The 70773-nt window shown below is 48.0% G+C and overlaps 1 protein-coding gene and 1 pseudogene across 8 annotated transcripts; both read right to left on the bottom strand.

Moving 5' to 3' along the window:
* Nucleotides 1–6106: 6106 nt before the first annotated feature.
* On the bottom strand, nucleotides 6107–8341 carry LOC125754507 (uncharacterized; annotated as a pseudogene).
* A 19407-nt stretch (nucleotides 8342–27748) lies between these two features.
* NLRP12 (NLR family pyrin domain containing 12) lies at nucleotides 27749–63159 on the bottom strand. 8 transcript variants are annotated; one of them, XR_007406718.1, is made up of 11 exons: nucleotides 62818–63158; nucleotides 59821–59901; nucleotides 55210–56911; nucleotides 48857–49027; nucleotides 46805–46975; nucleotides 44312–44482; nucleotides 40637–40807; nucleotides 36140–36310; nucleotides 33327–33497; nucleotides 32122–32387; nucleotides 27749–28993 (listed from the first exon to the last, which is right to left on the bottom strand). XR_007406718.1 is itself a non-coding variant. In XM_049103271.1 (11 exons), the coding sequence occupies exons 4-11, from the start codon at nucleotides 56862–56864 to the stop codon at nucleotides 32300–32302; spliced, it is 2769 nt and encodes a 922-aa protein (XP_048959228.1). In that variant the 5' UTR covers nucleotides 56865–56911; nucleotides 59821–59901; nucleotides 60088–60380; nucleotides 62420–62768; the 3' UTR covers nucleotides 27749–32299. The 8 variants fall into 8 exon arrangements, 7 of the variants coding, with proteins under 7 accessions (XP_048959228.1, XP_048959168.1, XP_025279813.3 ...); XM_049103271.1 differs by lacking the exon at nucleotides 62818–63158 and adding exons at nucleotides 60088–60380; nucleotides 62420–62768 and having other exon boundaries at nucleotides 27749–32387; XM_049103211.1 differs by lacking the exon at nucleotides 62818–63158 and adding exons at nucleotides 60088–60380; nucleotides 60588–61251 and having other exon boundaries at nucleotides 27749–32387.
* Nucleotides 63160–70773: the final 7614 nt, after the last annotated feature.

Below are 70773 nucleotides of genomic sequence, written 5' to 3'. Positions count from 1 at the left end.
TTTAAAAAAAGGAAAGAAATTTATTAAACCTAATTTAAGGGCAGTTCTGGTGGCTCAGTGGTTTAGCGCCGCTTTCAGCCCGGGGTGTGATCCTGGAGACCCGAGATCGAGTCCGGCTTCGGGCTCCTTGCATGGACCCTTCTTCTCCCTCTGCTTGTGTCTCTGCCTCTCTCTTTCTTTCTGTGTCTCTCATGAATAAATAAATAAAATCTTTAACAAAAAAAAAAAAAAAAACTATTTTAACCCTGAAATCCCTGAAAAACATTTTCACATTTGAAATTTTTTTTTTCAAAATAGAGAGGAGATAAGATACTAGTATATAATTTTAAAATTGTAAATGTTTTACGTTTGCTTACTTAGATAGGATCACCTCAAGCATTCAACTCCAGCTGTGATTTCAAGCTGTGCAGTGCTTTCTGTGTTTCTAAAAGCTAAGCACCCCCAGGGACACTTGGGTGGCTCACCCAGGGCTGAGCCACTTGAGTGAGTGGAGCTTACTCCACTTGATCCTGGAGTCCCACATTGGATTCCCTGCATGGAGCCTGCTTCTCCTCTGTCTCTGCCTCTCTCTCTGTGTGTCTCTCATGAATAAATAAATAAAATCTTAAAAAAAAAAAAAAAAAAGGGTAAGCACCTCCAAGGCTTGAACTTTGCAGTCTGAGGTGAGCAGTCCAGGGAGCTGGGTTGCAGTCCTAGAGGGCTGCCTGGAGACTGGATCCCTGGGTCTGTGTACCCCTTGATCTTGGTCAATGACCTTAATCCCTCCACCTGGACTTCTGTTACATACCCATCCTCAGTGAGCAAACTGACTAAGAATCCCCAACACGGAACATCTTCAGTGCTATGTTAATTCCCACCTATTTGGCTTTTCCAAATTTACTGATCTCTAATGTAATTTCTTTGTGGTTGGAGAACATGCTTTTATATTTCTCTTGTTTTCAGTGTGTTGGATCAATGGCCCAGCATGGGCTCCGTGCCGGAGAATGTTCCCGTGTGTACTCGAACCTATATTCTTTTTTAAAAAAATATTATAACCTTTTTTTCTAAGATTTTATTTATTCATGAGAGACACAGGCAGACACAGGCAGAGGAAGAAGCAGGCTCCCTATGGGGAGCCCGATGCAGGACTTGATCCTGGAACCCCGGGATCATGACCTGAGCAGAAGGCAGATGCTCAACCACTGATCCACCCAGGTGCCCCTCGAACCTATATTCTTAACCATCCCAGACTCCATTCTGAGTGCTCCCACCTGGAGACTACAAATTATATACCACGTCATCACTAAGCCCTGTTTCCAACCCGCTCCTGTGAAATGCAGCCTAGTTCTTAGACACAAACCATGTGACATTGCTGTTTCTGGAACTAAAAATAAGCAGGGTTTTTCCTTCAGGAAGATCATGGAATTCTGGAGTCCCGCTTCCCACAGCAGCTTTGAGGACCTGTTGACAGAGAAAGCTGAAATATTCCCTTTGCGGGCTCCGTCAGTGAAGCATCTCCCTTTGGCTCAGGTCATGATCTCAGGGTCCTGGGATCCAGTACTGCATTGGGCTTCCTGCTCAACGGGGAGTCTGCTTCTCCCTCCCCTCCTCCCCCTGCTTGTACTCTCTCTCTGCCAAATAAATAAATAAAGTCTTTAAAAAATAAAATACAAAATCTTGGGGAAAAAAAAAGAATCCAATTGACAAGAGACAGATTAACGGGAGAAAATGAAATTTAATAGTGTACTTATAGGGAATCTACACACACACGGAAATCCCAAAGACAGGCAAGATGAGGTGTATATGTCACCCTGATCTAAGGAGAAGAGGTAGAAGTTGGGGATTTCAGAGGGAAGGAATGCACCTCACAGAGCAATAAGAAAAACACATGTTTGCTAATTAGAGGTTTGCCTGCCATACAAATGGATCACTCAGATAAAATTTATCTCTAGAAAAAAAAAAAAACCCTTATTTGGAGAAAGACCTCCAATTTAGATTCTTCTGTGTGGTTAAGGGAGGAACAAATATTTTTCCTGAGGCTGCAGGGCCTCAAGTGCCTTCAGCTCAGCATAACCCACAGGCCAAACTGGCACATTCATGTAGGACTGGGGTATGTCCCAAATCCCTTTTGTTCCAAGCTGGACAACACCCAGACCCCAGCAGCAAAAAGGCCCGGTCGTGCTGCAACCTTCAAGCGGGAAGCATTTTCTGTTTATTTTCTGTTCTCTCTTTTTTCTTTTTTTAATATTTATTTGACAGAGAGAGCATAAGCAGGGGAAGTGGCAGGCAGAGGGAGAGGGAGAAGCAGAGGGAGGAGAAGCAGACTCCTGCTGAGCAGGGAGCCACATGCAGCTTGATCCCAGGACTCAGATCATGACCTGAGCTGAAAGCAGCCACTTAACTGATTGAGCCACCCAGGCGCCCCTGCACACATTTTCTCAATGAAACACACTGCTTGGGTAATACAGTCGGCAAATTCTGAGTTTCATTTCAAAGCCTTGGGTGCTGGCTGTACTTATGTTCGCTCCGTGTCTTTCACAGCATCCTAATGATGTAGATGCAGCCAAGAGCCTCTTTATGGACCTCGAGCGTGGTCCCGGGGCCAGCCTGCTCCACACTGGCCTCAGGCTTGTTAGGAATACAAATCTCCAGACTCCACCAGAGAACAGTACTTTTACCAAGCCCTCCTGGGGATACTGACCCAGCCTGTGGAATCTGGGGAAGCAGAGGTCACAGTGAAGGGAACAGGATGTGCCACCCCAAATCGTGCCACTCTGGCATATTGATCACTTCTAATTCAAGGTACTGAAGAAACTACAAGGACAGTCTGACCTTCCTTTGCCCCCTGAAAGCATCAGGTGGGCCCTCCACATGAAGGGTCCCCTCCCTGTAGCAGGAGGGAAGGCATCCTTATCACCGGAGTGAGAATTCAGAGCCAGGAAAGCTGGAAGAACCTTATTACTTCTGCATTGTGTTACTCCCTTGCCAAGCCCCTTTGTCTCATCACTTCTTCCCAAAATCCCCATTAGAAAAGCAGCCTGCATCAGCCACTTCTCTGAGTCTCCTATTTGTATGGGGCCCACGTACCTACAAAATTATGTTTATTTTTCTCCTGTTAATCTGTCTTCTGTCAATTTCTTATTCGACCTAGAAGGAATGAAGGGGGAAAGATTTTCAGCTCCTACAAACAGGAATGAAGGGCGGTCTGCAACAGATCAACACCCAGACCTGGGATCCCTGGGTGGCTCAGTGGTTGAGCGGCTGGCTTGGGCCCAGGGTGAGATCCCGGAGTTCCGGGATCGAGTCCCATGTCAGGCTTTCTGCATGGAGCCTGCTTCTCCCACTGCCTGTGTCTCTGCCTCTCTCTGTGTCACCCATAAATAAATAAATAAAATATTAAAAAAAAAAACACACCTAGATCTGCAGAGGGAGGAGTCAGGAAAGTAAAACCTGGCTGGAGAGTCAGGCATCAGAAGCAAACATGTAAATGAATTGAGTGTAAATGACTTAGTTGGGGGGAGGGGCCTGGGCGGCTCCGTGGTTGAGCATCTGCCTTTGGCTCAGGTCATGATCCTGGGGTCCTGGGATTGAGTCCTGCATCAGGCTCCTGCTCAGCGGCTCAGCGGGAAGTCTGCTTCTCCTTCTCCCTCTGCTCCTCCCTCCTGCTCATTCTCTCTCTCTCTCTCTCTCTCAAATGAATACAATCTTTAAAAAAAACGACTCAGTTGGGGACCTGAGAAGGACATCCCACGGTGCACGGTCCAGGCAGTAAACTGGTGGCACACCTGGGGCTTAGAGAGGCAGAGCCCTTTGTCCTAAAGGGAAATCATGAGCTCTCAAGAGGTGGAAGGGATTTCGTGACGGGACCGAGAGCCAGAACTGGAGTGCCAGGCCCAGTGTCTTGGGCAGGTTTGTCTCCCCACTCCAGCCTGCACAGCCTCCTTACCAGCCAGCCCCTCACTGTGTTTTCGAGCTGTTTGGGGCAAGGCTTTCTGCACAGTGTCTTCTCCGCATCGCTGTGGCTTCCACATGGTTCCTGATCGCCCGAGTCAGATGAAGAGTCCATGGAGAGCTGGGCTCACTGGGACTCTGACGTCCCCACCTGAGCTGTGGTGGACAGGAAAGACTCCACAGGGTTCAGAATGATTCTCAGGAAGAGAGAAGCCAGCCAAGAAGGGAAAAAAAAAAGAATCAACAGGTTTGGTTTATCCTTCTGCTCTTTATGGTTCTGGTTATTTTTCATAGTCTCCATGGAGAACAGATTCACCATAACATACACCATTTTAAGAGTATTCAATTCCGTGGGTATTTTAGTATACTCAGGAGGTCCTGTGATAACACTGCTCTCTAATTCTGGAATGCTTTCATCCCCCCAAACAGAAACCCATACCCATGGGGATCCCTGGGTGGCTCAACGGTTTAGCGCCTGCCTTCGGCCCAGGGTATGACCCTGAAGACCGGGGATTGAGTCCCACATTGGGCTCCCTGCATGGAGCCTGCTTCTCCTTCTCCCTCTGCCTGTGTCTCTGTTTCTCTCTGTATCTCTCGTGAATAAATAAATAAAATCTTAAAAAAAAAAAATACCCATCAGCGGCCACTGTCCATTCCCCCTTGCCCCCAGCCCTGGGCAACCACTGGTCTGCTCTAGGTCAGTATAGATTCACTTCTTCTGGACATTTCATAGAAGTGAAATCCATACCACAATATGTGGCATTTTGTGTCTGGCTTGTTTCATCTGGCATAATGTGATTTCATTTGCTTTAGTTTGTCTGTTAATGAGACTCATAATTGGGGAGTGACCCCAGGCACATGGAGTGGAATAAACTCCCCTGCCTCCAGGAGGTTGAGGGGTATAGGCAGACCCTGATGATGGGAAAGCCAGACCTGGGATGGTCATGAGGGTGGAAACCCCATTCTGGTCACTGGGATCAGTGAAGTGTCGCCCTCCATGGGGTGTGGGGATGGGAAGTGGAAGGTAGCAAATGACCAGGCTTGGATGATGCGGGCATTGCCCTCCTGCACAGTGTGTAGTGAGGAGGTGGGGAGGAGGGCTGCAGGATGTCTGTCAAGAGGCAATTTGTGGTTTGTGGCTTGCTCTGAACTGAATGGGTGTTTATCCTGGAAGAGCAAGCCACCTGGATTCCCCATCTGTCCTCCTGGACGTCTCTCCCCATCCATGGCTGCAGAACCTGGTGACAAAAACTTCTGGCCAAGACCTAGCCCAGAATTTCTCCAGCCCATCCATCTTTCTCACTCAGATTCCCACTCTCACGGAACAACCTTGTAGGGTTCTAAAGAGTGATGGAGACCCTGCTGGCCCCATCCCATAGCTGGGATCTTGCATCCCTCGTTTCTGCTCAAGGCACAAACCATCTGGAGAGATGCCTCACTGCCTTCCTGAAGGGAGCTTCCAGGATAGAGTGCCAGCTGGAGAAAGTAAATTACTGGGTGCCTGGTAAGATTTGAAATTCAGATAAACAACATTTTAGTATAAATATGTCCCATATATAGGGCATGCATGGGACATACACGGAAAAAGGATTTGTCGTTGAGGTGTGGAAATTATCTGAGATGTGTTTCTGACTACAAGATGATTCCTCAATCACTTGAAATCCAAATGTAACTGGGCATCTCGTATTTTCTGAGCCTTGTTCACTGCCTGGTGGTACGCAGGTGCCCTTTTCTGGCAGAACCGCTCCCCGCCTTCGTTGCTGTGGCCAGATGGTGCTTAGTCTCACACAGAAGACTTGTCATTCAGTCTCTAGTGAACTGATTGACGGAAGTGTTTTTGAACAATACGCCTAGCCAAACACTGTCCCCACTGTTTGGATGGCAGACTCAAAACTCTTTTAACAGCTGTCCTCAAGAATCTTGCTGTCCCAGCAGGATACAGAAACACACCATCAAAATAGAGATGGTGAGCTCTACAATAAAGCCTTCATTGAGAAGTAACATTGCCTTCTTTTTCGATGCTTTTCCACCAGCCAGACCATTCTGAGACCAGATCCCCTTTGTTACTGTGTGTCCAGGGGAGCCTGAGCCCTCTGACTCTAAGGATGTCCCAGGGTCTGCACACCCTCTGTTGTGCCCAAGATTGCGAATCCGAGAAACCACCAAGGAGCCGACACCGATGCAAGCGCACGAGGGTTTTTTAGCAAGCTCGAGCTTGGGTCCAAGTATACCCGACACAGTGGAGCAGGGACTTGGACCCCGAGGGAGGTTACAGCTGGGTTTTTATGGGCTGGTCTAGGGGACCTCCAGAAGGGGTGGAGGAATTTCTTAAGCTCTGTTCTCAGATGGAGAATGGGGCTTTCAAGGGCATTCTGTGGTTTTTTCCTGTAACTGAAGTAGGATATAAAGTTCAGCTCTTAGTCACAGGGGCCTGAGATGGCTGTACTTGTGCTAAAGCTGAACTTGAGGTGCAATGGCCTTAATTTTCTCGGCCTCCACATTTCCCCCTCTCATAGGAACCTAAGGAAGGACCCAATAATGGGTCCAGGTTAGTCTCAGAGTGAGCCAGTGGGAATAATTAAACCAGGATTCGAACCAACCTTGTTGCTGTTCTCATTCCTGTTTACGTTTAGCCAAACCTTTTCTGACTTTTGCCATAGATTCCTGGACTGTTCCTGAGTGGTCCTCAGGAAGCAACATTCCTCGTTTAAGGCAGCACATAACCCCCCTTGTTGTAAGACTAAGTCTAATCCCCTTCTGTTTTGAAGGACAACCTCAGGCTAGGGAGTCTTGGAGGTGGGAAATAAGTGAGAACGGCGCAGTCTTAGCTTTAGGGGATTGTCCTTGTCTGGTTGGCTTTTCCATTCTGGAACAAAGTCCTTGAGAACGGCATGTGGGTCAGCTGGCCAGACATGGGTGTAGTGGACCCAGGGAGTAATCCCGTTGACCTTGAGAGCAGTGGGAGTGGTCAGGATCTCGATGTAGGGTCCCTTCCAGCGAGGTTGAAGTGTCCGGTGTTGGTATCTCCGCACATACGCCCAGTCACCTGGCTGACATCAGTGGGGTCCCGGGGGTGGCCCAGTCTCATAGAGGGCCCTCAGCTTAGGCCACACCTGCTCATGAGTTCGTTGTAACATTTGGAGGGAGAAAAGGAGTTGGTGATCATCAAACTCAGCAAACACCTCAGGTTTTAAATTTGGGATAATAGGTGGAGAAGACCCAACATGATCTTGTAGGGAGTCAGTCCCATCTTATATGGGGAGTTCCTCACCCTATATAGGGTGAAGGAGAGGAGAGTCACCCAGTCCCCGCCAGTCTCCAGGGCTAATTTAGTTAAGGTAATTTAGTCAATGTTCTGTTCATCCTCTCTACCTGTCCTGAGCTTTGGGGCCTATATGCACAATGTAATTTCCAATCTGCCCCAAGTACTAGTGCCACTCCCTGTGTTACCTTAGAGACGAATCCTGAGCTATTGTTTGAACCAATCTTAACAGGAAAACCATACCTCAGTAAAATGTCTTCCAGCCGTTTATTGGTCACGGTCTGTGCTGTTCCATGTTTGGTGGGAAATGCTTCTGTCCATCCTGAAAAAGTATCTACAAACACTAGTAAATACTTGTACTCATGTTTTCCAGGTTTTACCTCAGTGAAGTCCACTTCCCAGTAGACTCCTGGGCTGTCCCCCGGAACCAGGTGCCCGAGTTAGATCCATGGGCGGTGGCATTAGTTAACCGGTATGCGTGGCAGCTTGCCACAATCTGCTCCATCTTTGCTCAAGAGTCTTTAATAGTGATCTTTGCATGTTGTATGAGGTCTTCCATCTTCCTTGTTCCCATGTGAGTTCCCCGATGCATTTTGGTAGGACTCGCCATCCTAGTTCCTCTGGCAGGATGATGCTGGAGTCTGCGGCCCTCTACCAGCCACGCAAGCACAGGGTCATAGGCAAGCGTTTGATCCAGTGTAAGTCAGCGTCAGTATAGTTGGGGATGTCAGGCAGGGTCGGTGCCCCTGGATCGGGTAATGTGGTTGTTAAAACCTGGGTCACCATAAGGGCCGCCTCCTTAGCTTTTGAGTCGGCTAGCCGGTTTCCCCTGGCTACTGGTGTGTCTGCTCTCTGGTGTCCCAGACAATGGGCGATAGTTAGTACCTTGGGCAGCCAGAGGGCCCTCAGGAGTTCAAGGATCTCTCTTTTGTTCTTAGTAGTTTTTCCCTCTGCTGTCAGAAGCCTTCTCTCTTTGTAAGGGGCTCCGTGGATGTGAGCGGTGGCGAAGGTGTACCTGCTGTCGGTGTAGATGTTTATTCGTTTACCTTCTCCCCCGGTCAGTGCCTTGGCCAGTGCGATCAGTTCTGCCTGTTGAGCCGACCTTCTGGCTGCCAAAGGCTCTGCCCAGCTGGTCTCCGTTTCCGTGGTTACAGCTGCCCCCGCGTAGCTGACTCCTTCTCGGACAAAACTGCTGCCATCTGTGTCCCAGGTGGCATCTGCATTCGGCAGTGGCTAGTCCTGGAGATCAGCTCTGATTCCGTGCACCTGTGCCAAAATTTCTTGACAGTCATGCAAAGGGGGCGGTCCCAGTCTGGCTAGGGAGTAGCGTTGCCGGATTCAGAGTTTTTGGTGGCTTAAATAAAATTCTAGTGGGCTTTAGCAGTAGGCTCTGATAATGGGTCAGACGGGCATTGCTGATCCAGCGGTCTGGGGGCTGTTGAAGTACCCCTTCAATAGCATGTGGGGTGGTAACATGCAGTTCTTGCCCCATGGCCAGCTTGTCTGCGTCCTTGACCATAGTGGCCACTGCGGCAATTATTTTTAAACATGGGGGCCATCCAGCGGCCACCGTGTCCAGCTTTTTGGAGAGATAGGCTATGGGTCTCTTCCAGGGACCTATGTACTGGACAAGGACCCCTTTTGCCACCCCGTCTTTCTCATCCACATACAGGTAGAAGGGCTTGGTTAGGTCAGGCAACCTGAGAGCCGGGACAGACAGCAAGGCCTGTTTAAGGTCACTAAAGGCTTTGTTCATGGCCTCTGTCCATTCAAAATTTTGCTGGTGCCTGGTGGCCTCAAAGAGGGGTCTGGCCATCTCGGCAAAACCCAGAATCCATAATCGACAGAACCCTGCTGACCCCAGAAATTCACGTATCTGGTGGACGGTTTGCAGCTATGGGATCCTTAGGACGGTTTCCTTCCATGCATCCGTAGGGCGCTCCTGACGGGGACCAGGGCCATCCTCCTTACCTGTCCCTGAAGCCAGCTTCTTGAGGTGCCTCCGTCTTTCCTGTGGGTCATTCATGGTTGTAGCCAGCAGGATCTTGGCCAGGTTTTGGGTCTGCCGGTCACTTAGTTTGGTTTGTTGCTGTTCCGGACTTTATAGACTCTTTCTGCTACTATTACTAAGTCCTGCAAGCTCTTCTCTCCCAATCTCTCTACTCTTTGCAATTTATTTTTAATGCCCAGAGCAGCCTGGTTAACAAAAGCCATGATATTGTGGCCTTTGTTTCCGGGGCTTTTGGGTTCCTAGGGGTGTACTGCCTAAAAGCCTCCATGACTCTAAGAAGGCTGCTAGACTCTTGTCCTTGCCCTGTCTCACACCATATACCTTGGCCAGATTGGTAGGCTTGCACGCGGCAGCCTGGAGACCTGCCCCTAGAGTCTGGCGGTAGACCCGGAGTCTCTCCTTTCCTTCAGCCGAGTTGTGGTCCCAGGTAGGGCAGGATAAGAGGAAGGCAGCGTTTATGAGGTCTGGGTTTTGAGTTGGTTGTCTGTCCTCTCCCAGGACAGACTTCCAGGCCTCCACCTGAATTCATTCTCTCTCTTCGGTGGTGAAGAGAACCTGCAAGAGCTGTTGGCAGTCATCCCAAGTAGGCTGGTGGGTAGAGAACAGTATCTAAAAGCCCGATTAGATCTTTTGGATTATCAGAGAACTTTGCATTCTGGGTTTTCCAATTATATAAATCACTGGTGGAGAATGGCCAATATAACATTGGTCTCTCACCTCTCCGGTCTCATCGGGAGGCCCCATAGTGCCCATAGTACGGAGAGGAAGGGTGGTGGAGTCAGCCAGCCCTGCATTTGGAGGTGGGGCCACCCGGTGGGTCTGACCACCTGTCCCTGCTGCTGGCCCGTGCACAGGGACTCCCTCATCAGGGAAGGGGGCACCCCTTCTGCAGCCCCTGGTGCCTCCAATGGAGGAGCGGAAGGGGGAGGGTGTGCCCGGTATGGCGGTGGGAAAATCAGGTCCTCTGGAGAGGAATCCTGCAAGACCAGATAAAGAGGTGCTTTGTCTTAGAGTTGGTCTCCTTCTCGGCCTTTCACAGGGCTAGAATCTCGGTGGGTCCTGCTTTGGGGGGTAAAAATGGTTTTAGCCAAGGAGGGGGATTCTCGATCATGTCCTGCCAGGTCAGGGTGTAGGGCACCTGGTCAGGGTGGCCGTCCGGTTTGTCCCTGAAGATCACGGCCTTAACCTGTAAGATAATAGGTAGGTGGAAAGTTCCTTCTCAGGGCCATCTCAAGTCAAAGGTTGGCCATTCTGACATGCAGTAAATTTGAAATTTCCCTCTCCATATATCTGTGTTCAGATTATGAGCTCTTTCCCTAATGTCCAAGAAGTGGGAGAGCATAAAAGACAGGGGGGTGGTTTGTGTCTGCCCCATTATGTCCCCAGCCCACACCAAGACACAGACAAATATGACAATTAACAAGGACACAGTAACACAAACATGCCAGTGCAGCCGCAGAGACAAGACAGAAAGTAACCCGAAGGGCTGGCAGCCGGTCCTCCTTACAGATGAGGACCCCATCCTCCCGGTGGGGGCAAGGGACGTCTCCCAAGACCCCCGGGCGATGGCCAGCCAGCATGTCCGCCTAAGCCAACGTCAACCTAATACAGATTGGAATTCCTACAGGTAAAAGTACAGTATAGGGCTCTCAGAGAATATGCACGCAAAAGGTAGAAAAAGTTGAGTGCGCTCACCAGGCATGAGACCCTCCGGATGGGGTCCTGGGGGTCTCTCGGATCCCAGATGAGCCCCCAAATGTTGTGCCCAAGATTGCGAATCCGAGAAACCACCAGGAGCCAACACTGATGCAAGTGCACGATGGTTTATTAGCAAGCTCGAGCTTGGATCCAAGTATACCCAACACAGTGGAGCAGGGGCTTGGACCCCGAGGTGGGCTACAGCTGGGTTTTTATGGGCTGGTCTAGGGGATTTCCAGAAGGGGTGGAGGAATTTCTTAAGCTCTGTTCTCATTCCAGTATGGGGCTTTCAAGGGCATTCTGTGGTTTTTTCCTGTAACTGAAGTAGGGTATAAAGTTCAGCTCTTAAATTTTTTTTTAATGTTTATTTATTTATGATAGTCACAGAGAGAGAGAGAGAGAGAGAGAGGCAGAGACATAGGCAGAGGGAGAAGCAGGCTCCATGCACCGGGAGCCCGATGTGGGATTCGATCCCGGGTCTCCAGGATTGCGCCCTGGGCCAAAGGCAGGCGCCAAACCGCTGCGCCACCCAGGGATCCCAAAGTTCAGCTCTTATTCACAGGGGCCTGAGATGGCTGTACTTGTGCTAACGCTGAACTTGAGATGGAATGGCCTTAATTTTCTCGGCCTCCACACCTCTGAGTGGTTCACCATGCGTCCTGTCTTCTCAATTTCCTGCCAAGCAACAGCAAGATCAGTATACCCAGTCTGTCTATGTCCCTATTCATTACCCAGTATGTCTATGTCCCTATTCATTTTGCACCATTTTGTCTAAAATAAAAATGATAGAAATAATGAAGCAGAGCTATAATAGAAGCTGCTGAGAATTTAAAAAGATCAAAAAGACTGATCTGTTTTGCAAAAGAAAAGACTGGGAGGGGATCCCTGGGTGGCTCAGCGGTTGGGTGGCCCAGCGGTTTCCAGCCTGCCTTTGGCCCAGGGCGTGATCCTGGAGGCCCAGGATGGAGTCCCATGTCGGGCTCCCTGCATGGAGCCTGCTTCTCCCTCTGCCTGTGTCTCTGCCTCTCTCTCTCTCTATGTCTATCATAAATAAATTAATTAAAAAAAAAAAAAAGACTGGGAGCCTTTGGTTCTGTCAGGAGCAGTTTTTCTAAGGAAATCACATTGCTTTTGGGTTTAAGAGGATGCACAGAGGTTGGTCTGGTGACGGGCTAGGGAAAATGCTAGGCTGCCGGCCATGGGTCAGAAAGGAAAGGAAGGACAGCTAACTTGGCTGAAACGTAATGAGGGGCGAGAGGGAGAGAGAGGGAGTAATTATGTTGAAGAAAGGATCAGGGACGAGGTTATTGAGGTCCCTGCGAGCGCTGGTTAGAATGCGGTCTTCCAAGGACACCTGGGGACTGGTAAAGGTCTTTGGCTGGTTTCATGTCAGGATAGTTATTTGCGTTTGGAGAAGAACATTCTGGTCCAGCTGGAGCACGCTATCCCGGGGAGGCCTGCGTGGATGTAGGGCGAGCGCCGCGCGCTGACTGGGAGGCCGCAGGGGTGCTGGGGGGTTGGGGTTAGCAGGGTGGGCTTACGGAGAGGTGCTCATAGGCACTGTGCATTTGAACTCGCCACCATCCCCCCAGCCCCTGCCAGACGCTAGGGGAGATGGGAGTGCTCCATAGCAGGGGGAGCCTGTGCACAAGGCATTACGGATGCAGATCAGTAAACCGAAGGTGCCCTGCACGCACGTCGCCGTGAGCACTTGGCAAGCACCGGAGCCGAGATGTGCTTTCCCAGCCCGGCCACCAGGGGGCGCGCGGAGACAGGCCACCCGGCAAAGCCGAGGCCGCGGGCACTTCCTTCTCCGGCCAATAGGGGGAGAGCACGAGCCAGGCCAGGCCCGCCCTGCTGCGCAAGCGTCCTTTCCGAGCCTGGTCCTGGGTTCAAGACCCATGCACACACTCCCACCCCATCCCCCACCACCTCACCCCACTCCATCCGTCACCCCCTACCCCCCCTCCACCCCTCACCCCCACCCCGGCCAGCTACTGACTTCTCTAATATCTACCTCTGTGCTTCATTTCCTCCTCTTATAAAAACGAGTCCGTGTTAAGCGGTGGGCAAATGTTAGCCCCCTGTCCTGGCCCCCAAGTGACCACATGACCTCCTGTCCCCAAACCGGTGACCCTAGAATGCACAGTGGCCCCCAAGGAAGACAAAACCCAGAGTATCCCTGAAAATAACTTGGAAAACGAATCACTCAGGTTTGATTTGGGGGGTTTGGGCGGGGGTGGGTGGTGGGTGGTGGGGGCTCTTATATTCTCAGCCCCGGTAGCTGTGACTTTCCAAAAGGGAGAATATAGGATTCAGCACCTCTGCAATCTGTTTTCTTGTTCTCTGCGTTTTTTTTTTTTTTTAATTTTTATTTATTTGTGATAGTCACAGAGAGAGAGAGAGAATGAGGCAGAGACACAGGCAGAGGGAGAAGCAGGCTCCATGCACCGGGAGCCCGATGTGGGATTCGATCCCGGGTCTCCAGGATCGCGCCCTGGGCCAAAGGCAGGCGCCAAACCGCTGCGCCACCCAGGGATCCCGTTCTCTGCGTTTTAAGAAAAATAAGAGGATATCTTGAATTAAATTTATGTGGTTCCACGTTTTTAAAATGGTTTGTAAAAGATACAAATTCACAGGTGTCTCTCCCACCCATCCTTGTTTCTCTGCTCAGAGTCAAGCACCCTCATCGCCATACAAATCTAAGCCCAACAGGTGCCTACACCTTTAATTTTTTTTAAATAAAAAAAATTAATTCAGCAGTGTGTCCTGCAGAAAGTTCCAAATCAAAGAGCGTCCTTGCTTTTTTGCAAACCAGTTGCATCTTCCAATGTGTGTGTGTATATCATCATTTTTATTTAGTCCTGTACTGACAGATTGTTTCCAAGATTTTATTTTTTTAAGTAATCTCCACACCCAAGGTGGGGCTCAAACTCACAACCCCAAGATTAAGAGTAGCACGCTTGACAGACCGGAGCGCCCCAGGTGCCCTGACAGATCATTTCTCATATTTTGCCGCCACACACAATGCTGCAGTTAATAACCTTGTACTCATTTAATTCTGAACATGTGCTGTTATACCTGCAGGCTAATTAGCAAGAAATGGTAAAAGGGCAAATGCTTTTGTCATTTTAATTCCCAGCTGGCTACTACAGGGTCTTGCCTTTTTGCGCTCCAGCCTCGGTGTCTGAGCAACTGTTTCTCCACTTTTTTCCCAACAGAATGAGTTTATTTCCACAGACGATTTGTTCATATTCTTTGTGCCCAATGGGGACACAGAGTTCCAAATATTTGACCATCTGTTTTGGGGTGCAATCATCTCTGTTAATAGGACACTGATCTGAAAGCCTGACACCTCCTTATCTCATTTCACTCCTGCTCGCTCTCACTGTTAACACCATGAAATCATAATCTTTCGATCACCATCAGGAGATGTACAAAATGAGGCTATGCATGGGGGGAAGCATCTCTGTAGCCTGCTTGGCATCTTGTCTTGTAATAAATTAGTTCTCATTGACCACGAGACGATACAGTATTACTATATTGTCACAGTGTTACTATTATTTTTTTTTAATTTTTTATTTATGATAGTCACACAGAGAGAGAGAGAGAGGCAGAGACATAGGCAGAGGGAGAAGCAGGCTCCATGCACCGGGAGCCCGATGTGGGATTCGATCCCGGGTCTCCAGGATCGCGCCCTGGGCCAAAGGCAGGCGCTAAACCACTGCGCCACCCAGGGTTCCCCAGTGTTACTATTATTATAGTAATAAATATTACCATTATCACTTATTATAGCATTTAAATGACTATTATTCCTTATAAGTGTTGCTATTTTTCTATTAACATAGATTATTACTGTCACCATTGCTTTTATTATGATGTAGAATAAATAAATATCTATTATTTTCTGAATTCCAGGCTCCCGGGCCTTGGAGGAAGACTCTGCCAACCACTCTCTGCCCTGCCCGCCTTCTCCTGCCAGAGGACAGTCCCCAGGCAAACTCTCCACAGCCATTCGCTCTGAGCTGGGAAGGGAGGGAGGTTTTCCTACGTTTCTTTGACTATACCCTGAGGTACCAGGCTTGCTCTTGGCCAAGAACTGTAGGCAGTCTCCACCTGCCATGACCTTGAGCAAGTGGCTTGAGTTCCCTGAGTCTCAAAGACCGCCATGCCTTCCTCATTGCAGGGACAGAAACAGGAAAGAATGTGCCTCAGGCGCTGGGTGTGCCGATTGACACACACTCCCTACTAGTAGATGGAGCCGTCGTTAACGGAGCCACCCAGCCAAGTCCTGCCGGGGATCTGCTGTATCAGGGCTTCTTGACTCATCCGTCCATCCATCCGTCTACCTGTCCACATCCAGTCAGCTTTCTGCAGGCCAGCACCAAAGCTGAATGACACCAGGGATGTGTCTGACTCACACTTTGCCCTGAGATGCTCCCAGACTGAGGGGAAGGCAGCCACAGCCCAGGGTGGCCTGAGTGGTGGACCTTCCATGGAGAGTCACAAATGTCGTTACTAAACAGAAGTCCTGGGATGCCTGGGTGGCTCAGGGCATGATCCCAGGATCTGGGATCAAGTCCCACAATCTGGCTCCTTGCAAGGAGCCTGCTTCTCCCCCTACCTGTGTCTCTGCCTCTCTGTGTGTCTCTCATGAATAAATAAATGAAATCTTAAAATACATAAACAAGTCCTCACCCCAAAAGGAACTGTATCTGCAGATGTGCATCTTCTTAGGGGCTTATATCTAGTCATCTAGTCTCCACTGTCCTCTTCCCCACGTGCACCCAGATGAGCTCCCTTGTCCATTAGCTGAGCTGACAGGTGGGACCTCACGCCGTCCTTGCTGGGATCTCAGTTTGCTATCTGGAAAATGGGAACAGCAACTCCCCAAACAGGAACACAGTTTCTTGAATTCCAGTTGACACACAATTAAAAAAAAAAAAAGCCTGAGGATGATATTTATAGATGACTCATCAAGTATTGATCACACATGCACCCACCCTGGAAAGACACCACAGATCAATCCAGGCCTAATCTCTGCTCTTATGGGGCTTCTGTTTCAGAGACCAGGTTCCTAATCATGAAGCTTCAGCCCTCCCCAAGGGCCCCACTACTCCATCCCCGGCCTCCGGAATTAGCCTCAATCACCATACGTAGGTGGAATTGTGTTTTCCTTGTTTTTTAAGATTCTATTTATTTATTCTTTTTTTTTTTCTCGTGATGAAAACTTTCAGGGGCCCCTGGGTGGCTCAGTGCTTGAGCATCTGCCTTCGGCTCAGGCTGTGATCCCGGGGTCCTGGGATCGGAGTTCCCCATTAGTCTCCCAGCAGGGAACCTGCTTCTCCCTCTGCCTGTTTCTCTGCCTCTGTCTCTGATGAGTAAATAAAAATCTTTTTAAAAGAAAACCTCCAAATATACAATAGAGTATTATTAACTATAGTCCTACTGCTGTACATTACATCCTCATGACTAACTTCATAGCTGTGAGCTTGTATTTTTTAACACCTTCTTAATCTTTAAAAAAAAAAATTCTCCTGTTCCCCACCCCACCCCCACTCCATAGCCTCAAATCTGTTCTCTGTATTGATGCATTTGGGTTGTTTCTATTTTTAAAAAAATTTTTTTAGATTCCACATATAAGTGAGACCATATGATATTTGTCTTTCTCTGTCGTATGTATTTTGCTTAGCATAATGCCCTGAGAAAACACTCGAGTCTTTCAGAACCAGCCCTTTATCCTGCTAACGCAGATGCTAGCAGCGTCCCCTGCAAACCGCCCACGCGCATGGTGCTGCCTGTCTCACCAGGCTGTGAAGCAAGGACCCACGTGGAGCCCCAGAGTGGGCATAAAGATGACGGCATCTTTATCCCAAAGTGAAAACATCTGAGCTACAGAAGATGCAGAAAGAAATCTTAAACGCATTTCCCCTCCCGAGGAAAAAACCTGCTGCCTTCAACCCCCCCTGGGAGGGAGTTTCCGGCAAAGTCAGCTGCCAGGACCCCCTGGTCTGCCCTTTTCCTTAGCATCAAAAAGCCCAAAAGAATCTTCCATCCTCTCCCACAGAAGCCCTCACATCCCTCCTTTTGTTAAGTTGATATATATCAACTTGTCTCCTGGCCCTTCCCCCAGCTTACTGGGAGGTCCCTCAGGCACAGGTAAACAAACCTGTCTTTTCTCCTGCTAATTCTGATCATTGTCAGGTAATTGCCAGGCCAGCGCTGGACTCAGGCGAGACGAGAGCTTTCCCTCCAAACCTTCGCTCCGGAACCCCTTCCAGGCCGGCCTCTCCCCCTCCCCCACACCTGCCTCGGTTCCCAGCCTCCTCTAATTCTGAGCTCTTGACGACAGGCCCCAAGTACCAAGGGATTCCATCTCCCTTCGTTCTGGCCCAGTTAGGACGGGGAAAGTGCAGGGTGCCAAGGAATCCTTGCTGAATAACCAAGTGCATCACAGGAATCTTTAGGAGCGGGCTCTGGAAACTTGCGCCTAGCAAGTCCCCAAGAGTCGGGAGATTTCTGCCCCACTCAGTGCTCTGTAGGATTCTGCAGTGATCTGAAAGGAATTTCCTGTGGTAAACAGCTATCACTGATCTGTGTCACTTAAAAAAAAAAAAAATTGCATCAAGATCATCAGAAACGATTCTTTGAAGGGAGCAGCACCTGAAATCGCTTTTTTTCCAGAAGCTGCAAATGTGCCTTGGCTTCTCATCCCATTTCCTAAACCGTCCCCAAACCTGCCCGCCCTTCAGGCTTCGTCCCCTCGGCCCTGTCCCTCAACATCTGCACATGACCACGTCCCTGCCACCCATTTTGCACATTGCTGCCCTGCTGAAGCTCCGGTGAATATGCAGAACTGCATCTGTGCTGTCCTGCACCCGGCGCGAGACTAAATGGGGCTGCTGCACCTGAAGAGGGCTTCAGGGCACACGAATGCAGAGCACCCAGTTAAATGGGCACCTCAGACAGACTTGCCTTCCTTGGAAGATCTGTGTACTAAAAACTCACACCAGGGGACCACCTGGGTGGGTCAGTGGTTGAGCAACTGCCTTCTGCTCAGGTCCTGATCCCGGGTCCTGGGATTGAGTCCAACGTCGGGCTCCCTGCATGGAGCCTGCTTCTCCCTCTGCCTGTGTCTCTGCCTCTCTCTCTCTCTGCATCTCTCATGAATAAATAAATTAAAAAAAAATTTTTTTTAATGTGTGAAGGGTAGCCCAGGGGGCTAAGTGGTTTAGCGCTGCCTTCCGCCCAGGGCGTGATCCTGAAGACCCAGGATCAAGTCCCACGTCAAGACCCAGGATCGAGTCCCACGTCGGGCTCCCTGCGTGGAGCCTGCTTCTCCCTCTGCCTGTGTCTCTGCCTCTGTGTGTGTGTGTGTGTGTGTGTGTCTCATGAATAAATAAAATCTTTTTTTTTTTTAATTTTTATTTATTTATGATAGTCACAGAGAGAGAGAGAGAGGCGCAGAGATACAGGCAGAGGGAGAAGCAGGCTCCATGCACCGGGAGCCCGATGTGGGATTTGATCCCGGGTCTCCAGGATCACACCCTGGGCCAAAGGCAGGCGCCAAACCGCTGCGCCACCCAGGGATCCCCTAAATAAAATCTTTTTTAAAAAAATAGGTGAAGAATTGAGGAGAGAAAGGGGTTCGGGCTCAGGGTGGTTAACAGGACTGTTTAAACAGCCTTAGGCCCTGGGTTCCCCTCTCTGGTGAGGGTGGTGACCCTCTGCCTCCCTGGTGCTGGAACTTATCTCCTGCTCTCAGGAGGACAAAAGAGGTCCAGGTGGCCTTCTGCCAAATGAAGTCTCTCGTGTACCTTTAATTCATAATAAGCAACATGCCAAAGTGGCATATTTCAGAGTGATGCACTCTGAACCCTGACAGGGTCATGACTATTACAATACAGGGGTAGATATCAGGTGCAAGTCCATAAGGACAGTTGGGAGATACAGCTCAGAAGCAGAGTGAGGGGGTCAGTAGGTGGAAAGTTACTGAGGTAGAGGGTCACGGGGAGGGGGATTCCTACTGGAGTGGCTTCACAGGCTTCTTGCTGAGGGCTGGCAAGGGTGCAGACTTCAAGAGTGGAGGATGAGAAACTTGATCAGATATCAGTGGTCATCAGATACCAGGGGTGTGTGGGGGGGGGTGGGATATGACAGCAGGATTTTTTGCTGAGGTGGTGGAGTAGGCTCCCGAGGACAGGTCAGGGTAAAGGTCAAGACCTAGTGAGGAGGGCTGGGGGAGCCTTACCACAGTTTGTTCAAGGAGAGAGTCTCAGGGATGTCCCCTTGAAGTGTGATGAAAAATACATGTGCATCCAAGATCTTTCTCCCCACAAGCCACCATCCCAGGCTAATCAGGAACCCCCCCCCAAAAAAAAAACCAGACAAATCCCAGTTGAAGCACTTTCTACAAAGTCTGACCATTATGCCTCAACACAGACATCATCATCAAAGATAAAGTCTGAGGAGCCGTCACAGACACGTGGAGCCTGAAAAGCTGTGAAGACGAAATAATATTGTCTCCTGGGTAGGAGCCAGGACTTGAGGGTAAGAGCCGCAGAACAAATAAAAACCCTAAGGAAATCTGAATAAATTATGCCCTGTGGTCGTTAATAATACTGGCTCTGTAGCAAATACGAATACACTTCCAACAGGGAGAAACTGGGTATACGGGTTATGCTGGGAACTCTCGTGCTGTCTTTCCAGTTTTCCAGTAAATCTAAACTTGTTCTAAAATCAAAAGTTTTAAAAAAAAAAAAAAAAAAAAAAAAAAAAAAAAAAAAAAAAAATCAAAAGTTTTGTTTTTAAAAAAGAAAGAAAGAAAAAGTCTGAGGATCAGCCTGGCCGGCTCTGTTGGCAGAGCGTGAGACGCGGGGTTTCGGAGTTGTGAATTCGAGCTCCACATTGGGTGTGCAGATTACTTAAAGATAAAAATCTTTAGATTAAAAAAAAAAAAGTCTTCTGGTTTGGCAAATTCTTAGAAATCCAATGACTGGGAGTGTGTTCCGTGCCCCACTGTCACCTCCCCCCAACCTCAACCCGCAGGGCTTCCATCATAAACAGAACTGAATTTGCCATTATTAAGTGATGCATTCCTAGGCTTTGTGTTCCCTGGTATTCAAAATATTCCCCCAAACAGCTCATCAAGTCTCCTTGTTTGCAAGGGATGAGAGTCTGACTGTCTTTCCTGAATCTTGTGGAGGGAGGAAGTCCAGTCTGGTCCCCATCACCCCCGCCCTGCCCCCATCACCCGCGGCCAAACAGATGGGACTTTGTGGGTGAGGAAGGAAGTGGCCAGTCACAGACAGTCCTCGAGGCTCAGCACGGGGGTGTTTTCACCCATTTTGCTTCCAACTCAAGTTCTCGGATCTTTTCCTCCCTTGGGATTAATGTACTTAGAGCATCAGACTCTGTCCCAGACCAAACTGCAGCCGGGCTCCCTGACTTTGACCTTGGCGTCTGACCTTTTGGGCCTGCCTAGCCTGGTCTGGATAAAGAATCCTGCTGCCCACCCCCTTCCTTGATAGCCCAGCTCTGGGATGTCCCCTCTTCGGCCTGAAGCCTGTGAGGCCAGGTCAGTAAGAATCCCCCTATCCGTGGACTCCCTCTTATTAATTTCCATTTACTGACCCCCTCCCTCTGCTCTTCGGTTGCAAATCCCCATTTCTCCTTGATATATTGGGGGTTGAATTCAATCTGTCTCCCCCACTGAGAAAGGACCCTGAAGGAGGTCAGAACACACAACCCCAAACTATGCCGTTCTGACATATTGGCTATTTTGAGTGAAAGATGCCTGAAACAGTAAATTCACAAAAAGCACTTTTTTTTTTTTTCTGAGAATGTGGGAGATGGAATTTCCAGATGAAAGATGTCCTCTCTCTCCAGAAGAAAAGCCACACCGTGGTCTAGCTCGAGAAGCTTGGACTGCCCCTATTTCAGGAATGGGGAAGTGCAGGAAGAGGCATGTGATTTCACTCCCAAACTCCCCACAGGTAGTCAGGACCAGAGCTGGGGTGCTAAAGCCGACAGTTTCCCCCCTACCCCAGCCCCTGCTTACAGCGTCTCAAATCTTAGGGTTTCAGGTGCAAACACCTGCCCCCCACGCCCTCCTCTCTGTGGCCAGCACCACCCCTCTAGTGAGCTGGATCCAGCAGTCCATGAAGTGGCACATGTGTTTGTGGGCAATTTGACAAAACACAGCCTTGTGTTGTCCACGAGGTAAATACAATGCGAGCCGCATATAAAAACTGAAAAAGTTTAAAGATTTTTTTTTTTTTAATACTCTCTACACCCAACGTAGGGCTTGAACTCAGAACCCTGAGATCAAGAGTCATCTGCTCTACCTGCTGAGCCCACCAGGTGCCCCAAAAGGTGAAAAATTTTAATAGGCACATTGAAAGAAAAGAAAAAGTCACAAGTGAAGTTAATTTTAATAATATACTTTATATATCGGGACGCCTGGGTGGCTCAGTGGTTGAGCGTCTGCCTTTGGCTCAGGGCCTGCCTAATCCCGGATTCCCGTTTCAGGCTCCTTGCATGGAGCCTGCTTCTCCCTCTGCCTGTGTCTCTGCCTCTCTTTCTTTTTTTTTTTTTTTTTTTTAATTTTTATTTATTTATGATAATCACAGAGAGAGAGAGAGAGAGAGAGGCAGAGACATAGGCAGAGGGAGAAGCAGGCTCCATGCACCGGGAGCCTGACGTGGGATTCGATCCCGGGTCTCCAGGATCGTGCCCTGGGCTAAAGGCAGGCGCCAAACCGCTGCGCCACCCAGGGATCCCATCTGCCTCTCTTTCTGTGTCTCTCATGAATAAATAAATAAAATCTTTATATATATATATATATATATATATATATATATATATATATATATATATTATATAACCCGGTAAGTCCTAAATAGGACCACTGCTAATTGAGAATCATTATGACAAAATGACTGAGACTGTATACACTGGTTTCTGTTTGTTCTTACCAAGTCTTTGAAATCTTGGGTGAATTTGACCCTGGGACCAGCCACCTGCCCAGTGATGAGCAGACACAGGGAGGTTCAAGGGAATCCATGGAGAAAGTGTGTTTTCCTCTTCTTTCCTTCTAGCAAGACTGGAAGAGTTAACTGGTTTGTCATCTCATTAAAAAAAATTTTTTTTGATGCTCTGTTCTGTCATTTTTGGTACATCACTTCAGAGGGATTTGAAAACAACTCAAGTTGACAACCTTTTTTTACATTTTTAAAATGTTGTATATTAGAACATCATTTAAAAAGAATTAAAAGATATTGAGGAATATTTCACTATGCCAAAAGTCTTCTATTTATGTATTTATCACAAAAATGAAAAATAAGAATGAAATACGGAATTCCCTTTTATTCTAGCTACATAATCTATTTGGGAGATAACTATTCATCTCACTGTCATGTCCTTTAGAAATTCGATTCTATTCTTCACTTAAGGTGGAACATATGTGGCTTGTCAGGTCAACTGTGAAGCAACACTTGTAATGACAACCCAGGCCAGGAATCTCTGATTTCACACTTAGAACAATGGTCATATGGGCAGCCTGGGTGGCTCAGCGGTTTGGTACTGTCTTCTGCCCAGGGTGTGATCCTGGAGACTCGGGATCTGAGTCCCATGTCAGGCTCGTTGCATGGAGCCTGCTTTCTTCCTCTACCTGTGTCTGTGCCTCTCTCTCTGTGTGTCTCTCATGAATAAATAAATAAAATCTTAAAAAAAAAAAAAAAAAGAACAAGGGTCATAGAAAAATTAGAGGCACCTGGGGGGGCTTAGTCACTTGAGCATCTGCCTTTGGTTCAGGTCATGATCCCTGGGCCCTGAGATGGAGTCCTGCGTCAGACTCTGATCAGCAGGGAGCCTGCTTCTCCCTTTCTCTCTGCCCCTCACCTCTGCTTTCATCTCATGTTCTCTCTCATGTGCACACTCTGATCTCCCTCTCTCAAATAAATAAATAAAATATTTTTAAAATAAAAACTGAAAAAATAAAATAAAATAAAATAAAATAAAAACTGTTACATAAATTGCAATGGATGAGCACTTCTTTTGCAGATGACAATGATAGAGTGTGGCTGTATTTTGGGCTGTGTGTATGTTTAATTTAAGTAATCTCTGTGCCCGAGGTGGGGCTTGAACTCATGACCCCAAGATCAAGAGTCATGCCCTCCACTGGGAATGCCAGCCAGGTGCCCCTTCATAACTGAAAAAGCTTTTAAATCAACTATAAATTTGTGTGAGGATATAGAGATCCATTCTTCCAGATAATAAATAACTTAAAATAAAGCTCATGCAAACTGAGATGTGCTGTTAGTATGAAATAGGTCTTGGGATTTCAAAAACCTAGTACCCAAAAGACAAAAAAATCATATAAAATCTCATTAATATATGTTTGATTCTTATTACCTGTTGAAATGATGATATTTTGGATGTATATATCTATATCTATAATATTTATTTATTTATTTATTTGAAAGGAGAGAGAGAGAGCAGAAGGGCAGAGGAGAGGATGAAGAAAAGCAGATTTCCTGCTGAGCATGGAACTGGACATGGGTGGGGCTCAATCCCAGGACCCTGAGATCATGACCTGAGCCGAAACCAAGAACTGGTTTGCTTAACCGACTGAGCCATCCAGGTGCCCCTCTGTATATATATATTTAAAGATCTTATTTATTCATTTATTTGTCAGAGAGAGCGCACAAGCAGGCAGAAGAGCAGAGGGAGAGGGAGAAGCAGCCTCTTCATTAAGAAGGGAGCCTGATGCAGCACTTGATACCAGGATCCCAGTCTGAGCTGAAGGCAGATGCTTAACCGACTCAGCCACCCAGGCACCCCAATATTTTGGTTATATTAAACTTAATAAGGCATTATTAAAATGAATTTCATGGATCTCTTTTTACTTCTATTAATAGGGATCCTTGTGCGGGGGTCACCTGAGCATATACAGAAGAGCACTGGTTTGCAGAAAGTCTTTTCCCTGGACACAGAAGAGTCTGGAAGGGGCTTCTTAACCATCCCTGCTCTCAGGACACTGGGAAAGCCCAACACTGGCAAACAGAAACAGAAATGTACAGTTTGTCCAGCAATCATGAGGGTTTTTTTTTTTTTAAGATTTTATTTATTCATGAGAGACACACAGAGAGAGGCAGAGACACAGACAGAGGGAGAAGCAGGCTCCATGCAGGGAGCCCGATGTGGGATGCGGGACTCGATCCCGGAACTCCGGGATCATGCCCTGAGCCAAAGGCAGACGCTCAACCGCTGAGCCACCCAGGCATCCCATGTTTTTTTTAACTTTAACTTTAGTCTTGGAGAGCGACATTGGGGTCAGGAGGTGCACAGCACGCAGGCTTGACATTATAAATCTCTGAAATAGGGGCACCTGGCTGGCTCAGTCGGGAGAGCATGTGACTCTTGATCTCAGGGTTGTGATTTCAAACCCCCCCAGCCATCGGCCCCACATTGGGCATAGTGCCTACAAAAGACAAATAATAAAGCCTCAGAAAATGTTCCAAACTAAGGCTGTTTCACTCTAAATCCTGTACTTGTGATGAATATCTGCAGCTTTCTGCTGGTTGCTCAGCTGGTGTTCCTAAAAGTAGAAGTTTGCTTTTGTTTTTCGAATACAAGATTATCATAACACAGCGCATTCACCTGGTTTCCTTCTGCTTCTGAAAGTGTCCCCCCAAAGTTGATTTTTTTTTTCAATTGACAGTTTCCTTTACTCGGTAAATATTTTTGAATTACCTATGACATCCCAGGCACTGGGAAATACCGCTCTGAGCCAAACAGGAGAACGTTCTACCCTCAGCAAGCTTGCGGGCTAGTTGTGGAGACAAATTAGCAAGTGGGTTTATGATGCCTGTGTAGTAATTACACATCTGTAGACACAGTGTGGGTAAGGGCATCAGAACCTGTTACTGTAGGAGAGCCAACTGGAAGAAGCTTCCAGGAGACATGATTAGATCCAAGGCCTTGTCTTGTATGGAGCCAAGCAAGTAAAATACAGACACCAGGACCCTTAGGTATTTCCAGTCCTCTCAATTTGGTTTCCATGGGGTGTGACGCCTAACATAAGGGCATGCTTTTTTTTCTCTTTTTTATTTATTCGTGAGAGACACAGAGAGAGACGCAGAGACAAGCAGAGGGAGAAGCAGGCTCCCTGCAGGGATCCTGATGCAGAACTTGATCCCAGGACCCCGGGATCATGACCTGAGCCAAAGGCAGATGCTCAACCACTGAGCCACCCAGGTATCTTTGTTGATTTGTGATGCTTTTTGCCAACTCTGTTCTTCCCTGCCCAAATATAAACTCCAGGCAGGTGAGAACTTTTTGTATTTCTTAGATAACATTATTATCGCCAGCGCTCAGGCCTGAGGGCAGCACCCCAAAATCTCAGGGTGCACTAAGTGACATGTCCTGAGTCTTGGAGGTGTCGGGCATACAGGTAAACACAATAGGTACCAGTGATGTCCTGGGTGCCCTTGAGAAGCACCTTGGCCAGTCAGGAAAGAATCCTTCCCCACGTTGTCTCCAAAGCCTTGTCCCAAAGCAGTAAAATTAGATAAAATGGCAGGATTCTCCTCTAGTCATAAATAGGATTATCGACCCTCCCCACCCTCGGGCTGCAGGTAAAAGTTGGCCGATAGAATATGGGATTAGAGAGAACAATACCTAAGTAAAAGGATTTCAAAAACGGCTGGGATTTCCCAAAAGAATCTATTCTCATTGGTATGGAAACCAGCCAGATAATTCTGAGGACTGGGTGGGGAGGGAGGGGTTGTCCAGGGTGATTGTAATGACAACGAGGTCTAGTGATTTGCAAATGAAGATCTTCCAATTCTGCAGGAAGAATTCCTGATTAGGCAAAACTCCTTGTGTGTATTCCCAGCCTCACCCAACCACCTCCACCTCAGGCCACCAAATCAAGTTGTGGAATTTCTGATTCTTTCCAGTAGGAATCCAAAAGAGAGAGAAAGAGAGAAAAAAAACAAAACCAAAAAAAACCATATTGATTTGAGACTTCGAGTCAATAAAACCAGAAAAGCAAAACACTGCGGGAAAACTAGCTAACAATGATAATTAATTAAGACTTTAAACAGACATGTTAAATGGCCAAACTAGCAAGGGGTTAGACCAAGCATTTTTTATTTTTTTAAAAAAGATTTTATTTATTTATTCATGAGAGACACAGAAAGAGAGAGAGAGAGAGAGAGAGGCAGAGACACAGGCAGAGGGAGAAGCAGGCTCCATGCAGGGAGCCCGATGTAGGACTCAAATCAGAGGAAGGCATGAGGGGTGCATACTCTTGCACTGTCTCACCACCAACATCACAAATCACTGGGAAAATATCAAATCAGGTCTTTTACTCTCGATTTACTTCAAATCATCTTTGAAGATAGTCTTTGTTTAATGTTCCTTAAATTCAATTGCATTAACAACCTTTATTACCCAGGGAGGGGGCAGAAATGCTTGCTGCATCTTTACCATGTGCCAGACCCAGGACTGATTTGGGGATGGAGAGAGGATGGGTGAATAGCTATCTATGCAGCACTCGGGGTGGAGTCCCCTGGACAAGGCAGTAGGAGAAGAAAGGCATATGGGGGTCAGAGGCAGGAGGAGAAAGCTGCCACTGGCCCAGAAAATTGCAAAGGCAACGTGAGGTGATGGGAAAGAGCTTGCTGAGTTTAGAGAAACACCTGAAGATCCCAGCATCCAGGTGTGGCAGCAGGGGGAGTGCACCCTCTTAGATCTAGATCTGGGGCAGGTGCCAGGTCCTACGTACTGCCCTCTAACAACCTGACGAGGACCAAACCCAGACTTCTAAACCTTACTTCTCCCCGGCTCTTACTTTCCAGGGCAAATCCCTGCATCACTGTTGTCGCTACCTGTCTGCTCACTGCCCACAGCATTTGGAGGATTAACACGGATTTCTGGAAGGCATCAGAAATGCCCTCAGTCTTCTTAGAGCTGCTCTCACAAATGTTTAGGATGATTTCTTAAATCATTCAATTCAATCAATTAAATTAATTAAATTCTATTCAATTTCTTAAATCATCCTAAAATTTGGGGGTGCCTGACTGGGCTCAGTTGGTAGAGCATTCGACTCTTGATCTCGGGGTCAGAGTTCAAGCCTCATACTGGGTGCACAGCCTACTGTTATAAAATTATCCTACATTTTAAAAAATCGAAAATGGGGCAGCCCGGGTGGCTCAGTGGTTTAGCGCCTGCCTTCAGCCCAGGGTGTGATCCTGGAGACCAGGGATCGAGTCCCACATCGGGCTCCCTGCATGGAGCCTGCTTCTCCCTCTGCCTGTGTCTCTGCCTCTCTCTCTCTCTTTCTGTGTCTCTCATGAATAAATAAATAAAATCTTTTTTAAAAAATCAAAAATGTCTGACAGTAGGGGATTAACGAAATTATTTAAAGATTTTATTTATTTATTCATGAGAGACAAAGAGAGAGAGAGGCAGAGACGCAGGCGGACAGAGAAGCAGGATCCATTGTAGGGAGCCTGATGTGGGACTCCATCGGGGACTCCAGGATCAGGACCAAAGCCAAAGGCATATGCTTAACCAATGAGCCACCCAGGCATTCCAGGGGATTAATGAAATTATGATAAAAGGATTCTCTATTGCCCTTCAGCCTTTAAAACAGATTTTATCTATTTATCTGTTATTTTGTTTATATATTTTAATTGCCCCTAACCTCCCTTAGCAGGTCCCATGGACTTCAGGTATACATCCAAGATTTGCCATGGAGAGAATTCGATAAGGCCTCAGACCTCAGCAAGACGCATGAATAAAGTAAAACAGTGCACACTTTTTAAAGGTATCAAATGTATGGTTGTTAAAACACATTTTATTTTTAAGATTTAAAAAGTTAAAAAAATAAATAAAAAATTTTTATATGTAAGCAATCTCTACACCCAATGCGGAGCTCAGACACACAACCCCGAGATCAAGAGTCATCTGCTCCCCAGACTGAGCCAGCCAGGCAGTTCTTAACATGTTTTAAATACTTGGTAACAAACTTTATCAAATTTAAAGAACACAGAGGTGTGCTCCCAGCATCAACATTTATGTTAACATGCTGCAACATTGACATGAAACCATTTGACAGTAACTACATGTGTATGTACTTGTGGGGAAGGGGCTTTTTTCCCCCCTACTGATCACCCTGGTGCTACATCAGGTCCTCATCTCTGATGCTACTCACATTTTGGGCCAGGGACCCTTCATCGAGAGGGTCTGCCTGCATTGGAAGAGGCTTACCAGCAGTCCTGGCCCCCATGGACTAAATGCTGGGGGAACTCTGCCCCCATGACCCAGTTGTGACCACCAAAAAGCTCTCCAGGTGTTGCCAATTGTCCTCTGGGGGGAAAGAAAGAAAAATCCATCTCTGGTTGAAAACCACTGTTCTAGACAATAAAACCCATGGTCTTATTCGTGCCTCCCATCCCTGGAGCAAGGAAAGCGCCTGGTAAACCTCCTAAGTTAAAAAAAAATATGTTATACTAAACTGTTTGTTGAATGAATAATTGATCCCACCCCAGGAGATGGAATTACTTTCCTCTGGGAACTCATCAGCATTTCCCCAGGAGAGACATCAAACAAAAGAGTAAACTGCTTCCAAAATAGGTAAGGGAGTGTCTGAGCCGGCCCAGCTCCAATCAGAGGCACTCAGGTGGGTCTGGGCGGAGAAGGGGAGGAGAGGAGGGGTCCTCAGGTGGAGTCTGGGCCGAGTGGGCCTTCAGCTTATATAAGAGCCTGGCAGCACCAGCCGGTCTCGGGAAGCCGCGTGCTCACCCTCTCTTTCGTAAGTATGGCCTTCCCTTTTCCTCCCCCTTTATGCTTGTTCCCTGCATTTCTGAGGTGGTGCTGGTTGGTGTTATTCCCATTCCCTACTCCTTCTCACTGTCTTTCACCCCCCCAAACCCTCACCCGCCTGGGGTTCTCCTTCGCAGGTTTGTACAGGGTTCTTTCTGGAATGTTTGGAATGGGATCCCAGTGGGAAGCCTTGCAGGTCTTCTGCGGCCTTTGGGCTCACACAAAACTGGTCCTTCCAATCTCCCATGCCTTGGTGTCTAGGCAAAGAAAGTTGGGTTAAACCTGGTAATATAGGCCCAAGGTTGAGCCACGTGGCCAAACCTCAAGTGTTGTGGTCTATAATCTGGAGTGGGGATTAGCTGAGCACTGCACCTTCTGTGGTAACCTGTTAAATGATCTTACTTGACTTCTGACCCTTCCATCTCCCCTGCTCCTAGGAGGCGAGGCAGCTTCTAGTCCTCGCGGCTGCAAGGCCTCCACCTGGTAAGAGGGCCGCTGGCGGATCCTGGATACTCGGCCTGTGCCACTCAAACTGTGGGGGCACTTTCTGTTCTAGGTAGGAAAGTGCCGCCATTTTTTGAGTGTCCCCGGCTGAGAAGGTCTACGTGAAATCCTGGGAGTGGGTTCTTCTCCCTGAGCCCGGTTCTCGGTTCTTCGGTTCTACTGAGCCCTTTCCAAACCACCTCTGGGCAAAGCTCCCCCGTGGTACTCAAATGTGGAAGCACTCTTCAGGGTAACTTGGTGAAAAGTGCTACAATATTTGGGTGCTGCTGGTGGGCACTGTCCAAGGAGCCCAGATCCTGCTCTGGTCCGGATGTTCTTCGGGCTTTTCTTGTGTCCACATCTGAGACCCGTATCCGTGGGGGAAATGGAGCCTCAGACTCCGGAAATGTCTGGACCTTGCCAATGGGCGGTGGAAAATCCATACACCTGTGGTCTCGTGGCCACTCCTGTTACCTTGTGTTGAGGTGTTGTGGCGCCGGGTCCCCGTTTCTCCAGGAGCAGATTCCGCTCAGACTGGGATACACAAAATGAGGGCACTTCCCGATCTGTCTGGAAAGTGCTCCCACTTTGTGTGTCCTTGTCTGAGGAAAGCATCCTTGTCCCACGGACCGACGGGAGAGCGGCTTCTCCAGCCCAGCTGTCCGTGCTGCAGACGGTCTGCCCTGCCTACGTCCTCCGGTCCTGCCTGTTTCTCCTGCCTAAAGGACATCTGGACACTTCGAATTTTTCCATGAAACTGATCATTAAATCTTTTCAGAACTGTAAGGAATCAAGGAAACAAGGCCTTTGAAGTTTGCCCAAATTTGTGGGTGGCTTCATCCCCTCCACTAAACATTTAGTCCTTTGTTAGGTTTACATCAGAAGCCCTGAAATCCAGTCCAATAAAATACGAACCAGCTGTGATTTATGTGTTTGACTGTAACTTAAAAGATTTTACTTCTACATAACATGGGGTATAGAGTCGGGGGAAGCAGGCTCCATGCAGGGAGCCCGGTGTGGGATTCATGTCTTAGAACTATAAAAGGGCCCTCGGAGGGCAGCTCGGAGAGCCCGAAGGCCTGGGTGGTCTGCTTCCTCCTGAAGCCTGAAAAGCAAATTCTTGTCCAAGTGGCCTGTAGTTGCCACCTTGATAAGGGGAGACGGTGCTGAGTTCTCTCTCCCCCTTACCCAAGGAATTCCTGGAAGCAGAACTGCACATCTAACTCCAGATTTTGAGAGTCTGTAAATTGTCCATAAACCTCAGTCCTCAGATTGGCTCTAGGCAAAGCTCCAAGCAGGATGGGAGGTGGCGTCAGGCTCGGCACTAACAACTGGCCGCTCGGAGTGATGTCTAGGCGTTGCTATTTTGACATGGGTGCAGTTCATCTCCATCCCCCTCAATTTGAGGGAAGGTAATCGCAGCACTAATCTGGCTACTGGCTCTTTTAAAATGTCCTTTATAGACGGACCCAGGCAGAGGGAGAAAGCAGGCTCCATGCTGGGTGCCCCATGTAGGACTCGATCCCGGGTCTCGAGGATCACACCCCGGGCTGCAGGCGGCGCTGAACCCCTGACCTATAGGGGCTGCCTTGGCTGCTGGTTTTTAAGAGGTTTTATTGGGAATGGCTGCTCGGCTTCATGACCTTTTCAATGGAACAAGCCTCACTGGTCCTGAGAGCGGTCTCCGTCTCCCCAGACGCACTGCAATGCACTACCCAAAATGAGCGGTCCGGCTGGGGTGACGACCCCACCCTTTAGTCTTATTAGACCAGGAACACCTCCCCCCAGCTCTAGGAAGGCTTCCTGTTCCACTAGTAAGACGTGCCCACAGGCCTTCTTGGCTTTCCTTGTCGGCCACGTCTCCCCAGCTCCAGCGGAGGGCCTAGGTCCTGGGGCGCTGCTTCAGAAGCAGGTGGCACACAGGTCTGACAGCTGCCAAAGGCCCCGTAACGGAAGGGCTTGGTTTCAAGGAGTCCAGTGTGCTGTCACCATTGGAGGGACCTTTATTGCTGCCCACAGGCATATCTTCTGCAGAATCAAATTTATTTCCTTTCCCAGAATTCCATGGGTGGCAGGGTCACCTTTTCCTCTACAAATGGCCTCTGCTTCCTAGGAAGTTCTGGTCTTCCCAGACACCTGCGCCCAATGGCTTCAGCAGGGCACGCTCACGGTGGCCTCAGGCTTCTAGCCAATCACTGGCTGGGGCTGAGGTTCCCCGATTGCAATCTCCCAACTGGGTTACAAATCTGGGTTTGAGGGCAGCCGGGATGGCTCAGCGGTTTAGCGCCGCCTTCGGTCCAGGGCGTGATCCTGGAGTCGCACATCAGGCTCCCTGCATGGAGCCTGCTTCTCCTGCTTGTGTCTCTGCCTCTGTGTGTATGTCTCTCATGAATAAATAAAATCTTAAAAAAAAATCTGGGTTCAAGTTCTCATCCAAAGTATGATACAGGTTATTGGCCAGCCTGCAGTCCACTAACCCTGGCAAGAGGTCCATCCACGGTGCACCTGCCTCCAGCCAGGGGGCAGAACCACATGCAAAATGAGACTGCAAGGGCATGGGGTGGGGCCCTTGGCATGACCAGTATCCTAAGGCACACAAGATGGCCTAGCACTCTCATTGCACCACTGGTCCTTGAGAACAAGGTTCCTCAATCCAGCCTCAAATGTCATTGGAGCTAAACACTGCTGCAGGAGGGCTGTTTTGTGCATTGCTCAGATATTTAGGAGACTCCTTGGCCTCCACCACTGGAGTGGGCAGCTCCACAACCACCACCCCAATGTCTCCTGACACCACCATGTATGTGTCCCAGGGAGGGAGAGAAGTGCAAGTCCACCCTCCTTTGAAAATCCCTGCTCAAGGATCACCCAGCGCCCCACCTTAAGTTCTCTCCATGACACTCACTTCCCAACACTAATGCTCCACAGTTGACCACTTGACAGAGTCCTGAAGCAGAAAGGATTTATCCTGCATGGGAGTTTGGAGGAGATAAAAGAGCCTGATCATCACGCTGGCCAGAGGGTCCTGGGATTTCCCCTTCCTCTGTCCTGACTCCAAGAGAAGAGCCGGCGGCTAGAACCATTCAGCAACCGATGTCCAGCTGAGGTTTCACTACTCGAAGCGCTGCCAGTCTCCTGTGGGTCATCTTATTCAGCTCCATTCCAAATAACCTTAGGACACAGAACGGGACACATTATGTTCCAGGCCACAGCTGTGGCATTCAAATCTCTCGCGCTTCCAACCTTGTTAGCACAATTTCCTTATCTAGTACTTCATCTGAAACCAAATCCTATTGGGAAGCAGGTTTGACTTCCAGCTGAGCACCAACATCCTAAGTCCCTGACCTGCGCTGACTTCTCTGATTTGGAGGATACCGAGGAGCCAAGACGTTGGATAATGTGCAGAAACACATCACAAAACTGATAAGGGACAGAATTCAAAAAAATTTTTAAAGCTTTTATTTATTATTTATTCATAGACAGAGAGAGAGAGAGAGAGAGAGAGGCAGAGACACAGGCAGAGGGAGAAGCAGGCTCCATGCTCGGAGCCCAACGCGGGACTTGATCCCGGGTCTCCAGGATCCTGCCCTGGGCCAAAGGCAGGCGCTAAACCGCGGAGCCACCCAGGGATCCCCCAGAATTCAAATTTGAGGCCTAACAGTCATTCCAGATTCTAAGCCACAAGGGCCTCATTTGACAGGTTAGGAAATGGGTCCTCAGTGATAGACATCGGCCAGGACAGGGATTCCTGGCTGGCTCCAGTTGAGCATCTGCCATCGGCTCAGGGTGTGATCCTGGGGTCTTAGAATGGAGTCCCGCATCAGGCTCCCCCAGGGTGCCTGCTTCTCCCTCTGCCTAAGTCTCTGTCTCTCTGTATGTGTCTCTCATGAATAAATAAATAAAATCTTAAAAAAAAAAAAAAAAGAAATTGGCCAGGACATAAAGACCTCAGCATTCCACACTAATTGCACACATTACCGCACAAAGGAAATGTTTCCAAGTTTTCTAGCTTTATTTGTTCACCGAACCATGGATATTGATTACTGACCCTCACCCCCACCTCCAAGTCCTCCGCCCTGCCTCCTTCAGACCCAGAAACCGGTCTCTCACCAGAGGACTTGAAGTTTGCAGCCGGGATGACTCAGTCCTTTGCAGAGCAGCCTGACCCCTGCATTCCCCAGGGCATTGTTGGTCAGATAAAGCTCCCTCAGGGTCTGGCTCACCCCGAGGGCAGACGAAAGATCCTCACAAGCTTTGGCAGTGAGGCCACAGCTATCCAGCCTGTGGAAGACAAGGAGTGGTTGGAGCAACATAAGGAGCTGCCTCTTCAGAGGGATTTGGGGTGATGTTTTTACAGGACCAATTTAAGAGGAAGCAGAGTAGAACCTGACCGGTCCCGGATAAGGCCAATGTGGTGAACGAAAATATTTAAGACAGGTATTTGGGGATCCCTGGGTGGCTCAGTGGTTTAGTGCCTGCCTTTGGCCCAGGGCGCGATCCTGGAGTCCCGGGATCGAGTCCCACTTTGGGCTCCCGGCATGGAGTCTGCTTCTCCCTCCTCCTGTGTCTCTGCCTCTTTCTCTCTCTCTCATGAATAAATAAATAAATAAATCTTTTTTTAAAAAGAATATTATATTAAAAAAAGAAAAAGACAGGTATTTAAGGATGCTTACCTATCCAGAGCTGCATCTCTCTATAGGATACCCACTGATTTTGCAATCAAGCATCCACTTCCCTTTCTGGTAATTCTATCCCAATTTCTCATTCATACCCCAGTCTCAGCCTACCTGCAGCTCACACCGTCCTTAAACTAATATTCCAGACCTGAGCTGGTTGGTTTTGATGTCTCCAGTTACCATGAATGGCTTCAACTGGACATAGGCCCACCCAAAACCAGTGAGTCAGAACCATTCTGGATTCCTGGAGTTCTTTTTTCAGAACTTAGATCCAAAAGTCCTTTGTAGAGCTGCAGGTGTTTTGCCACCAAGCAGGATCAAGGCTACACTTATTTGATAAAGGAACCAACACAGCAACAAGTACGGAAGATAATAGAGATCAAGACTCAACACCTAGGGATGCCTGAGTGGCTCAGCGGTTGAGCGCCTGCCTTCGGCTCAGGGTGTGATCCTAGTCCTGGGATCAAGTCCCACATTGAGCTCCCTGTGAGGAACCTGCTTCTCCTGCCTATGTCTCTGCCTCTCTCTCTGTGTCTCTCATGAATAAATAAAATCTTAAAAAAAAAAGACTCTAAACACCTAGATCAAGCCATGCCTGAAGTCAATCCAGTTACACAAGTCAATAAGCACCCTCATTTTTTTAAGGAGCCAGTGTGAATTAGGCTGCCACCTGCCCAAACAGTATGCTGACTGATTCTCTCTGATTTCCAATCGGCCTCCCATTGTGTTTCTTTCCTGCATTCTGTGCTGTTTGTTCCAGTAAGAACAGATAGCATTTACTGAGGGCCAAGGCATGCTGAGCACCTTGCTAAGGGCTTTGTTTACTTCACCATTTATCCCTCACAGCAAGCATCTGAAAGAAATACCATCACAGCTGGGATGTTAAGTAGAAATATATATATATTTTTAAGAAGAAATATTTTTTTTTTTTTTTTTTTTTTTTTTTTTTTTTTTTTAAGAAGAAATATTTTAATCTTAGTTTTCCTGAGCCTGTGCGGCAAGAGATGCCAGCTTCCAAGATGAGGTATAAGACGGAAGCTCGGGACTTGCAGAGGAAGAGAAAAAAAAAAAAAAAAAAACCAGCTTGGTGACAAGGAACCACCCAGAGATGCAGAAGGGTCAGGAGAAGAAGATTAGGGTGAGACCTGTGTGTGTGTTTTGGGGGGGGGGTGGCGGCGGCGTGTGTACAAGGAGGTAGACCGAGATTCCACTTCAGGAGAGTGGGCAATGGGAACAGCTCCCGGGGGGAGGGGGAGCTGGTAAGAACGTGCATATGGGGGATCCCTGGGTGGCTCAGCGGTTTGGCGCCTGCCTTTGGCCCAGGGCACGATCCTGGAGCCCCGGGATCGAGTCCCACGTCAGGCTCCCGGCATGGAGCCTGCTTCTCCCTCCCTCTGCCTCTCTCTCTCTCTCTCTCTATGTCTATCATAAATAAATAAATCTTAAAAAAATAAAATAAAAAAGAACATGCATATGAGGGACACCTGGGTGGCTCAGTGGTTGAGCATCTGCCTTTGGCTCAGGTTGTGATCCCAGGGTCCTGGGATCGAGTCCCGCATCAGGCTCCCTTCAAGGAACCTGCTTCTCCCTCTGCCTATGTCTCTGCCTCTCTCTGTGTGTCTCTCATGAATAAATACATAAAATAAAATAATAATAATAATTTAAAAAAAGAACGTGCATACGATCCCCATGACAAAGGTGACCTCTGGATGCCTGCCAGATGGGACCCTAGCAGCACCAATACAGGGAAAGTGCCATCCCTGAGCGCCTGCCTTGATACCCACCTACCCTGCGCCCCAGATAATCAAGAGACTCAGAAACCACCACAACAGAAACAGACCGTCCCTCAGGGTGAGTGGCCAGGCTGGTCCTGGGGAGTAAGGAGGAGGAGGAAGGGACAATTCACATTTGACTGGAATTCACACTGGACAGATTGAGTTTTTATTCCATAAAGGTCACCGAAAAGCCACAAATCTGTGCAAGTAAATGGCAGCGGAAAAGGCGAGTTTTACAGGAAATGTTTATAGGCAATGAGCAAAGGGGAAAGGGAGGCATTTTATGTTTGCATCCCACAAAGAACATGAGCGGTTTGCAGCTTTTCTTTCTATGTCGGGGTTCCCGGTGTCTTCCGGAGCGGTGCAGGGATGGCCTTTCGACGAAAAGAACCTATGGACAAGGCTGCGCCCCCACCCGAAGCCCGCCAACACCACCACCCTCATGCCACCACTCCCGATGCCCAGGGCTCACCACAGTTTCTGGAGTCTGCAGGTGGGGTGACGCAGCCCCTCGCAGAGCGGCCACACGCCCGCATCCCCCAGGTCATTGAAGCTCAGGTCCAGGTCCCGGAGGCAGGGATTGACCTGCAGCACCGTGCAGAGACCCTTGCAGGCTGCCGAGCTGAGCCTGCAAATGCCCAACCTGGAAGACACGAGGCCCAGAGCCCAGCGACTCAGCCTGCAGCCTGCAGCCCTCCCCGAGAAGCGGCTCCCATGCCAGGCACCCCCCAGGCAGAAAAAGGAGAGAAGACAGGAGCAGGCAGGTGGGAGGGCAGAGGGAAGAAGGAAAGAAGAGAGTGGGCGGCAGGAAGATCATATAGAAAGGGTAATATCTGGCATGGGTTGGAATTGGACAGGTGCCAGCAGATTAGCTTCCTGAGGCTGCTGTAACAAGGACCTGTGCCTGCAGGCTGGCGGCTCTCATGGTGGAAATTAACCGTCTCGGGGGGCTGGGGGCTGGGGGCTGGGAGCCTGGTTCATTCAGGAGCCCTGAGCACCTGCTCCTGCCTTCCCTGGCTTCTGGGGTCTGCTGGTAATCTCGGGTGTTCCCTGCCCTGTAGAAGCATTGTCCGGATCTCTGTGTGTGTGTGTGTGTGTGTGTCTGTGTCCAAACTTCCCTCCTTCATAAGGACTCCACACAAAAGACCAGCCCTGCTCCAGCCTGCCCTCACCTGAACTAATTTTATCTGCAATGACCCTGCAACAGGGTCACAACACAACTCTGAGTTGTGTCCCTCCCCAACTTTTTTTTTTTTTTAAGATTTTTAATTTATTTATTCATGAGAGAGAGAGAGAATCAGAGGGAGAAGCAGGCTCCATGCAGGAAGCCCGATGTGGGACTCGATCCTGGGACTCCAGGATCACGCCCTGAGCCAAAGGCAGGTGCTCAACCGCTGAGCCACCGGCATCCCCACCTCCCCAACTTCTATACTGAAGCCCTAACCCCCTGCTTCAGTACGGCTGCATTGGGAGATGAGGCTTTACAAGGCATGATTAAATTAAAACACTGCCCAACTTGCGATTCCTGGGTGGCTCAGCAGTTGAGTGTCTGCCTTTGGCTCAGGGTATGATCCCAGGGTCCTGGGATGGAGTCCCACATTGGACTCCCTGCAGGGAGCTTGCTTCTCCCTCTGCCTCTATCTCTGTGTCTCTCATGAATAAATAAATAATTTTTTTTTAAACACACAGACACACACACACACTGTCCACCCTAACCCAATATGAGCTGTTGTCCATACAAAAGTAACTTTTGCCACACCGACAGACATGGGACATGTGCGCACACACAAGAAAGATGGTGAGGACAGTGATGAGGTGGCCATCTGCAAGCCAAACAGAGAGGTCTGCCAACAAACCAACCCTGCCAACATCTGATCCGCAACTTCCAGCCTCCAGAACTGGGAAAAAGTGCATTTCTACATGTGAGCCCTCAGTCTGCGGTATTTTGTTAAGGCAGCCCTAGCAGATGAAGACAGACTCATACAGACTTTACTTCCAAAGGGGGCCTGGAGGTTGGGACAGCAACATGGGGATTTTCTGAACATATGAACTCATAACAGCAAGCGATATACAAGGGTCTCATAGCCCTTTCTTTTTTATTTTACTTAAGTAATGTCTACACCCTTCTTGGGGCTCCAACTCATGACCCTGAGATCAAGAGTCACATGCTCTCCTGATTGAGCCAGCCAGGCTCCTGGCAAAGGATTTCTTAGGCCTGTTACAAGAATATAAAATCAGGGCAGCCCTGGTGGCTCAGCGGTTTAGCACTGCCTTTTTTTTTTTTTTTTTTTTTTAATCTTTATTTATTTATGATAGTCACACACACAGAGAGAGGGGGGCAGAGACACAGGCAGAGGGAGAAGCAGGCTCCATGCACCAGGAGCCCGACGTGGGATTCAATCCCCGGCCTCCAGGATCCCGCCCTGGGCCAAAGGCAGGCGCCAAACCGCTGCGCCACCCAGGGATCCCGGTTTAGCACTGCCTTAAGCCCAGAGCCTGATCCTGGAGTCCCAGGATCGAGTCTCACATGGGGCTTCTGCATGGAGCCTGCCTCTCTCTCCCTCTGTGTCTCTCTTGAATAAATAAATTTTTAAAAGATTTTATTTATTTGTTCATGAGAGACACACAGAGAGGCAGAGACACAGGCAGAGGGAGAAGCAGGCTCCATGCAGGGAGCCTGACGTGGGACTCCATCCCAGGTCTCCAGGATCACGCCCTGGGCCGAAGGCAGCACTAAACCGCTGAGCCACCCGGGCTGCCCTAAATAAATTTTTTTTAAAAAAGAATATAAAATCATTAAAACACATATGGGTTTGGCCTCAAAACATAAGCATTTCTGTTTGATGAAAGCATCCACAGACAATTTGACAGATTGATGACCTGCTGAGCAGACATTTGCAAGGTATGCAGTCAACAAAAGATAAATATCTGAAATAGGGAACATCTGGAAATCAAGATAAATCAAGGATACATAGCAAAGAAATAAATACATTATACAAATAGGCAATTCACAGATTGGGGAAACCAAAGAAGCTGATAAGCACATGAAGAGATACTCAACACTGAAATGCCGTTTAAGAACATCTTACACCCACCAGGCGTTTAAAGATAGAAAGTTGAATAACCACAAAGATTCAGGCAAAGTAGCTTTCCTAAATTGCGGGTGGAAGTGTAAACTGTGGATCTTTCCAGAGAGCTTTTCAGAACGGTTGGAGATAACCAAGCATGCAAATTCAGGCTGAGCGGATGACTCTTGCCCCTGGGTGGGATCCCAGTGGGGGTCCGAAAGGGACACAGACAAGCAAGAGCAGAGTGGAAGAGAGGGGCATGGCTCTATAGCATCTGGTGCGTGCACGTGATGGCACGCTCCAAGGAGTGCATTAGGAGCATCTGGGGGCTCAGTCGGTTAAGTATCTGCCTTCAGCTCAGGTCAGGATATGAGGGTCCTGGGATGGAGCTCCACATGGGGCTCCCTGCTCAGGGGGGAGCCTGCTTCTCCCTCTGCTTCTGCCCCTCCACACTCCTCGTTCTCTCTCTCTCTCACACACACAAATAAATAAAATCTTAAAAAAAAAAAAAAGAAATGCATTAGATATGTCTACACCGGAGTGAGCACATCCTGAATGTATAAAGGTAAGTGGATTGGAGTGGGGAGAGGGGAAGAGTTGCGGGAGACACTGTCGAGATATATTGTTATGTAAAACAGAGACAGGAGTGCCTGCAGATGAACTCTGGGGTGCCAATGAAGGAGAAAAAATTAAAGGAGAGGCACGGTGGGTCCTCAGTGATCTTGCAGTACAGGATGCAGTGGACAGCAGACTGTGAAGAAACAGGACACCTCTGTGAACCTAACAAAAACAATAGAAGCCACACTATTCACAATGTCTTTTTTTTTTTTTTTTCATTTATTTATGATAGTCACACAGAGAGAGAGAGAGAGAGGCAGAGACACAGGCAGAGGGAGAAGCAGGCTCCATGCACCGGGAGCCTGACGTGGGATTCGATCCCGGGTCTCCAGGATCGTGCCCTGGCCCAAAGGCAGGCGCTAAACCACTGCACCACCCAGGAATCCCTCACAATGTCTTAAAAGGAGAAAAAAGAAAGAGAAAAGAGAAAAAGACCAAAAAACCTTTCAGCATGAACAACGTGAGATAGTACATGAGGCTTTTGTAGGACAGACAGACTCTCCTTTGGGACAACAGAGAAAAATGATTTTCTGAAAACTGATAGCCTTCTGTGTTTTCTTTTTGTTCCTTGATTTATTCACACATTTACTCATTTAACAATATGTTAGCTGTACTGGAATTAAAACAAAAAAACTTAATAAAAAAGAAAAATAAAACATATGTATTTCTAAACACCCCTGAGTCAGGTCTTATACTGGCCATCGGAGTACAGAGCTGACACAGCTTCTGCACTTTTGGAAGATCACACATATGCACACAAATGACAAGTTTTGATAAGTGATGCCAAGAAGCATAAGGTCAAATTAAATCCCTAAACTAGGAATATAGACCTGATTTAGGGGTTAGAGTAGGCATACATGAGGAAGAAGCATTTGTTTTGAGTCTTTTTAAAAAAATTTATTTATTCATGAGAGACACACACAGAGAGGCAGAGATATAGGCAGAGGCAGAAACAGACTCCTTGTGGGGAGCCCGATGTGGGTCTTGATCCAGGTACCCCGGGATCACACCCTGAGCCTAAGGCAGACGCTCAACCACTGAGCCACCCACGCATCCCTGTTTTGAGTCTTACCGATAAAACAGATAACATCCAAATAAAAGGGGATTTAGCAAAGCAGAGAGGCAGGCAACCCAGGAAAAAAGAACTGCTTGTGCAAAGGCCCTGTAGCAGAAAAATCTTTGCCACAGATCTATGTAGCTAGAGGTTAGGGGACAAGAGGAGTGAACATGACCCCAGTGACCCCATGCAGAAGAGCAAGGATGGTGAGCAGAGTAAGACTCACCGGAGAGCCTGGAGTCTGCACTGGGGATGCCTGAGGCCTTCACATAGCAGCAGCACCCCGGGGTCCCCCAGGTCATTGAGGCTCAGATCCAGCTCTATCAGGCTCTGGTTCACACCCAGGGTGGAGGCAAGGTCCTCACAGGCAGCAGCAGTGAGATGGCAAATCTTCAACCTGCAGAAAATCCAATTCAACATGTATTACGAGGGACACCTGGGTGGCTCAGCGATTGAGCATCTGCCTTCAGCCCAGGGGGTGATCCTGGAGTCCCGGGATCGAGTCCTACATTGGGCTCCCAGCATGGAGCCTCCTTCTCGCTCTACCTCTGTCTCTGCCTCTCTCTCTGCATTTCTCATGAATAAATAAAATCTTCAAAAAAAGAATAATTTTAAAAAGCCCCCCAAACCACAAGCGTTAGCAAGGACACAAAGAAATCAGAAACTTGGGATCCCTGGATGGCTCAGCAGTTTAGTGCTGCCTTTGGCCCGGGGCGTGATCCTGGAGTCCTGGGATTGAGTCCCATATCAGGCTCTCTGCATGGAGCCTGCTTCTCCCTCTGCCTGTGTCTCTGCCTCTCTCTCTCTCTCTGTGTGACTATCATAAATAAATAAAAATTAAAAAAAAAAAGACTGTATTTATTAATTCATAGAGATACAGAGAGAGAGGCAGAGACACAGGCAGAGAGAGAAGCAGGCTCCATGTAGGGAGCCCAATGTGGGACTCAATCCCAGGACCCCAGGATCACGACCTGAGCTAAAGGCAGACACTCAACCACTGAGCCACCCAAGTGCCCGGGAGTTTTATCTTGCACCAATTGCAAGATAAAAAAATTTCAGGAGGCAGATGGTGGTGATGGTTGCACAACAGTATAAATGTGCTTAATAATGTGGAACCATATCTTCAAAATTGTAAGATGGTAGGGGCACCTGGTTGGCTCAGCTGGTAGAGTATGCAACTCCTGACCTCTGGGTCGTGAGTGCAGAGATTACTTTTAAAAAGATGGTGGGGGGATCCCTGGGTGGCGCAGCGGTTTGGCGCCTGCCTTTGGCCCAGGGCGTGATCCTGGAGACCCGGGATCGAATCCCACGTCGGGCTCCCGGTGCATGGAGCCTGCTTCTCCCTGTGTCTCTGCCTCTCTCTCTCTCTCTGTGTGACTATCATAAATAATAAATAAAATTAAAAAAAAAAAAAAAAAAAAAAAAAAAGATGGTGGGCAGCCCCAGTGGCCCAGCGGTTTAGCGCCACCTTCAGCCCAGGGTGTGATCCTAGAGACCCAAGATCAAGTCCCGCTTTGGGCTCTCTGCAGGGAGCCTGCTTCTCTCTCAGCCTGTCTCTCTCTCTGTGTCTGTCGTGAATAAATAATAAAAATCTTAAAAAAAAAGATGGTAAATTTTATGATATGTGTATTTTATTTTTAGCATGATGCATTTTCTTGGCTAAAATAATCAAGAAAATACAGAACATTCTTTCTGTGCTCCTTATGTGTGATTCCCCCAACCTCTCTTTGATGTTACACCATAAATCAGTGGCAATGTGTTTGGGGTGCAGTTAGAAGCACCTTATAACTGATAGGAATATAGGGCAGGAAAACACTATTGCCCCTCAAAGATGTCCTCTGTTGACATTTAGCATAGTGTCTTCCTATATATAGAAAGGGAAGACGGAGACAGAGTCCTGATTTTACCACGTGGGTCCCTGGATTCAGCTGTGCTCAAAGCCAGTATTTCCCTCTGGACTTCTTGGTTACAGAACCAACAAATTCACTTTTATCTTCAACCACAGAGATGGGGTGTCTGTCACTGGCAACCTCAGGAGTTTTTGTGAATGCTTTTATTTGGGGGGTCTTTCTTTATTTTGGAGGGTCTTGATGGCACTTGTCACTGTTGTTACTATCCCCTGGGTGTTTATTTATGCTTTATTGCGTCAAAATATATAAAATATGGAGCACCTGGCTAGCTTAGTCCATAGAGCTTGTGACTCTTGATTGGAATCTTAGGTTTGAGCCCCATGTTGAGTGAAAACTTACTTTAAAAAAGTATAGAGGGGGCAGCCAGGGTGACTCAGCATTTAGCACCACCTTTGGCCTAGGGTGTGGTCCTGGAGACCCGGGATTGAGTCCCATGTCGGGCTCCCTGCATGGAACCTGCTTCTCCCTCTGCCTCTGTCTGTGCCTCTCTCTCTATCTCTCATGAATAAGTAAATAAAATCTTAAAAAAAAAAAAAAGTATAGAGGGATGCCTGGGTGGCTCAGTGATTGAGCATTTGCCTTTGGCTCAGGGCATGATCCCGGGGTCCCACATCGGGGTCCCCACGAAGCCTGCTTCTCCCTCTGCCTGTGTCTCTGCCCCCTCTCTGTGTCTCTCATGAAGAAATAAATATAATTTTAACAAGTTAAAAAGTATGGATAGATAGGTATAGATAAATACAGACAAAAAAATCTACCATCTTTACACTCAACCCAATGTAAGGCTCTAATTCACGCCTTCTTTTTTTTTATTATTTATTTATTTATTTATTTATTTATTTATGATAGTCACAGAGAGAGAGAGAGGCGCAGAGACACAGGCAGAGGGAGAAGCAGGCTCCATGCACCGGGAGCCCGATGTGGGATTCGATCCCGGGTCCCCAGGATCACGCCCTGGGCCAAAGGCAAGCGCCAAACCGCTGTGCCACCCAGGGATCCCTAATTCATGCCTTCTGAGACCAAGAGTCACACGAGCTCTTCCAACTGAGCCAGCCCCCATTCTAGCCATTTCTAAGTGTACGACTCAGTAGCATTAAGTACATTTGCACTGCCGTGCAACCATCACCACTATCTATGTCTGGAACCTGGCATGGTCCCAAACACAAACTGTACAATTCTCCATTCCCTCCTGCCCCAGTCCCACAGCAACCACTGTTCTACTTTACATCTGGATTTCACTATTGTAGGGATCTCATATAAGTGGAATCATAACATCTTTGTCCTTTTATGACTGACTTTTCACTTTACATAATATCTTCCAGGTTCGGGCAGCCCAGGTGGCTCAGCGGTTTAGCGCTGCCTTCAGCCCAGGGCCTGATCCTGGAGTCCCGGGATCGAATCCCACATCGGGCTCCCTGCATGGAGCCTGCTTCTCCCTCTGCCTGTGTCTCTGCCTCTCTTTCTCTCTCTGTGTCTCTCATGAATAAATAAATAAAATCTTAAAAAAAAAGATACTGATCTGTTAAAAAATATGTATCTTCTAGTTTCATCCACGTGTGGCATGATGTCAGAATTTCAAAATTTTTTTAAAGATTTATTTATTTATTTATTTATGATAGACAGAGAGAGAGAGAGAGAGAGAGAGAGAGAGGCAGAGACATAGGAGGAGGGAGAAGGAGGCTCCATGCCGGGAGCCCGATGTGGGACTCGATCCCGGGACTCCAGGATCACGCCCTGGGCCAAAGGCAGGCACCAAACTGCTAAGCCACCCAGGGATCCCTCAAATTTTTTAAAAAATAGAATAATATCGCCTAGTATGTATATGCCATATTTTGTTTACCCATGCACCTGCTGATGGACATTTGGGCTGTTTCCACCTTTGGGCTATCGTGAATAATGCCGCTACAAACATTAGTATACAGATGGTGTGTTTTTTATATCATCCCTCAATAGGAGGAGACTTGCATTTTAAGTTGGTCCCATGAAGAACTCACCACAGGATCTGCAGTCTACAGACTGGGTGCCTCAGGCCTTGACATAAGAGCTTCAGACCCAAATCCTCCAGAGCATTTCCAGTTAGGTCCAACTCCTCCAGATGTCGACTGGTGCTGAGCACGGAGGCAATCTCCTGGCAAGCCTCCGCTTCCAGCTGACACTTCCTCAACCTCGGGAGGAAAGAGACAGATGTTGAAGAGGGCGCCTCTTGCTGTCCTCTATCCTCCTGGCTCATCCCCTGGTCCCTTGAATCACCCAACACAAACCTACACGTGTCACTACAGCTCAGGCATTAAGAAGACTAAATCATTAAAAAGAAGAAGAAGAAGAAGAAGAAGAAGAAGAAGAAGAAGAAGAAGAAGAAGAAGAAGAAGAAGAAGAAGGAAGGGGAGGAGGAGGAGGAGGAGGAGGAGGAGGAGGAGGAGGAGGAGAAGGAGAAGAAGAAAAGAAAGAAGAAGAAGAAGAAGAAGAAGAAGAGAAGAAGAAGAAGAAGAAGAAGAAGAAGAAGAAGAAGAAGAAGAAGAAGAAGAGAAAGAAGAAGAAGAAGAAGAAGAAGAAGAAGAAGAAGAAGAAGAAGAAGAAGAAGAAGAAGAAGAAGACTTCATCATTTCCAGCAAGGAGTATCCCACTGAAGGAGACAGAGGGGTAAGCAAGTATCAGCCAGTGAAGGTGATGCCACTGAGGCAGGAGTGCACCATAGCTCAGGGTGGTTCTCTAGCGCTCAGGACCTGGGAATGTCCATCTCTGCTGCTCACGAGCCCTGCACCCTCTAGCAAGTGGTCAGGAAGTCTATTACGTGTGTCACGAGCTGCTCTGCCTCAGGTTCGCTGCCTCAAAAATAAGGGTAATAATCACATCTGCTTCCTAAGGTTGTTGCAAGGACTACATACTTTACCAAGGAGGCAGGGTGTAGAACCACACCGGGCACACAGTAGGTGCTCCTATGCTGAGCTCCAGTTTATTAAAACCATCATGGTGGAGGGGACACCTAGCTCAGGTTTGGCAAACCATGCACAGTCAGGGAAGACTCTGGGAAGTTTGAGATGGTTCTGGAAGGCTCAGTAGGAGTTCACTGGCAGGAGCAGGATAAGGTGTGGCAGATGGTAGAAAACACATGTACTGGTCTCTGCACACCCTCCTTCCTGACACAGGGCTCCTGAAGCCCCTGCTGTTCCTAAGTGACCAGAGCGCTAGGAGCATCTCTCTGGTTGTTGTTGTTGTTGTTGTTCTTCTCCTCCTTTTTCTTTCTTTTTTTTTTTTCTAAGACTTCATTTATTTATTAGAGAGAGAGAGAGAGAGAGAGAGGCATGAGATGAGGCAGGGGGAGGGACAGAGAGAGAGGGAAAAGCAGGTTTCCCTGGAACAGGGAGCCTGACCCGGACTTGATCCCAGGACCCCAGGATCATGCAAAACCTGAGTCGAAGGCAGATGCTTAACTGACTGACCACCCAGGCACCCCAAGAGCATCTCTGGTTCTAATGGGTGGGCTCCCACATGGGGTTGGGCACCCAAGAGACAATGCCAGAATGAAAGGCTGGGAACGTTCAGCCCTGCCCCCTACCCTCTTCCAAAAGGCAAGGGGCCAGAAATGGAGTTAATGAAACAGAGGCCACAAGAGGAAGGCTCCATAAAACCGCAAGACCATACATGGTTTGGAGCTTCCAGCTGGTGAACCCGTCCAGGGTCCAGGCTAGGAGGGTGACACCCCAGCTCCATGGGTCAGAAGTGCCCAGGCTGGGACCCTCCCAGGCCTCACCCCATGGAGCTCTTCCTCAGGCTGTTCATCTGCCTCCTTTACCATATCCTTTAATAATACACTGATCCCTGGCAAGGTTTTCCTGAGTGCTCTGAGCCACCCTAGGAGATTATTTAAACCCGAGACAGGGGTCCTTTGGAAGCCAGGTAACAACCAGGATACCTAACTGACTCTGAAGCAGTCTGATGGGACCCAGCCCTCACCTGTGGGAAGTGACGCCACCTCCAGGTAGATGGTGGCAAAGTGGACTTGTATGGTGGGACACCCCACTGCTGTGGCTGAGCTGCTTGTGTGGGAAACCCCATGCGTTGGTGACCCGAAGTGTCAGAAACGCCGTGTTTGCTGTGAGAGTGAAGGAGACCCCCGGGGACACTGGAGGCTTGTCTGCAAGAGTGGCCTTGCAGCGAGAGGGGACAGCACGAGTATGTGTCGGTGTCGTGAACTCGCAGGAGCTCAGCATCCTGACCCCTCCGGGTGTAGCTGGCAAGTAGGGCCCGAGGACTGGGAGGGCAGGTGGCCCATGCACCCCCAGCATGGAAGCCGATGGGTCAGATGAGGCCCCAGAGGGGTTCCCTCCCTAAAGTGCAGAGTCCAGGGAAGGGGTCCAAGGTTGTGGGTCTAAGGGCAGCCCTAACCTAGAGGTAGAGATTTGGGGTCGGCAGCATCTTGTGGGACTGTTCCAGCCCCTCCGGGGAGAAGACTCAGACCGAGGAGGGTCTGGATTGGGTAGACTCACTGGATCACCTGCAGCTTGCATCTGGGATGCCGGAGCCCCTTGCAGAGTGCTCTCAGGCCTGGCAGCCCCAGCCTGTTGCTGCTCAGGTCCATCCTCCTTAGATTCTGATTGGCCATCAGGGCGGCCGCAAGGTCCTGGCAGGCGGAGCTGGCCACGCAGCACCTCTTCAGGCTGGGTGGGAGGGAGGGGGAAGGGCCAGGTCACCGGCGGCGGGCGCTCTGTGGGTTCTGCCCCTCACCCTTTGTCTCCCTCCTTCCTTTGGTCTGTACCTATTCTCTCCTCTTTCTGAAGTAAAAGAAAGGAGATCACGGGGTGCCCAGGGGCGGGGCGGGGCAAGGGGTGGTGGTGGAGGGGGGACGGTGGGGGAGTGGACGGTGGGGGAGTGGACGGTGGGGGAGGGGTGACGGTGGGGGAGTGGAGGGGGGACGGTGGTGGAGGGGGGACGGTGGGGGAGTGGACGGTGGGGGAGTGGAGCAGGGTGGACAGCTAAGGGATAGGCTGTTTCTGCTGTGATGAAAATGTTCTGGAGTTAGCAGATACATTTGCTCAAGCCTGTGCCTACCCTAAAGAAAAAACACCACTGAGGGTCCCCTGGGTGGCTTAGTGATGGAGCGTCTGCCTTTGGCTCAGGGCACGATCCCGAGGTCCTGGAATCGAGTCCCACATAGAGCTTCTTGCAGGGACCCTGCTTCTCCCTCTGCCTGTGTCCCAGCCTCTCTCTTCTGTGTGTCTCATGGATAAAAAAATAAAATTAAAAAAAAAAAAAAAACAAAGAGAAAAACACCACTGCATGTTTTGACATCCAGCATGTCAATGATGTATCAATAAAAAAATAAAAGCAACAAGAATAACATAAGGTGTCTTGGTGCTTTAGCACGGGAGCGCTATCACAGAGGTGCCTTTAGAGAGGAATTTGAGGCCTCTCCTGCTGGCTCTGCGGGGGGAGGGGGCTTACCCCTTCACTTGGAGAAGGAGACTCTGAGTAGCCAGCAGGTCCCAAGGCACCTGCTTGGGCCACACGCCTCCTGCCAGGGCCACGCAGAAGCTTGCTCATCACTGTGTGTGTGTCTCTCCCTCTGAGCTGCACCAGAGTGGGGCTGATGGCATTGACCCGAATTAACTGGAGACATATGTAATGTAAGTTCTTGGCATGGCTCCTTGCACGTGGCACGAAGTCAAGAAAGAATGGTATTATTTATTATTATTTCTTTGGGATCGGGCCCACGTGCTGCTCACAAAACGGTAGCTTGCTTTACTGGGCCCCGATCCGGATCCCTATCCCTGTGTCTGCCCTGCAGGATGGGCTAAGGGAACGGCACTGTGTTCTGGGTCAGGATTCAGACACTCTCGGTTCCCTCAGCTGGGTGCCATCTAATTCCTACAAGCTGTGCCTTCATATTGCCATGTTTGATAACAGCGTGGTAAAATATGCATAACGTAGCATTTACCATCTTAACTTCTTGTCTGTTTCTTTTTATAATTTTTTTTAAGATTTTATCTATTTATTTATGAGAGACCCAGAGAGAGAGGCAGAGACACAGGCAGAGGAAGAAGCAGGCTCCCTGTGGGGAGCCCAATGTGGGACTCGATCCCAGGACCCCGGAGTCATGTCCTGAGCCAAAGGCAGACCCTCAACCACTGAGCCACCCAAGTGTCCCCGTTTTGTTTTTTAAGTAATCTATGTCTCCCAATGTGGGGCTCGAACTCAGGACCCCGAGATTAAGAGTCGCACACTCCTCAACTGAGCCAGCCAGGAGCTCCTGGCACTGGACTGTTTTAATTACTACGACTTTGTGTACTCAACTTTCAACTCAGGTAGTGTAATTGGAAATAGGAAGCCTGGAAAGAAGGAGCTAAAATAAGAAAAGTGGGAGGTAATGACGCTGGCACTTGTACTGCTTCTGCTGTGGGCTGGGTCGTGTCCCCCGCTAAATTCATACCCTAAAATCCTAACCCCTGGAAACCCAGAGTGTGCCAGCAGGAGCACACACCACTATATATTCCTTCTGACAGAGCCCCCTGAGGACAGAGTGCAGACTCGCCTGGACTCACCTCAGGTTCTGAAGTTTGCAGCTGGGGTGTCTGAGCCCCTGACACAGCAGCCTCACCCCCCGGCTGCCCAACGCACTGCGGTACAAAACCAGCTCTGTCAGGTTCGGGTTGGTGCTCAGAGCGGCAGCAAGCTGTTTGCTGTAGGCATCTGGCAAAACGTTCTTCTCGGGTCTGCAAGAAGGAGAGACAGGACAAAGCCTAGTCAAACCAACCACTGTACAATGATTATGTGGGGAATCATGTGTCACCTCACAATTTATGAAGCATCTTGTCATCTTTATTTTTTACATTTTTAAAGTAGGCCCCACGCCCAATGCAAGGCTTGAACTCCCAACGCTGAAATCAAGAGTTGCACACTCTACCAACTGAACCCTCCAGAAGCCCCTGTCATCTTTATTTTATCATCTGAATGTCCCTCAGGAGACTGGAAATAGGACGGAGCACTTAGCCTGCCTGTGGGTGTCCTTGGGTGGGGGTGGGCTAACCACAGCCTTGGAGCCTGATCTGCCTAAATGGTTCTATTGGAACACAAGCATGCCCACTAGGCAAGGTGTTTTTCTACGTTGCTTACTGCTCCGAAGGCAGAATGTAGTATTTGCAAAAGAAAGTAGCTGCCTGGTGCATGAAGCTGAAAATACTGACCACTAGCAAAGGTGATCACATACTAAAGACAAATGCCCAGCTCCTCCAACAAGACATGGTCATGGAACAAAGAGTCAGAATGGAGCTACTGTAGAAAAGAGAGAGAGAAAGAGAGAGAGAGAGAGAGAGATTACGAGATGTATCAAGAAAATAGCATGTGTGCACAGGGCTTGGATGCTGGCTGGAACACAGCAGTGCTGATAGAGATACCTGGGTGCACCTGTATGCAGGTATGGACTGGGTATCAGATGTTAGGAAACTGTTAGCTGGGGTGAAGCCACGGTGCTCATGGGGAAACAACATCCTTCTCTGTTAGGGATCAATGTTGAACGATTTAGTTCAGCAGTAGGTGAGTATCTGGTGCCATGTGGGTGAAATGACTTTACTCAGATTTGCTTTAAAATATTTGAGAGAGGGGATCCCTGGGTGGCGCAGCGGTTTGGCGCCTGCCTTTGGCCCAGGGCGCGATCCTGGAGACCCGGGATCGAATCCCACATCGGGCTCCCGGTGCATGGAGCCTGCTTCTCCCTCTGCCTGTGTCTCTGCCTCTCTCTCTCTCTCTCTGTGACTATCATAAATAAATAAAAATTAAAAAAAAATTTAAAATATTTGAGAGAAGGGATCCCTGGGTGGCTCAGCGGTTTAGCACCTACCTTTAGCCCAGGGCGTGATCCTGGAGTTCCGGGATCGAGTCCTGCATCAGGTTTTCTGCGTGAAACCTGCTTCTCCCTCTGCCTGTGTCTCTGCCCCTGTGTGTGTGTGTGTGTGTGTGTGTGTGTGTGTGTGTGTGTGCATGTATGTCTATCATGAATAAATAAAATCTTTAAAAATAAATATTTGAAAGAGTAAGACCAATGAATCGCTGACCTCTACCTCTGACACCATTAAAGCATTATATGTTAATTAATTGAATGTAAATTAAATTTTTTAAAAAATAAAATGTTTGAGGGCTCAGCAGTTGAGCTCCTGCCTTTAGAGCCCAGGGTGTGGTCCTGGAGTCCTGGGATCGAGTCCCGCGTCGGGCTCCCTGCATGGAGCCTGCTTCTCCCGCTGCCTGTGTCCCTGCCTCTCTCTCTCTGTGTCTCTCATGAATAAATAATTAAAACTTTAAAAAAAATTAAAATAAAAAAATAAAAAATAAAATGTTTGAGAGAGAAAGAGAGAAAAGCAAGAGTAGAGGGTGATAGGGACACCTGGGTTGCTCAGTGGTTGAGCATCTGCTTTTGGCTCAGGGAGTGATCCTGGAGTCCTGGGATCGAGTCCCACATCTGGCTTCGTGCATGGAGCCTGCTTCTGCCTCTGTGTGTGTGTGTGTGTGTGTGTGTGTGTCTTTCATGAATAAATACATAAAATCTTAAAAAAAAAAAAAAGAGTAGAGGGTGATAGGTCAATTTATGGCCAAATGTAGCTACGTGGTAAGGCTACATGATGAGCTCAAAGGGGAGATTATCAGTAAATACTGTTTTCTCCACTTATGTGTGTTATTTTTTTACTTTATTTATTTTTAAAATTTATTATTATTATTTTAAAAAATATTTTATTTATTTATTCATGAGAGACAGAGAGAGAGAGAGGGGCAGAGATATAGGCAGAGGGAGAAGCAGGCTCCATGCAGGGAGCCCGACCTGGGACTTGATCCCGGGACTCCAGGATCACACCCTGGGCTGAAGGCAGGCACTAGACCACTGGCCACCCAGGGATCCCTTTATGTATTTATTTGGGAGAGACAGACAGAGACATAGGCAGAGGGAGAAGCAGGCTTCCTGTGGGGACCCTGATGTGGGACTCGATCCCAGGGCCCTGGAATCACGACCTGAGCCAAAAGCAGATGCTCAACCACTGAGCCGCCCAGGTCCCCCGTGATATTTATATATATAACATCATGTAACCTTAACCACAATAGAGCTGTAGGACTAACAAATCATTGTACTTAGAGTGTCTACACAGTCATGAAAATGTCATCTAAAAAATGACATCTAATATTTGTTGGCTTCTGACCCTGCACACAACTCAGTGTTGAGCCTTCACAATGAACCCCAAAAGGTAGGAGTTGAAATTCCATTTTCTGCACAGAAACATTGAGACTTGATGAACAGAGGTGATGGGCAAAGCCACACAGCTAGTGAGCAGCAGAGTCAGGATCAAACCCCAGGCTACTGATCTTCACTCCCCTCTTGCATCCTGGAGCATGGTAGCTGAAAGTCCTGGGTACATGGCCCCACATTTAGTGCACATTAACGGCAACTAGGTCTGAGAGGAACCTGGTTACCAGAATTGTGCCTCCACGTGGGACGAAGAGTCGTGAAGAGCCAGGCAGAGTGGTAACTGGAAATGAGCCTCCAGTCAGAGTGGGATGTCCATGCATCCTGTCCCTACTGCCTGTACCCCTGGCCCTAGGATGCCTCTCCTTCCTAAATTTTCACATGACTGAGTCACCTCCTCACTGAGGTCAAAAGCTGACATTAGTGGCCTGGGAGACCCTGGGGGCCAATGCCCCAACCTGACTCATGTACAACTCAAGACCCCTGCTCCCCTGTCTCGAGGAGCGGGTGGGAAGTACCTCTGGGTCCCATTAGTGACCAGCCGGATGATGTTCTCTCTGTTGGCTGCCTTCCTTCCTTGTCTTCTCTACTTTCTGGGATTATCTCCCAAAGAAAGTGCTCTGTGCGGCCAGAATCTGACATCTCCAAATATGCCACGATGGCATAAGGATTATTTTGAGTTTAAGGCAAAGGAGGGCACCTAGGTGACTTAGTGGTTCAGTGTCTGCCTTGACCTCAGGTCGTGATCCCGGGGTCCTGGGATCAAGTCCCACATCAGGCTCCCTGTGGGGAACTTGCTTCTCCCTCTGCCTATGTCTCTACCTCTCTCTGTGTCTCTCATGAATAAAGAAATAAAAACCTTTAAAAAACAACAACAACAACAACAACAACAACAACAACAACAATAAAAGGCAACCGAGGTGCAGAAAGAAGCCTTTCCAGAACTTCTGTTACCTGAAAGTGAGGGATGCTACAAATCCCCTCTCCTGGGGAAGTTTTATGGCCATGAAGATGGAAATTTTGTGCCAGAGGGGTTCAGAACACACTAGCCCAAGAGATGGCTTCTTAAATGTCTTGAGCTGAAGGAGTCTGAGAAAGTGGCAGAGGCAGGATGATCACTGACCCCCTACCCCACCACCATCTGGCGCTTCTTCCCTGAGAACGGGTCAATCTCCCATGTGAAGGGTCTCCTTCCTGTCCCAGAAGAAAGGGAGGCATCCTGATCACTAGGGAGTGAATTCCAGGCCAAGAAGTCTATATAAACAACCTCGTTATTTGTTCACCATGTACTGTCCCCCGACCTCAAAGCCCTTTGTCTTGTCAATTCTTTTTTTTTTTTAAGTAAACTATGCCCAATGTGGGGCTCAAAGTCATGACCCCAAGATCAAGAGTCACATGTTCCACTGACTGAGCCAGCCAGGTGCCCCTAATTTCAGAGATCTTTTATTTATTTTTCTTAAAAGATTTATTTATTTATTTATGAGGGGGGAGAGGGAGGGAGGTGGGGGAGGAGCAGAATGAGAGAGAGATAAGCAGACTCCTCACAGAGTGGGGAGCCCAACATGAGGTTCAATCCCAGGACCTTGAGATGATGACCTGAGCCGAAATCAAGAGTCGGATGCTTAACCAACTAAGCTACCCAGGTGCCTCTAATTTCAGAGATACTTTATTTTAAAGACTTTATTTATTTATTCATGAGAGACACAGAGGGAGAGAGAGAGAGAGAGAGAACAGAAGCAGGCTCCATGCAGGGAGCCCAATGTGGGACTCAATCCTGGGACTCCAGGGTCATACCCTGGGCCAAAGGCAGGCTCTAACCCGCTGAGCTTCCAGGGATCCCTAATGTCAGAGATACTTTAATGTAGCTCTGTTAATGGCATTATATGCTAATTCAAAATTCAGCCTGATATGTTCTTAGGTGGCCTGTCAATTCTTTACAGGCTGATTGTTTTTTAATCAAAATGTTTAAGTGCTTCCTGCTCTGGTACGAGCTCCAAGGACATGTGAAAATTCAATAAAATGTGCCTGGTTTTCTCCTGTGAATCTATCATGTCAGTTTGTTTGTTTGTTTGTTTGTTTATCATAGGCCAATTTAAAAATTTTTTAAAGATTTTATTTATTTATGAGACACACAGAGAGAGGCAGAGACACAGGCAGAGGGAGAAGCGGGTTCCCCCTAGGCAGCCTGATGCGGCACTTGATCCCAGGACCCTAGGATCACATTCTGAGCTGAAGGCAGACACTCAACCCCTAAGCCACCCAGATGCCCCTGTCAATTTAATTCTTAGGCCCAGCCAGAGACCCAAAGAGAGAAGAAAATTTTCTCCCACTACAGCTCTAAGACAGACCTGCACAAACACACCTCAGCCCATTAGTTTCCCCCATATTTCTGCCTTCTCACAACTAACCTCCCTAGAAACCCAGTGTCCCTTTCTTTTGTCTTGCCGATGCTCTAAAAAAATATACTGTTCTTCTGTTAGAATGCTATAAAAGCCCAGGTTCTAACCATCCCTTTGAGTTACTCATCTCTGGGGATTCCCAGGTACAAGTGCAGATGAATTAATAAACTCCTTTTTTTTAATGCCCAATGTGGGGCTTGAATGCATGACCCTGAGATCAAAAAGTTGCATGCTCTACCGACTGAACCAACCAGGCACCCCAGAACTAAGAAAGATCTAATAACATCTTTGTTTTTCTCTGTTAATCTGTCTCTTTTTCAGTTTATTTTTTATTTTTTTTTTAATTTTTAAAAGATTTTATTTATTTATTCATGAGAGACAGAGAGAGAGAGGCAGAGACACAGGCGAAGGAGAAGCAGGCTCCATGCAGGGAGCCTGACATGGGACTCAATCCCGGGTCTCCAGGATCAGGCCCTGGGCTGAAGGCAGACGCTCAACCCCCTTTTCAGTTTAATTTACAGGCCTCCGTACAAGATCTAAGAGGGTAGAAAGAAAAAGGACGATTTTCTTCTTCTGGATGTTACTTACATTCAAATTTTTGCATCTAAGATGACTCCTTGGGGAACCCAAACCAACACAGTCTTAGCCAAAAAGCCAAAAGAGTCACTTCCTCAAAGATTCCTTCCTCTATCTCCTCTTGATACCACCCAACCCTCCATATCATTGTCTCTTACTGCACCCTGTTTTATTTTCATTGTAATAGTTCTCTCCTCCTAAAATTACCTAAATGAGCTTTTTTTTTTTTTTTTTTTTTTTTTCTGGTTTGCTTGTTTATTTATTTACTGTTCCTTGTCTCTCTCTCTTCCCATTAGGATGTCTGTGCTGGCAGGTGCCTGGTCACACTATGCACTCTAGAAAAGCACCCTTGATAATATTTGTTGGCTGGATACAATTTCCTTGACCATAGCCCCAGTTTAGTCCAAATGAGTACTGTTTAAACGCAGGACACTAACCTGGACAATGTTGACATTTGGGGGCCAGACCATCATCTATTGTGGGAGGCCATCCTGGGCACTGTGGGGTATCTTTGCAGAAACCCTGGCCTAGCCCTCTAAAAGCCATAGTGCCCCCCATCTCCTCCTTATGAAAACTCAACATATCTCTAGATATTGCCAATATCTTCTGGGGTGGGGGCAAAATCAACCCCAGTTGAGAATATGAACACGGTGGAGAGCAGAAACTTGGAAAGTGAGCCCTGTTGAGTACTTACATCTGTGTCGGTAGTATCTGGGGCCCTGAAGCCCATCTCCCCCCATCATCTTCATCTGGGCTGTAGGCAGCCCCATGCAAGTGCAGCACCAGGGCACTCCTACAGTTCTTCACACAAAAGGAGGAAATCATGTGCTCCATCTTGGTGGCAATGTTGTTGACCACGACCACTTGGAAGGGGCTCAGGGCCTGTTGGATGAAATCCTCCTCCTGGATCTCATACAGACAGCTGAAGAGCTCCAAGGAGCCCTGCTGCAGAGTGGAACCCTCACTCTGAGCTTTCCTTTGGATCCACTCCAGCAGCTCCACCTTAACGTGAGGTGAGACCTTCCAGCAAAGACTCTTCTCCAGGTAGCTCCTTGTCTCCTCATTCAGGAGTCCAAACAGGAAACGGACAGTCAGTGCCAAGAAGCTCCTTTCTGAAAACTCGTACTCAGCTAACAGCCTCGTCACATTGTGCTCTGGGCTGGACCTGCTCTCCCCAAGATCCAGGATATAGTACATGGCAGCAAAGAATTCCTGGAAGCTCAAGTGGATGAAGCTGTAGAACTTTTCACAGTTGATATCCTTCTGGAAGATGTTCATGTTGAGGAAGGAAGAGACATCTGCCCCATCTAGGCCATGCTTCCGGAGGTCCTGCTCCTCAAATAGGATTTTCTGATTCCAGAGGCCATCTGCCGCCAAAGAGCACAGCCCTCTCTGGTTGGGTGGGGACTGGAGGATTGGGCTCCCTGGCTTGGGCTGCATCAGACTCAAGAGGTAGAGCATGTACACTGCTGTGGTGGTCCTGGATGTCTGTCTTAGAAGCCCCCCATCCTCCAACTGCTGCTTGAGGCAGGTACAAACCACCCAGCACACCATGGGGACAAAGCATAGAGTGAAGAGGGGCTCATTGTCCCTGATGAAATTGAAGACTTGACCGGCCTGCTCTGCATTGTGGAAATACTTATAGAAGTACTCCTTCCTTTCTGCCTCAGAGAAGCCCAGGATCTCCACATGCCTGGGGTGCTCCAGCAAGCGGTGGAGTTTCTCCAAAGCCGTGGGCCTGATGGTGATGAGCACAGACAGCTCAGGCAGCAGCTTCTTCCGAATCAGGCTGCTGAGAAGAAGCTCTGTGGGCCGTTTCTCCTCCCAGCAGAGGCACCAGGGGCCCTGAGGGTCGTGGAAAGAAGGCTTTAGCTCATGGAAGCCATCAATGATGAAGAGGAGGCGCTCAGGGACTCGGACAAGCTCCTGGAGGGGTACGCTGGGCTCAGGCCAGCAACTGGAGATGAGATCCTGGGCGCTCTGCTCCGCAGTGCTCTGGTTCATCTTCCTGCAGTTGATGTAGAAGAGGTAATCAAACCTGTCCTGGAAGAGCCTCCCGTCGGCCCAGTCCAGCATCACCTTGTGGGCCAGCATGGACTTGCCCATCCCCGCTGCTCCCTGCAGGACCACGGTGCGCGGCGGCTCGGGGCGCTCCTCGTCGGGCTCGAAGAGGGTCTCCATCTGGATGAAGCTGGCCTGGTGCCCCACGGTTCTCGCCTGCCCCCAGCCTGTGTCCAGAAGCTTCTGCTGGGCCCACATGGGATTTGAGTGTTCCTTCACCAGGAGGAGGCGGGTGTACCTGTGGCTGAGGTTGACGCATTCTCCTAGGCGTGCGTTGCGGTCTTCCATCAGCCGGAACTTCCTGCGAACATAGTCCCTGTACGTTTCCCGGGGATCTAACGGAGAGGAATGAGGGGTCCGTGGGAGACTCGTCAGCAATCGTGCACGGATTCATGAGTTAAAGCAAACCTCAGTCTAGTGTCTATTTGTTCTGCAATATCCTTGGGACAGTTTTCTGGATGGAGCCTGGGAACCTTGGTATTTCTCTATAAAGATCTTCCCTTTACTTGAGAAGCAGAGGTACTAACATGAGGACTGTCCTGAGGCACTATTCTTGCTACTCAAACGGGGGCCCACGCCCAGGAGCTGCTGGAAGACCATAAGGGCACCTAGAGGAATGTGTCAGTCTCTGCCACTGGTTCACTTGGGTCCTCCCGGTGAAGAGACACTGAAATCCCATGTGGGCTCACAAGGAGCTGGTGGGAAATGCAAAAGTGAGCCCCACTCCCCACCTACTGAATCAGAAACCGCATTTCTAACAAGACTGCTTTGTGATTTGCATGCACATTTAAGTGTGAGAAGGCAGGGCACCTGGGTGGCTCAGTGGTTGAGCATCTGCCTTTGGCTTGGGTTTGTGATCCCAGAGTCCCCGGATTGAGTCCCGCATAGGGCTCCACATAGGGATCCTGCTTCTCCCTCTGCCTATGTCTGTACCTCTCTCTGTGTCTCTCATGAATAAATTAAATCTTAAAAAAAAAAAAAAGTTTGAGAAAGCAGTTTAGAGAACTTACTGGTTCTATAAGTCCTGTGCTTAAAGTCTCTTAGGGAAATCTACTTGGTATAGAAGCGAATGCATAATCTAGAACAGCAGTGCTCACCAAGGTGATTGTGTTTACACACATGTCCCCCAGGGCAGTTCTGGTGAGGTCTGGAGATATTTTTGGCTGTAACAAATAGGGGTGAAGGGCAGGCTACTACCATCTAGTGGGTGGAGGCCAGGGATGCTATTCAACATCCTACAGTGCCCAGGACACCCCACAATAAAGAATGATCCAGCCCAAATTGCCAATGGTGCCCAGGTGGAGGAACCCTGGTCCAGACAAAAATGTATCCTTTTGTATTTGGATGTCACCAGAGGCCCGTAATATCTGACCAAAGGGGGACACCTGGGTGGTTCATCAGCTGAGCATCTGCCTTCGTCTCAGGACATGATCCTGAAGTTCCAGGATCAAGTCTCACATCAGGCTGCCTGCAGGGAAACTGCTTCTCCCTCTGCATATATCCCCCTCTCTCTGTGTGTCTCTGGTGAATAAATAAATAAAATCTTAAAAAAAAAAATCTGGCCAAAGGAAGGTTAAAAAAGAGATCTAAATTTGAGCCCAGCACTCTCTCGAAAGGAATGCATGTACTCTTTTATTTTTAATTATAGTAAAATATATGTAACATAAAACTTAGCATTTTTACCATTTTTAAGTGTTTGATGGATTTGGTGACATCATGTGCATTCACAAAGCTATGTAATCATCACCACTATCCATTTCCAGAACTTTCCTCATCCTCAACAGAAACTGTATGCCTACGAAGCACTAACTCCTTATTCCTTCCCCTACCCAGCCCCTGGCAGCCACTGTTCCACTTTCTGTCTCACGTCTACTTTAGGTACCTCATGTAAGAGGAATCACACCGTATCTGTCTTTTTATGTTGGCGCATTTGACTTAGCATCATGTTTTTTTTTTTTTTTTTTAGCATCATGTTTTCAAAGTATGCCCATGCTGTAGCAATTATCAGAATTTCATTCCTTTTTGAGTCTGAATAATATTCCATTGTGTGTATATTCTGTTTATCCATTCATTGGTTGATAAAATTATTTTATTAGCTCCCTTAATGTGTATTGATAAATACTAATACTAGGTTCATAAATATGTCAATTGTACTTCTCTTTTGTCAACTGTGATTCTATTTCATGTAGAAAGCATTTTTCAGTTGAACAAAGATAATTGGGACAGTAATATTTGGATTTTGTGAAAGTCTTAGTCTTTTCTTTTTTTTTTTTTTTAAAGATCTTATTTTTTTTTTAAATTTTTATTTATTTATGATAGTCACAGAGAGAGAGAGAGAGAGAGGCAGAGACACAGGCAGAGGGAGAAGCAGGCTCCATGCACCGGGAGCCTGACGTGGGATTCGATCCAGGGTCTCCAGGATCACGCCCTGGGCCAAAGGCAGGCGCCAAACCGCTGCGCCACCCAGGGATCCCAGTCTTTTCCTGTAGAGAAAGTGTTCTTATTTTGAGACACAGGGAATATTTGGAAACTAGAAAAGCTTAACATAATGATGAGAATAAAGATGGAGTTACCATATATTGACCGTGTGCTATACCCAGTGCATTAAGATGCCTTGAAAGGTGTCCAGAATTATTTGTATTATAGTTAACAGTGGTGCTGTCTTTCCAGCAGCCCACAGTCATTTCTTCTTTGCCAACAATCCTGATTCTATTAAGGTAATGGGTGCTGATCCCTTGATTCCAGTGAATGCTGTCCTTTCATAAGCCCCAGAGGATGAAGAACAGTTTGGCTAAACCATTCGTGAGCAATCTCATTCCTTGTTGCCAGCGGCTGGTCTGGGAATGTGCCCCAGTCCTGACCAATGAGGTACACAGAGATGACCACTGGGAAGGAGTAAGCTTATTGAAAGGATTTTATTCCTGAATAAAATGATTCTCTCTTGAGGAAGAAAGCCTTTTTGTTTCTCTTTTCTCCCCTGCTTGGAAGTCACTTGCATGGTTTGGTTGCCATCGTGCAACCATGAGGTGACAAGTCTTAGGACAAATGAAATAGCAAGAAGTTGGGGCTTTGACAGTGTTGTTAATCTGTTACATAAACTCTGCAACCACCCAGGTCAAGATCTCTTGTTATAGGCAAACATTAAATAAATATATAGATATATATTTTTGCTTGATCTACTCTGTTGAATAGTCTGGTGTGTGTAGCCTTGTGCAGTCTGCAAGATACATGGCTCATGGCTCACCTCTTCTTAGAGCTCCAGGAAAGACTTCCAGAGAACATGCTGACTGGCTCCCCGGTGAGGATGGGTCACCAGATGGAGTATCTGGAAGAGACATTTTAGGAGATCAGCTAGCATATACCTGGCTAGCTCTCAATAATAATAGCTACTTTGCACACCTGAAATGAATATAACTTATATGGCAATTTAAAACATATTAGTTACTATTACATCAAACAGTCTACACTGATAACTGTCTGCCCACCCACACCCCGAATGATTGGCAGTCACCTCACATGCAGCACTGCTGAAAACACTTGTTCATCATAACCCACTCTCCTTCCTGGGTACACATCATGGTGATTGGCACCTCTGTCCATCCAAGAAATCCCCTCAGGCAGGAAGTTGTGAGTTAGCTTGAATTTCCTCCCTCCAGTCCTTGGTCAGGTCTCATTCACCCACCTCTCCAAGCATCACTGGCACCAGTGTTATCCAGGCAAATTTTGCTTGCATTGGAAACACAGCAATAAACAAGGTCTCTGCTCCGTGGACCTTACATACTTTTGGCATGGGGAGTTGAATTTCTAAAAATAATAAACACTTTGTATAACTTCAGATAATGATGAAAGTTGTGTCTAAAATAAACAAGTGTACGTGACAGAGCGGTTGAAAGTAGTATTTTAGTTTGGGTGACCAGGAAAGGCTTTTCTGTGGATGCACTGTAAGGTCAAAAATCCCAAGTGCTTCCTGGACATCTTTGAGCTTCACAGAACCCTAAAGTGCAAGCCTACCTGTGAGTTCCAGTGCTCTGGCAGGTATGCTCCGACCTGGTGGGACAGGCTCCCCACTTGGCTAGTCTTCCTAGCAGAAGTAGACCACAAACATAACAGAGGGGGCACCTGGCTGGCTCAGTTGGTGGAGCACGGGACTCCTGATCTCAGGGTGATAAGTTCAAGCCCCACGTCGGGCATAGAGTTATTGGTTTTCGTTTTGTTTTCTTTCTTTCTTTTTTTTTTTTTCCATGAAGAAAAAGCCCCCAAACCTGCAGATAACAAGTGTTGGTGGGGGTTGTAGGAAAATTGGACTCCTTGTGCTTCCGTGGTGGGAATGTAAAACGGTGCAGCCACTATGGAAAACACTGCTCCTTAAAATATTAAAATAGAATTACTGGGGCAGCCCCGGTGGCTCAGTGGTTTGGTGCCGCCTTCAGCCCAGGGCGTGATCTTGGAGACTCAGGATCGAGTCCCACATCAGGCTCCCTGCATGGAACCTGCTTCTCCCTCTGCCTGTGTCTCTGCCTCTCTCTCTCTGGTCTCTCATGCATAAATAAATAAAATCTTAAAAAAAATAAAATAGAATTACTAGTAGATCCAGCAATTTCACTTCCAAGTATATATTCAGAATAATTGAAAGCAAAACTCGAAGAGATAGTTGTACATCTGTGTTAACAACAGCATTATTTACAATAACAAAAAGGTAGAAGCAACTCAGATGCTCATCAAGAGATGAATGAATTGAGGGATCTGGTGGCTCAGTTGGTTTTATGTCTGCCTTTGGCACAGGTCATGATCCCAGGGTCCTGGGATCGAGTCCCATGTGGGGCTCCCTATTAGGTGGAGTTGCTTCTCCCTCTCCCTCTGACCCTCCCCCCATATTCGTGCTCTCTCTGTTTCTCTCAAATAAATAAAATCTTTAAAAAAGAGAGAGATAGGGCACCTGAGTGGTTCAGTGGTTGAGCGGCTGCCTCAGCTCAAGTCATGATCCTGGGGTCCTGGGATTGAGTCGTGCATCGGGCTCCCTGCAGGGAACCTGCTTCTCCCTCTGCCTATGTCTCTGCCTCTCTCTCTCTGTGTCTAATAAATAAATAAGTAAATAAATCTTTAAAAAAGAGAGAGAGATGAACGAATTAAAATGTAATATATATATATTAGTGTATGTATTCCACATGATGGAATATTATTCAGCCTTAAAGAGGAAGAAAACACTGACATATGCTACAACGTGGATGAATCCTGAAAACATCATGCTATGTGAAATAAGCCAGTCACAAAAAGATACTCTATGATTCTACTTCTTCTTTTTTTTTTTAATTTTTTAAAGATTTTATTTATTTATTCACGATAGACATAGAGAACGAGAGAAAGAGGCAGAGACACAGGTAGAGGGAGAAGCAGGCTCCACACAGGGAGCCCGATGCGGGACTTGATGATCCCAGGTCTCCAGGATCACACCCTGAGCCAAAGGCAAATGCTCAACTGCTGAGCCACCCAGGCATGCCGCACTTTGATTCTCTTATGGGCTCTTGAATAAAGATGTAAGGCAGTCTCATACTCCCACAGTCGGATGCCTCTCCAGTGCTATCTGAGGATGGAGAGAGGAGAGAAGGAGCCACCTGGAACCCGGCCTAAGGAGGCCTCTTGTCATCACACCTCACCAGGACAAGAGATTATGCCGCTAAATTTCTATGATTACAAGCAAGTCTACACCACGTTGGTAATATCAAATCAGCTCTTCCTGGAGTATTTAGACCTTGGAAATTAGCAAATGCTACAAACCAGGGTCTTTCAGGTAGATGCTCAACCACTGAGCCACCCAGGCGTCCTGAGCCTCTGAGTTGTCTTACCTCTAGAACAGGTGTGATCATTACAATGTGGGTCACACAGCACTTAAGACGCCGAGCGAGGCATTCTTTACAGTGGACGCCGCGTTAGAGGAGGGGGTCGGTGTTAGCAGCATCGTGATTCTCTCACGGCACAGAAGACACAGTAGGAGAGATCAGGGGGAGCAGGGAGAGATCGGGGCGCAGCAGAAGGCAGCCCGGGTGGGTGAGGGCGAGGGCGAGGGCCAGGCCCAGTGCGGGAGGACAGCACCGGCGCCCGACGAAGTGCCTCCAGGGTGGGTGGCGAAGCGGCAGTTCTGGGGGCAAGGGCAGCAGCTAGCACCGGGGTTCGGGGTTCGGGGTTCGGGGTTCGTGCGCGCGGTGGTGGCCCCCGCAGGGCCGGGCGGCCGGCGGCTCCTTACCCCTCACCGGCTCCTCTCTCCGGCCCTTCTCCCACAGGTCCCGCCGGTTGATGCGCTGGAAGAGGCCCAGCGCCAGCGGCCAGGCCGCGTGGGGCCCGCAGTGTGCCACCAGCAGCTGCGCCGTGTCCAGGGGCCCCGCCGCCTCCAGCCGCCCCCAGGGGATCCGGCCCGCCTCCGCCTCGGTGCCCAGGAACAGCTTGAACTTCTTCAGCTCCACCGCCTCCAGCTCTTCCAAGTAGGCCGAGAGGCGACAGAGGCCGCTGCTGGGCGGGGCGCGGGGCATGGGGGCGCCGTGCACCCCGCAGGGCGGAAGCGGAGCCTAGGGTGTGCCCGCGGTGCCAGCGTCCCGGCCCCTGCCCCGGCCCCGACCCCGGCCCCGGCCCCGCATGCCCACCGCAGGCCTCCGCGCGAGGCTGCAGCAGCCGGACAGGAAAGCCCTGGTGGCGAAATAGAGCTTCCTCACCCTCGGGTGGCGCCTGCCCAGCCCCGCAACGCGCCAGTGGGTGTTCCCCTTCCCAGAAGAGGAAGTTGGTCACATTAGGAAATCCCAGGAGCCATTCCACCATGAGAAAGACTTTCACTTCTGCTCCCTCTTCCCGGCTCCCCTGGCCAAGAGGACACTCCCTGCTTCATCTTTCCTGCTGTTTCCCTTGCCTCTCCCCTGCCCCTGGTCCCTTGGATTATTATCCAACTAGCTACTGGCCCTCCTCGTGGGTGGGAGGATTAGACCTCCTCTCTGTTGGCATGGGACTTGGATAGGGCACCTGCTCTGGGAGACGGCCCCTGAGCAAGCAACCCTGCAATGTGGGCAAATGTGAGCCAACCTCTTCCAGGTAGAAGCATTAAGAACCTTACTTGCAGGGGCCTGCTGTTTTCTCTTTTCGTGGGCACAGAAAGGGACTGCGGGGTAAACAGGATAGTGGTCCCCCAAAGACGTCTGTGTCCCAATCCCCCAATCTCTGAAATGTTACGTTAAGTAGCAAAGGAGACTTTGCAGGTGTGATTAAATGTAAGGCTCCTGAGACGGGGTCCTGGATTATCCACTTCCAGGGAATGGGATAATCCACATCCAAGGGTGGGCTCAGTGTCATCGTGATGACCAGGGTCAGAGGCAAGAGAGATGGAAGCAGAGGAAGGAGGGATATGATGACTGGCTGGAGAAGGCAAGGAAATGGATTCTCACCTGGAGCCTCTCAAGGAACAGCCAGCTGACACCCTGATTTTAGCCCCTTTTTGGACTTCTGACCTCCAAAACTGTAAAATACTCAAAGTGCGTAGTGGTGTTAGTTATAGCAGTGTAAGAAACTGATACAGGGGGATCCCTGGGTGGCTCAGCGGTTTAGCGCCTGCCTTCTGCCCAGGGTGTGATCCTGGAGTCCTGGGATCAAGTCCCACATCAGGCTCCCTGCATGGAGCCTGCTTCTCCCTCTGCCTGTATCTCTGCCTCTCTCTCCCTCTCTCTGTGTCTCTCATGAATGAATAAATAAGATCTTGAAAAAAAAAAAGAAGAAGAAGAAGAAAAGAAACTGATACAGACTTTTTCCTGCCTGGGACCAGGAATGAGAATATAGATGTAGCCAGGGCTAACAGGCTCAATATGGTAACAGAACCGCTGTAAGTCAGGAAGATAGAGGGCTCATTCCTCACTGTGGCATACGTAAGCCCAAACTGCCTGGCACAGGGATTTAATGATTTGGGGAGGGCAGTCAAAGCAGTATTACTTCACTTAGGATGCCTTGAGCTAAAACCAGGAAGCCTGATTTCAGTGCCTTAAACAATAAGGAGAAACAAACCACAGCTATAAGAAATAATATGGATAAATCCTATGGGCATTATGTTTTGTGTTTTGTTTTGTTTTGTTTAGATTTTATTTATTTATTTATTTATTTATTTATTTATTTATTTATTTATGAGAGAGATAGAGAGCAAAAGCAGGGGGAGTGGCAGGCAGGGAGAAGCAGACTCCCTGTTGAGGACTCCATCCCAGGACTCTGGGACCATGACCTGAGGCAGAGGCACATGCTCAATCAACTGAGCCACCCAGACGCCCCATATGGGTATCATATTAGGCAAGAGAAGCCAAATATTAAAAAGTGTGTTCTATATAATTACATTTCAATGAAATTCAATAACAGATAAAACCAATGAACAGCGTCAGTTGCCCTGGGGAGGCAATCCAGTTCAGCCCAAATAGTTCCGATCACCATTTTCTTCCCAACAACTAGAACAGTGCCTGAAATGTACCCCCCCATTATATCTGATTAGCTATATAATGAATGAATCACACATACATCTAACATTTTATATGACCCAAGATGGAGATGTTACCAAAGAGAGGGCATAGTATTTGGAGAAGAAAAATATGGATTTTGTTAAACTACTTGGAATGAAAATAAGACCTTAAAGCTATGTCCAGCCTATGAGCAGTGCTAGCTAAATAATTTTTTTTTTAAGATTTTATTTTTACTTATTCATGAGAGACACAGAGAGAGGTGAGGTAGAGACACAGGCAGAGGGAGAAGCAGACTCCCTGTGAGGAGCCCACTGGGGGACTTGATCCCAGGACTCCGGGATCACACCCTGAGACAAAGATAGACATTCAACCCCTGAGCCACCCAGGTGCCCCAGGCTAGATCACTTTGCCTGAGAAAACGAATGCAGAAAAAAGTGGGGATGGGTGGGTGGGTGGGAGAAGAAATTCTATGAAATGGTAATACCTTCCTCACTTTTAGTTAATTTTTTTTTAATTTTTTTATTTATGATAGTCACAGAGAGAGAGAGAGAGGCAGAGACACAGGCAGAGGGAGAAGCAGGCTCCATGCAGGGAGCCCGACGTGGGATTCGATCCCGTGTCGCCAGGATCCCGCCCTGGGCCAAAGGCAGGCGCCAAACCGCTGCACCACCCAGGGATCCCCCTTCCTCACTTTTATTTATTTATTTTTTTAAAGGATTTTTATTTATTTATTCATGAAAGACACACAGAGAGAGAGAGAGAGAGAGAGAGGCAGAGACACAGGCAGAGGGAGAAGCAGGCTCCATGCAGGGAGCCCAACGCGGGACCCGATCCTGGGACTCCAGGATCACGCCCCGGGCCAAAGGCAGGTGCTAAACCGCTGCGCCACCCAGGGATCCCCCCTTCCTCACTTTTAAATAAAAAGTGTAGAATGCTTGATTTGCAGGGGTTGTGGAAATTATTTAAAATAATTTTTAAATTATTATTATTGGTCTAGATTGATTAGGAGGATAAAATATTTGACACCAAGCAGGAGACAGGGCATTGGGAATGTTATTCCACCAGGAGTCATAAAAATCAGTGGCTCCCATAGGGAGCAGGGAGTCGGTGAGTGTTTCTGTGCATGCCAGCAACATGAAGAAGGGGCATGGCGGAGTCCCTGCTGACTTTCCAGGGACAGCGGTGCAACGTAGAGATCCCCCACGTGTCTCTCTTCCCCCACCCCCTGTACCTCGCCATCTCACTAGCAGTGTGACCCTGGAAGAGTCACTTTACCTTCACTCCAAACCTCTGAAGGTTCACCAAGAAATAGGACGCAGGACAAGGCCTTACATAACTTATGTAAAATGGGAATCTCAGAGGTGAGGTATTGGGCTCTGATCCTCAAATGTGACCTACTTCGATTTTCCTACTTTCACTACCTACTGTGGCCTCTGCAAGGCTACCAGTCCAACTGTGTTGCTACTAGAAGCAGGGATGGGACAGATATGCTCAAAGGAGAGGGGAGGCGTCGTGAGAGCCAGTAATGCTTTCTGGACTCACAAAATAGCTGCACTCACAATACACAAAGAATATAGCTTTTGAGGTTGTTTAAGGAGTGGGATTGAGATTAGTGACCATTGGTGGGTACAATCTCAAAATCATAAGCCCAGTGCTTTTTTTTTTTTTTAAGATTTTTACTTATTTATTCATGAGAGACACACACAAACAGAGAGAGGCAGAGACATAGGCAGAGAGAGAAGCAGGCTCCCTGTGGGGAGCCCAATGAGGGACTCCATCCCAGGGCTCCAGGATCACCCCCTGAGCCAAAAGCAGACACTCAGCCACTGAGCCACCCAGGCAACCAAGTCCAGTGCTTCTCAAACTCTAATTGTACATGAATCACCTAGGGATTTTTTAAAAAGATTATTTATTTATTTATTTATTTATTTATTTATTTATTTATTATTAGTTTTTTATTTGAGAGAGACAAAGAGAGAGGGAGCATAACCAGGGGGGAAGGGTAGAGGGAGAAGAAGACTGAGCACGGACTCCGATGCAGGACTCAATCCCAGGACCCTGAGATCATGACCTGAGCAGAAGGCAGAGGTGTCACCGACAGCCACCCAGCCACCCCCACCTGGGGATCTTATTAAAATAAGGATTCTGATTTAGCGGGTTTGAGACTTTGCATTTCTTTCTTCCTTTCTTTCTTTTTCTTTTTTTTTTAGAGCAAGAGAGAGAGCATGAGTGTGCATGGTGGAGGGTGGAGGGGCAGAGGGAGAAGGAGGGAGGGAAAATCTCAAGCAAACTCCACTCTACCCTCAGCACAAAGCCATACGTGGAGCTCAATCTCATGACCCTGAGATCATGACTTGAGCCAAAATCAAGGTTGGATGCTTAACCAACTGAGCCATCCAGGCGGCCCCTGGATTCCACATTTCTAACAAACTCCCAGTTGATGTCAGCATTACTGGACCAAGTCCACATTGGCAAGGAGCCAGACTTCTGTAAAGATTAAACCTCTGTAAAAATGTCTTCAGCAGGTCTTGGTGTAGAACAAATGTGAGGAAATAAATAAAAAGCATTTATATAAATGAAAAAAAAAATTATGGGTTAACTTTGGATCTTTCAAAGCCATGGAGTTGAGAGGTTTTTTAACTTAATTTTTATTTTTTTTATTAGTTCTTTTGGTTTTTTTATTTTTTATTTTTTATTTTTTGAGTTGAGAGTTTTAGACACCAAAGATGCTCAACCACTGAGCCACCCAGGCACCCCTGAACTATTTTAAAATGTACAATTCAGACATTAAATATATTGGCAACGTTTTGCAGCCATCACCACTATCTATTTCTAGAACTTTTTTCATCCCCAAAGGAAACCCCAGGCCCTTAAGCAAGTCACTTCTCCTGTCTCCTTCCCCCAGCCCCTGGCAACCACCAATCTACTTTCTCTCTCTATGAATTTGTCTCTTCTGGCTATTTTATATAAATGAAATCATGTAATATATGACCTTCTTCTACATTGGGCTTATTTTACATTGTATAATGTTTCATTGTATAAAGGTTTCACATTGTATAAAGGTTCATCCATGTGGAGCACATATCAGTACCTGGTTCCTTTTTATGGCAAAGTAATATTTCATTGTAAGGCACAGAGTAGTTTTGAACAGGGGAGGGATGGAGTCAGATCCACATTAAGGAAAATTCTTCAGGGCTCTTGTGGAGGCTAAGCCAAAGGAGGAAGCTTGGAGTCTAGGAGAACAAGAAGGTTGGTTGGGTTCAGGGGCCTGGTTGGGGGCAGTGGGTGTGTTTGAGGGATGCGGGGGTAAGTGGCAATGTTCTAAGGCAGTGGAGAGGGAAGAGATGTTGCTAATCTGGAATCTTTATGGGTTAGATTTGAGCTTCCCTGAATGACTCACCATCTGACACCTCCCTCCCCACCACTGTCGCAGGAGGAAAAAGATTTCTAAGAATGCAGAGGAAAGCTGGATCTGTAACTATTTCGTGTATCCCCTTTCAAAAAAGCCCTGTTTTCTCATGGGAAGGAGGAGAATGGGCGATTTCTGGGGACTCTTATAGCTCAGTACTATTTCTACACAGGAATGAATCCACTCCTCCCTGCCCTCCACCTGCCCCTGACTTTAAGGGCTTCAGAGTTTGAAGGTAGGAAAAGACAATTTTTTATGATAGTCAATTCAGGAAACACTGAAAATGCTTCCTGAGACTTCTTTCTTACCAAGAAAATGTTGTTTCTAATCACAAAAATGCCTTGTCTTTCTTGTAAGACACTCCAGTGTGTTAGAAAGTGGAAAGAGACATAAAGAAGAAACATAAAGATGTTGAGAAATTTTTGCTGTTTTAATGAATGACTGGCACCAGGATTTATGTTAAGGAGAATCTTTTCCTCTTCTTCTTCTTCTTCTTCTTCTTCTTCTTCTTCTTCTTCTTCTTCTTCTTCTTTTTTAAAGAAAGAGAGTGAGGGATCCCTGGGTGGTGCAGCGGTTTAGCGCCTGCCTTTGGCCCAGGGCGCGATCCTGGAGACCCGGGATCGAATCCCACATCGGGCTCCCGGTGCATGGAGCCTGCTTCTCCCTCTGCCTGTGTCTCTGCCTCTCTCTCTCTCTCTCTGTGTGACTATCATAAATAAGTAAAAATTAAAAAAAAATAAAAATAAAAACACACATGACCACACAAAAACTTACACAAGTGTCCATAGCTACATTATGAATAATAGCCCCCCAATGGAAACAATTCAAAGGTCCATCAATGGATGAACAGATGAACAAACAGTGGCATATCCATAAAATGGGATATGATTCAATCATAAAAATGAACAATGTTCTGATGCATGCTACAATGTGGATGAACTTGAAATGTGATGCTGAGTGGCAGAAGCCAGAAGCAGAAGGCTATGTATGGTATGATTCCTCTTACGTGAAATGCCCAGAATAGACAGAGCTTTGGAGATACAAAATAGATTAGTGTTTGTGAGGGGGAGGAGAGGGATGGGGAGTGACTGGTAATGGGTTTGGGGTCTCTCTTTGGGAGATGGAAACGTTCTGGAATTAGACAGTGGTATATATATATATATATATATATATATATATATATATATACCATCACCCCTCCCCCTCCAAATCAACATTGAATTGTGTACTTTAAAAGGGTGAATATAAAAAATAAATAAATAAGTAAATAAGTAAGTAAATAAATAAATAAAAGGGTGAATATAGGGGTGCTTGGGTGGCTCAGCAGCTGAGCCTCTGCCTTTGGCTCAGGGCGTGATCCTGGAGTGCTGGGACTGAGTCCCACTTCAGGCTCCCTGCATGGAGCCTGCTTCTCCCTCGGCCTATGTCTCTGCCTCTCTCTCTCTGTGTCTCTCATGAATAAATAAATAAAATTCAAATAAATAAATAAATAAATAAAAGGGTGAATATAGGGGCACCTGGGTGGCTCAGTGGTTGTGCATCTGTCTTTGTCTTAGGTCGTGATCCCAGGGTCCTGAGATCAAGTCCTGCATTGGGCTCCCCTCAGGGAGCCTCCTTCTCCCTCTGCCTGTGTCTCTGCCTCTCTCTGTGTGTCTCTCATTAATAAATAAATAAAATCTTAAAAATAAAAACAAGAACATCACCCACTATCCAAATAGGGCTGCTTTTAAATACGACCAAAATAATGTCTTTCATGATTTGTTTGATTGGGGGCAACATAAATTTTGATGATTTATACAACTTAGTTTTGGTATTTACCTGTCAATTCCACTGTGACTTAAGTAAGTAGATTTTATTTTTCCTGTATAACAAAGCTGAAGCTGCTTAGCTGCCCACTGGTATTCTCAGGGGCCCTAGCTCTATCTGCATCCTGCATTCTCCTCCCTCCCTGGCATCAACTTTCATTGTCATGCTTGACACCTCATCCTAAGGCAGCTGCCACAGCTTCCAGGGTCCTAATCACAATCGGGGCAGACATCAGTGGGGGAAAGGGTGCTATTTTATCAGGAAGAGTAAATGCCAGCTCAGAAGACAGCCCACTTTGATTTACATTTTACCGGCCAGAACCGGCCCCCTGGCACCTGGTAGAGAATTCAACAGGTCAAAGAATTTTTTTTTTTTTTAAAGATCGTATTTTATTTACTCATGATAGATAGATAGAGAGAGAGAGAGAGAGAGCCCGCCATGGGAGGTGGGACTCGATCCCGGATCTCCAGGATCACACCCTGGGCTGCAGGCGGCGCTAAACCACCAG

The sequence above is a fragment of the Canis lupus genome, chromosome 1 (genome assembly GCF_003254725.2).
Source record: "Canis lupus dingo isolate Sandy chromosome 1, ASM325472v2, whole genome shotgun sequence".
NCBI classification, from domain to species: domain Eukaryota; kingdom Metazoa; phylum Chordata; class Mammalia; order Carnivora; family Canidae; genus Canis; species Canis lupus.
The sequence above is the reverse complement of the archived record's forward strand: the minus strand, read 5'-3'. Positions and strand labels throughout refer to the sequence as shown.

What these genes read in the sequence shown, in the direction of transcription:
- NLRP12 (XM_025424028.3), bottom strand. Translation starts at nt 63,100, where the DNA reads ATGCCCCGCGCCCCGCCCAGCAGCGGCCTCTGTCGCCTCTCGGCCTAC. An exon ending in CAGATACTACCGACACAGAT is followed by an intron (nt 49,028 to 55,209) that starts GTAAGTACTCAA and finishes TCCTTCTTGCAG; the next exon opens with ACCCGAGAAGAACGTTTTGC. An exon ending in TGTAGACTGCAGATCCTGTG is followed by an intron (nt 40,808 to 44,311) that starts GTGAGTTCTTCA and finishes GATTTTCTGCAG; the next exon opens with GTTGAAGATTTGCCATCTCA.